General features: G+C 40.3%; 1 protein-coding gene across 2 annotated transcripts; it reads left to right on the top strand.

The window, feature by feature from the left end:
• The first annotated feature begins 204 nt into the window (after positions 1-204).
• Positions 205-32,731, top strand: ccdc85al (coiled-coil domain containing 85A, like). Of its 2 annotated transcripts, XM_058082104.1 has the most exons (4): positions 206-942; positions 1,797-2,871; positions 24,944-25,001; positions 30,897-32,731. In XM_058082104.1, exons 1-4 carry the CDS (start codon positions 697-699, stop codon positions 30,913-30,915), a joined length of 1,398 nt encoding a protein of 465 aa, XP_057938087.1. In that variant the 5' UTR covers positions 206-696; the 3' UTR covers positions 30,916-32,731. The 2 variants fall into 2 exon arrangements, with proteins under 2 accessions (XP_057938094.1, XP_057938087.1); XM_058082111.1 differs by lacking the exon at positions 24,944-25,001 and having other exon boundaries at positions 205-942.
• The last annotated feature ends 28,217 nt before the right edge of the window (positions 32,732-60,948 follow it).

Below are 60,948 nucleotides of genomic sequence, written 5' to 3'. Positions count from 1 at the left end.
ATTAAAACGGAAATAAAACTGCAAATACGGTAGTAATACGAATGAGCTTACAGGTGTAGTATACTTGTACCCTATCAAGACAACAGCGAATTGACTCGTTTTCATGCTGGCCAGCTTTTTGACAGGTTAAAAACACTAGATGGCGCTGCGGCTAGGGTTTATATTTGTTGATAATCAGTCAAAATCCCTGGAGGAAGAGATCTGCAAAGACCGGGCGGGAGAGAGCAAAAGAGAGGGAGAGAGAAAGAGAGAGAGAGCTCCACACTCAATGCTTTACTTACGTTCAACACTGGCTCTTGGTCTGCTATCCTCTTTGTGTGAACAAGCCTTACACTGAAGGTTTGTTCGCCGACTGCTTTGCACTATTACATAGGCCGGAACTCCATTTTGGATACCAAAGCAAAAAAAAAAGGAAGATAGTTCGCAAGGCTGCAGCAAGCCCATCGCCGCCGTGATGATGTTGCATTGACAACGGAGCATCCTCCCCTCCTCACTCAGCCGGCATCGTCAGCTGTTGCTCATGGATCGTGCAAGCAGAAACGTCGGGAGCAACACTAAAGGCCAAAAACTATGCTACGGATCTTTAGACGGTAACATCTAAGTACGAAAAGAAGCCGGGGAGCGGATGCGAGCAGAGAGCACCAACACGCCTCTGAGTATTTTTCGCCCTTTGTCGGTACAGGAGGAGCTGTGCCAATGGAGAAAGCTACTCCTCCGCCCCAGCCTCAGGTGCAGCTGTCTATAGCTAAGACCGACAGTCCGGCAGAGGACATCTCCGGATTGTCCGATGAGGACCTGTTCAAGTGGACTAAGGAGGATCTGGTGAGGCGTCTGAGGCGCTCAGAGGCTGACAAAATGAGCGTGATTCTGGACCACGGGAATCTCATCCGTGAGGTCAACCGCAGCCTACAGTTGCACTTGAACGAGATCAGAGGGCTGAAGGTGAGGATGAGATCACGGTGAAGCTATGGAGAACACCTGAGAGCCTCTGCAAACAGGGTGTCAGACTGGAGGTTATCGCTGAAGTTCACGGTGCTATTGTGTAGGCCTGCATGGGCTTATTATGATAAGTATTATATTATATTCAACTGCAACTGTACAATTATTTAAATGTACTGTCAATCGATGTACAGTATAGTCGTAAAAATAAAAAAAAAATATTTGTACTGCAACACAAGTTGTCTCAAGTTGGTATGGTTTTCTTTAAAAATCCTATAAATATTATTTTAATGCGTGAGACACATCCTAGGGTAGCATCACATGGGAATCATTCGCCTTTTGCCACCTCCCTCGCCATCCAAGTCGCCTAATTACAATGGGAATGACTCAAGGACGTAGGAAAAAGGGAGAGCAGGAGTTAAATTGTTGCACAGAGGAAGGCTATAGAAGGTTAAGTTTAAGGCAATAACACTGCGGTTGCAATTTCAGTACCCTATAGTTCTACTTTAGGCTTTGACTGCTGCATAGACTTCTGATGAACTGTAGTATGTAATGAAATTCACACAGTGACTCAGTGCTTTGTCGAGGAAAGCAGAGAGGAACCGGGGTTTTCATTTCAGTACGAATGCACAGAGTGGCTATATGAAAGAGCAATGCAATGGAATTAAATTGGAAAACCACTGCTGTGCTTTGGAATCCAATTAACACCGGCAAACAATGTAGCGATCTATCAAAACACAAGCACATTTGCGATGTCTTGTGGTCCTCATCAGTATTAACAATGTTGCCGGTCCTTGGGCCTAAAGGTCACGTCAATGAATCTCCCTTCTCCTCATGTTTCTATTTCTACTTGTCAGGACATCAATCAGAAGCTGCAGGAAGACAACCGTGAACTGCGGGACTTGTGTTGCTTCCTGGATGACGACCGCCAGAAAGGAAAGCGTGTGTCCAGGGAGTGGCAGCGTCTGGGACGTTACAGCTCGAGCATTATGCGCAAAGAGGTGACGCTCTACCTCCAAAAGCTCAAGGAACTAGAGCTACGACAGGAGGAGGTTATCCGTGAGAACATGGAGCTTAAGGAACTCTGTCTCCTACTGGATGAGGAGAAAGGAATAGTAAGTGGCAGTGGAGGAAGCGGCGGGAATGTCGGTATGGGAGTGGGGTCACGAAACTCCATAGACAGCCAAAACAGTTTACTGCTGGTGCCTGGGCAAGGTCTCCTCATGAGGGATGTTGGGGATGGAAGCAGTACCTCAAGTGCAGGGAGTGCCGACAGTTCAGATCACCATCAACATAAGCACCTAGCAGTTGGAGGGAGCAGCCTTGGTAGTGCTGGGGAAAAAGGAAGTCCCGAGCTGGTGCATAAACCGAGGTGCAGCAGCATTAGTGCCATAGGCGGAATGGCGGACAGGGAGGCGTCAAGCCCCGAGCACCCTGCCGGGCGCCACCGGAGTACCAGTCTGGAGTACCCGTACACTTTACCCCAACTCTGTCGACCCCGCTGTGGCTCCATATCAGTGCCTGACCACAGTCGAGTCATTCGGGGTCTGAGCCCAGAGAAATACGGGAGGAACGTGGGACGAAACAGTCCAGACCAGCACCCCAAGCACTACAGCTCTGACCTCCACTTAGGCCAGAGGCAGCACTACCTGGGTCAGGGGGGCAGCGGTGACCTCTACCAGAGGCACCACAGGGGTAGCGTTAGCAGCACCGGTTGTGAGAGCCCTGAATCACGCCATGTACATCTAGGGACCAGTGAACATACCGAAAAGAGCTGTATGGCCCAAGGGGGAAGTCCTGAAACTCATAGGCACCAATACAGTATGAGCCCAGACCACGTGAAGTTCGGCAGCCCAGTGAGAGACACGCAGAGGAGGTCAACTGGGGAAGAGCTGTCGCCACATCATCGGAGCATCTATAACGGCATGAATGGTAGGTTTATATGCTGCATGTCTTTTGAATTCAAGGAAAATATACAGCATCATTTCTTGTTTTGGCTAGAACAGGGGTCGGCAACCTTTACTATGAAAAGAGCCATTTTACCCCCTTGCCCACTAAAGAAAACTAGCCTGGAGCCGCAAAACATACGTTTAAAACAATGTTGGAGGGAATTTGGGGGTATCAACGTAGTTCAGATAAGAAAAGACAAGGTGGAGTACTCTTGCTAGTATTGGAGTATTGGAAATAAACTTACATAAATGTATGTGTAAACTACTGTAAACTACTTAGTTTAATCTGGCGCCATCAAGTTCCCATGCAGCTGTTTTTTTAATGTCAAATGAACTGAATCGCATCCTGTCTGCTCATCCAATCACCAGTCAGAACTCAGTCAGGATGCATTCATGGTCTCACACAAAGTTGGATTTTTTTCAACTCATTACAAAGACGTGCATTTTCCACACTCGGGTGTTAAAAAATATTGCAAATGGAGCCACAACAAAGAGGCTGAAGAGCCACATGCAGCTCTGGAGCCGCAGGTTGCTGACCCCTGGGCTAGAAAATACAGGATATGTATGAAGCCAGTATTGTATATACTACGTATATAGTTTTCATTCACCATTGAGCAGTTTCAATAAACAATAATGTATTTGAAAACGAATTCATAAAAATATGCAAAGCTCAGATTGAGAAAGAATATGAAAAATAGCCTCCCATATTGGCAGCTTTTAGAATACCCCACAGTGGCCTCATAATCATTTCTGGTGACTGGGGGGAAAAAAGGTGCTGAGTGGCACTGAGCTGGCAGATGCGAAAGGTTGTCTCAAGGTGAAATATGTGCTTGACATTGCAATATGAAGCTGCTGCATGGAAATGATGAACGGGTCACCCAAAACAGAATGGATGCAACGCCCCCCCCCCACCCCACCCCACCCCTTGTCATACGTCATCTACGGCACGGGGCTTCAAAATGTGAGGCGGTGCTCCCCTGGGTGGTTTTCAAACCTGTTAAGCTAACTTCAGTTATGTGGATGGAAAAATGATTGACAGGTTTTTTTCTATAGTGAGCGAAAACGCCACACAATGTGCTCGAGACAATCAGTTTTGGTGGTTCGAGGGAAGGCCCCCAACTGTATTATGATCTCTTATGGAAGGTTTACCATTCCATACTTTGAAAAACTGCTCTATGGTTGTTAATGAATCAGCGGTGTGACTGCGGAATGATTCTGTTCTGTTTTAAGACTAGGTGGCATGAATGATGTATGCAGCAGACATCTCGGAACTGTGGTGATGTATGGTCACGTTGTGGGTGGGGGGTGTGGGTTTGAAACTTCCTAGGCTTTGTCAGGTGCCCACCCTCCGTCATTGGTGTTTCAATAATAGGCCACAGAGGAAGAGATAGTAGTGATGTATGTTGAGATTGTTTTCAAACTGCATTGGGGCCCCGTCTTCTTTCGCCATGTGCTAAAAAAGTTCCTTTAGGGCAGGGGTCTCAAACACGCGGCCTGCGGGCCAAATGTGGCCCGCAGGACACTAGTCTGAGGCCCCCGCCTTGATACGAAAGTTTAATGTTAGTGCGGCCCGCGCAAGTTTGATATGGATGCTGTATGGTATCATGTACCCAGAAAAAATTATTACGTTTGATTAATGTTCATGTTAAAGGTTAAATAACTGTTAATAGTTATCCTCCTTATCCGTGTGGAAGTGGTAAGTTGTTGGCTTTTTTAAGTTGAAAGGAAATAACTTGGAGGCTACCGTTTAGGTCTCTAGATCTCTAGTTTGCGAGTTAGCATGTGTCTCAAGACCCTGCAGTTGCGCAATATGTTGTAAATAAATAAAGTATAAATGTGACTATAGTCGTGTTTTGTCATGTCTACAGGGCTCTAATAATGCTTTGTTCATTTTAATCTGAAAAAAATAATTTGTCTACCCACCAACTATATGTGGTTTTTTAAGTTTTTATTATTTGCTTATTTTATTATTATTATTATATTTATTTATTACTGATTGATTGATTTTCTTTATTCTTGATTTGTTTATTTTTCATCTTATTTTGTATAGAAAAATAAAAATTAAGATATTTAAGAACAGTGGAATGTTTTATCAGCGCTTTTATTGTAGAAAATCGGAACCAAAGCACTGAAAAAGTTTGTATATTTTTCTGTTTTTAATAAATGCGTTGTTTTTTTGGGGGAAAACCTGATGTGGCCCAGTCTCACCCAGACTCTAGCTCCAGTGGCCCCCAAGTAAATTGAGTTTGAGACCCCTGCTCTAGGGGCATCAGTTATTTCAACTTCCCTATTAACATTGAAACCACAAATTGTGTATCAATTTTTGAATTTTTTTTCGAGAGATGATTTGTCTGGTCATTAATATTCCTCCTCCTGTCATTTTACAATCTCTGGATTGAAGCGGATTATTGCAAAGATGCACACAACTTTTCATTTTTGTTTCGGTTCGGGCCATAACAGTAGTGCACGCCCTAATGCATTTTGAAGTATCACTCTTGGTTGAAAAGGGCCGTGCTTAATTGTAAAATATAAGTGCACGGGGGCAACTCGCTGGCTCTCAAATCGGGTGATGTGCCAACTGGCATCGCGCTTGTGAATCCAGCTCAGAGAGAAACATGTGCAGCAAATAGCGTTTATCCATGTCCATATGGACTTCATTAAGCCGCCGAGCATGACTAAGTCATTACAGTGCATGAGTTGTGATAGAGTCATATTGTATTTTGGGTACTTGTGGTTCACTAGGGTGGCTTATCTACCAAGTGCATTTCCCTATTGGGACTACTCTGTCACTACTGACCTGACAAAGACACAGCGGCAGAACAAGATATGCAGCTGAAACTAAAATATTATATATAATATTTTCTCAATGTTCTTAATGTAAATGTTCATTTAAATGTGCACTGTAACACGAAAAGGCAATCAAAATCCACCATATTAAAGTGAAATTTAGTGAGACCCATTTATCGACTGCTGCAGTGTTCGCTTTGTGTGTATTATCCCCTGACCTATCTTTGCTGCCATGTCCTTTTTTTTGGACGAAGAAGGAATTAAATTCCGATGACGTTGTAGTACACTCCACTTTCTGGGATTATCCTGTAAGCTCTTTGCACTATATTATTTCAATTTTTATTAACTTGTGTGTGCGTGCCTGTTTTTGTGTCCCATCCGGAGTCTCTGTAGCTGCGTCGTTATGTCGACGATTGAAAGTCTGGTGTTCCCGTGGCACTAAGCAGTGTATTGACTTAAGCCTTTTAAAGTCCTGCAAAAACAGCACTCTGACCTCTGCTCTCCTGTTGCACCTTTTGTGAAGCTTATCACACATATTCAGTAGTTGTTTTTTTTTTTTTTTTGCAGCCAAGAGAATGGAATTCCCTCAAAGCACTACAACCACGATACTTTTGCTTTGTATGGAAAGTAATCCTATACTCTCATCTCAACACATGAAACAGATTACTAAGAAGGCTTTGGAGGGATTCAGGAATGACTAAAGAAATCCATATAATATTCCGAAAACAAATGTCAAAGCAAATGTTGTGCAATTATGTAAACGACTCAGTACTGCAATCTATTTGTGGTGGCGGGTTTCATCAAAGTACATGTTATACTTTGGAAATCAGAGCAGCTGAAGCAGCACCGTTTTGTATTTGTTAGACTTTTGCATGTCACAAAATGGAAATTAACTAACCGGCTTATTATTATATATATTCAACACTGTTTCCCCTGTTTATTCAATGTGTCTGCAATACTATTTATATTTGGTTGTAGCTTTAAATCACGTTAGTCTGTGATGCTCCTCCATGTGATGGCAGCCTTCACTGTATCCCTTTCAGGACGCATTTCTAAATTATTACTGACTTATGGTAAATGTATGGAAAAATGTATCCCAATGTTAAGCCACACAATTCCACTCAACAGCACGCATCACCCTATAGCAGGGGTCGGGAACCTTTTTGGCTAAGAGAGCCATGAAGGCCAGATATTTTAAAATGTGTATCTGTGAGAGCCATATACATTTTGAATGCAATAAAATGTGTGCATTTTTATGTAAGACCAACAGTTTTAGATATAATGGGCTCTAATTACGTAGACCAGGCACACTACCCCACGCCAATGGGGTGTGGCCAGCACACTTTCGTGAGCAGCGCAGTGTCCAATAATAAATCAAATACTTGCTGCCATTAATGCAACTTCTGCTGCTGCATAGTTTTGAACCGTACTCCGTACACATATTTCATTCTTTTGGCCATCTTCACCAGAAGGCTTGGTTCTGCAGCTTTAGCTAGGTGACTATTTGACTAAAGGAGGAAAGTTACATTTACATGTTTTTTTGACATCTCAATGACCGAGGTAGACTACCGCATTACCCAGTAATAATCGAGTTTTGGTGTTTGACCTGGAAAATATCATCAGGAAAGATGGATATGGTCGGCCGTATTGCAGTAGAAAATAGATGGACGGATTAAAATGCATAAGAAAGTTTTGATTTTTAATATTATTTTTAACAGTGATTTCTGTGATGTTTACTTTAAAATGTTAGCAAAAATACATTTTTATTGTGGTAAGAAATGCTTGAGAGCCAGATAGTGTCATCAAAAGAGCCCTACCTGGCTCCCGAGTCATAGGTTCCCTACCTCTGCCCTATAGCCTCATTAATTCCTCTTTTTGCAAGGGACCTACAAGAGGGTCGCGGGCACGCTGGAGCCTATCCCAGCTGTCTTCGGGCTAGAGGCGGGGTACACTCTGGACTGGTTGCCAGCCAATCACAGGGCAGATATAGACAAACAATAACAATAACAATAAAAAAAACAATAAGCGTGTGGCCTGCACGCTAACCACTCCAACACTGTGCAATTTCGAACTTTGAATCATGTTTGATATTTTTTCAATTCAAACCCACCTCGAAAGAATGCAGTCAGAATTTTTACATTGCACTTGGAAATTCCAAGAATAATGCCGGAATTTTCATTCTGACGTCACTAGGCTATAAATATTAACATACTGTATTTATGCAACTTTACCAAAACAGCGAACATACACATGCACAAATACCTAATCGTAGTTACTACTATCTAGTCTTATGTCATTCTAGTAGTTTTTTTTAAAAGTGTTGGAAGTGCTCAAGCCTGAGATAAGTTCATCAGTCATTCTCTCCATGTCTTCTTCCCATCCTAATTGGTTTCCAGTTTAAAAACCAGCTGTCGGATTGCGAGAGAAAAGTCTGATTACAAAGCATTCTTTCTGGAGGATGCTGGAGGATGTACTGATTGGCAGGCTGAGCCGAGGAAAGAGGATTGAATATGTATTTGAGTGGATTACTGGCTATCCCCCTACCCCCTTTTTTTCCACCCATCTTTCCATCTTCCTCACTTATTCATTTCTTTTCCTGAATCCACTCTGGCCTATTCGTTCCGACTTGTTGGATGGAAAGCTTCCCCCTTGATAAATTGTGGAGTATTTTATAAAAAAAAAAAATCTAATGTTTGTCACAGCTGCTCGCATGAAAGGATTTGGTGAAGCATTTGGCTGCTGTAACTCCAATGGATTAGTATTATTACCAGATAGCCTCATCTGGTGCACTGTTTTGTCAGCGCTGCCTTTCACGAAGCACGGTCAATTTGCAACGATAGTATATGTATGTGTAGATTCGCTTTTCAGGCGCATATTGTTGCATTTTTATTGCCTTAGCCTTCATTTAAAACTCATCTCTAACACAGTTAGTTTCAGGTCATTTCACTGCGTACTCCCTTTTGTGTGCAGTAAAGACATAGCTTGGATTCTCAAGGTGGATGTCTGTCTAAATGTTACTTTTAACAGCTAGCTTGCCGTTTGAATTTGTAATCACACCTGAGATTAATTATCCCCAACAACCTTGCTCGTAAGCTATTAAGGCAGCTATTAGCCAAGGAGTGCATGATTAGGCGTTTTGTTAACTACTTCAGATGCAGATCATTGTCATTTTTAATCAAGTCCACCCGGATCACACAAGCAGCTAGATATTGGCTTTTTGCTGTGAAAAGCAAAAATATTATTATTATTAAGATAAAGGGGCGGCACGGCGGTCTAGTGGTTAGCGCACAGATCTCACAGCCAGGGTTCAATTCCACCCTCTGACATCTCTCTGTGGAGTTTGCATGTTCTCCCCGTGCATGCGTGGGTTTTCTCATTCCAAAAACATGCTAGGTTAATTGGCGACTCCAAATTGTCCACAGGTATGAATGTGAGTGTGAATGGTTGTTTGTCTATATGTGCCCTGTGATTGGCTGGCGACCAGTCCAGGGTGTACCCTACCCCGCCTCTCACCCGAAAACAGCTGGGATAGGCTCCAGCACCCCCGCGACCCTCGTGAGGAAAAAGCGGTAGAAAATGAATGAATGAATATTAAGATAGAATAACTTAGGTAGATAGATTGAAAACTGCATTTTGTCAAATAGACACCAAAATAATTGATACAGGTAGTCCTCAGGTCTCATACAAGTTCAGTTTTTAGACTGTGATATAAGTCGATTTTTGGTGTAAGTCATATCTCATTCTTAAATAACTCCTAAGACACTCAAATTGTTCACATACCAGATGAAACATAGTAATAAAAATATATTGTGACCGAACAAACTCGATGGCGGATGCGGATACTAGCGGCTGAAATGAGTTGGACTCACCCCAAGAGATGAGGAGGAGGAGCTCGGTCATCCGGGAGGAGCTCATAGCAGAGCCACTGCTCCTTCACATTGAGAGGAGTCAGTTGAGGTGATTCGGGTATCTAGTCCGGATGCCTTCCTGACACCTCCCTGGTGAGGTGTTTCAGCCGGGAGAAGGCTCAGAATCAGACCTAGGATACGCTGGAATATGGATTATGTCTCACAGCTGGCCTGGCCTTGGTGTCCTCCTGGTGTCTGGAGACAAGGAAGTCTGGACTTCCCTACTGAGACTAGTACCCCTGCGATTTGTATAAGCAGAAGAAAACGCATGGATGTCTGAGCTTCTCTGTGAATTTCTTAACGATATGAACTTTTGATGCTACGTTACAATTAATTTCTCACAATTCTAATTTAAAAACCTTGTGAAAGAACCGTGTTAGTGAGTGTGTGATGCTGCAGGCGCTTAAACAGTGACTTACCCGGGTGTAGAATATCATACGACTTATAAAAGGTTTGTCTATGAACTATGAGTCATAAGCGACCATATTAGCACTCGTGTACTTTGCTCCCTCAATGTTGGTGGAAGATATTTTTTATGACAGCCTTATTTTGCTACCACCAGTAAAAAGGATGTAGTGCACATCGCTCTTATTTTGTGTGTTGTGTAGGTTGAGAAGGTCTAATGACTTGCTAAAAGAGACGCGCTGTGTACTGAAAATGAATCAGTTGCTATTGAATAAACAACCCTTACTACCTCAGCTGCGACATGGGTCTTTTGGCGAAGACTTGAGTGTCATTAACTCACTAACTCACAGATTCACCGGTACCCAACGAAGACTCATGGTTGCCGGTCATTTACAGCTCGGCGGACTCACTTGAAAGTTTCTGCACATGGACTTAGTGATGAGTGACTCTTGTGATAATAAAAATCATATAACTCATAATAAACTCAGAATAATTCGGGTCAGTAAAAGGAGTCATATTAGGTCTGGCCGATATATCGATATATTTTTAAATATTGACATTTCTTTTTTTTAATAATAAATATTTTTAAATATTTTTTAAATATTTTTAAATATTTTTAAATATTTTTAAATATTTTTAAATATTTTTTTAAAAATAAATATTGACATTTCTTATAAGCACAATATCAAAACTAAGCATATCGTTTATATCGATATAGACTGGATTTGATGCGGAGGTCTTATGTTTCAAGATGGCGCCGCCCGAGTGCAAGCTAGTTACGACTGCTCCGTGTCTCCTGCAGTGTTTTTAGTGTTTAATAGTACTTTATTTATTACTTCCTTATTGTTTTTGTGCAATACCGACCCCTTAAGCAAGCGTGCAGCTGTGGATATTCATCTTATTTCGTTTGTAGCTTGCAGCTTGCGCCATTGTTGACACTCCGCAGCTGTTAGCTTTGAGCATCCCTTTGCTACTCCGAATGATAATGAAAGAGATATGGAGGTGGAGAGGCTACATAGCGGGAGTGAACAGCAAAAAAGACGGTATAAAGGTTGCTGTATAAAGCGGCGTCATGGGGAACGTGAGATGGAAGCGCTAACGGCGCTGAACCTGCTGCAGAGGCTACCGTGACGGCAGCATGATTATTCATATTTAACTTTTTATTATATATTTTATATTATATATTATATATTTTTTTATATATTTTTTTAAAACAGAAAATCTACTATTTTATTTCAGTGGCTAGTTTGTTTACATTTTAATAAAACTTTGCACACATATTTGACTTTTGTGTAAATTCAGTTTATGGAAAAAAAATATTGAGATATATATCATATATATATCATATCTCAATATTCTACCAAAATATATCGGGATATAGTTTTTATAGTTTTTTCTAAGTCATATTTCCTTTCACTACTATAAATGTTACTGTAATTGGTGCCAGTAGTTGAGGAGATTTCAGAAGGTTCCACAGATAAAGAGACATCTAAATGAAACACACCTTCCATACATTCCCGTAATGTGAAGATATGATGGCTGTCTAGAATAACACTGAAAACAAGTTCTGCACAAATAATTAACATATTGACTGACGAGGAATTAAAGGTCGCTTCCCAATATTTTCCTCTAAAGAGCAGCCCCATAGTAGCTGTGAGAATTAGCGCGGAGACAGCTTGGTGTGTACTAGCATGGCTCCAGCACAAACCCCTGAGGTATGTGACAAATGTTCCACAGCAAACCCCAGTCATTCGGCAGACACGCAAACCCAGCGGAATGGACAGGGGTCTTTGTCCTTTTTAGACAGTGCCATCGGGGTACGGCTCAGTGAACTGAGAGGAAATGAGCTTGCAAGGCCAGGTAATTAACTGGAAGTTTAGACATAGCTGTCATGTCGCGGGGGCACGGCCGGACCGGAGGGAAACGTCCGTCTGTCCCAAAGTCACCAGCAGTAACTGTATTTGTGTCGCTGTCGCAGTTAGTTGAAGTTGAATGCCATCTTTAGAGCTGTCACTCCGATGATATCAGATGATCAGGTGATGAGTGCACGGGGGAAGTGTCGGCTGATTGTATTATGCACAGGATCCCGGCCTTCAGAAAGCAAATAAAATGGTTTTATTTCATTTGAACATGCATCAGATCAAAATTGAGTGCATCACATAATCAGTTCAGTTCTAAAAATAATTTTACTAGTCTTATTTCATGAACAGCAAACTTTATATTCAGGTACAATTACATACAGTATGTTCTACATGCCCCCCCCTCGGGCATCCTGTGTGGGGTTTGCATGTTCTCCCCGTGCATGCGTGGGTTTTCTCCGGGTACTCCGGTTTCCTCCCACATTCCAAAAATTAAATTAATTGGCCACTCCAAATTGTCCATAGTTATGAATGTGAGTGTGAATGGTTGTTTGTCTATATGTGCCCTGTGATTGGCTGGCGACCAGTCCAATGTGTAGCATGCCTGTGACCCTTGTGAGTATAAGCAGTATAGAAAATGGATGGATGGATGTTCTACATGCTGGTAAACATTTAATTGAAACAATAATAATATAGCCGTTTCTTGTTAATGTACATTGTTGTCCAATATTCTTCAATATAGGATAAAAAATTTCAGGTTACAATGCATTTTAATTGAAAACTGGACAATTTTTTCAACAAAATTTGTGCTGTAGTGCAATTTTTTTTGGTACACACACAAGCCTTCTAAACTATCCCCTCCTAAGACAGAATATAGCAGTATGCAGACATATTTTTTTTACTATACTTGCAGTGGGTTTATTCTTTTTTTTAATAAAAAATGATTCCATTATTACATACTGTATATTTGTGCTACTCTGTGTGACAGAACACCATTTTTGTGATGTTTAAATGCATGGTTCTATATTGCCAGATGCCTTAAAAATATGTTTTTTTTGTAATCAGTCACATTCTAAAACAGTCTTGTACAGCTTTTTAATTTGAAATTATTAAAAATACTGTTATATGTAATCCTAATACTCCTTCAAATGAAAACACACACACACACACTCAGAGAAATGCACACTCACCACCTTCCCCATGGCATGCCCAGTCGCATGTTTTATTCATTAGCAGTGAAGAGTGTGGGTTGGTCTCATATTAAAATAGGACAACAGTAGTTTATTTAGCAAATGTCTTCTTAAATATTTAATCTATACCGATAGAACCAGCAACCTAGACCTGTGTAGAAGGCGGGGTGGGGGGTTGATGTCGAGCTTGAAACCACAAAAGATTTGCAGGCTGTTGTGATGCATTTACTCCAATAAATCTGACAGTATTTGCTTACTCTGTATCTCCCGTTCAATAATAAATCTTAGCAATACTGGAATCACAGCCATCACAACACATTGAAGGACTCATCCAGGTGCAGTAAATGACCAAACCTGTAAAAAAAAAAGTACACAAGATAAAAATGCACGCGTGAGAATGCTCACAGCTGCGTGTGTATGTGTTTTCTTTTTTCAATGTGTGTGTGTTTGCACGCTTCCCTAAAAAACACAAAAGCAAACAAAGTGTATGTGTAAAACATACACAGTGTTGTCTCGCTTGAGCCTACGGGGCTCCAATTATTCAGCTCTACTTCAGAGCACTTCATGCTCATATCTCTCTCTCGCTCATCTACTTCATCTTCACAGCGAGACAACATCTCAACTTGAGGTTATTTGCACTTCTTACCTGCTGCCATCACTCTTCGTTATTGCAGCACAACGCTATTACTGTATAACTGATAACCTCGGTTGTGCTGTTATTCACACATATGCGCCAATCCTGTAAACTCTATTTAAATGAACAGTAGGCAAGATTTTTGCAAAATAAAAAGTAAAGTGACAGTACTGTCTTAGACACGATTAATCAAATCTGATTTGTTGTTGTTTTTTTTGTTTGTTTTTGAGTCCACCTAAATGGAGATACTTATGAATAAACATCTCATTTGCAACTTTTTTCCATCTCAAAGGCTGAAAACACACAGATAAACATGGTAGGTGTGCAACAGCAGTACGTCTATTTATTCGGTGACACAATGCCAGCGAATCGAAAAACAGTCACCGACAACAGTCGATTTATCACACATCACAAAAGTACACATATTAATGGAGCAGCAAGCTTAAAAAAAAACTCTCCTTCCTACTTTGGTACGAGGTGCATTATTAAAAAAAAAAAAACTAAAAAAAAAACCTTAAACTGTATTATAGAAAGCAGGAAGTGAACAAATGTAACAGTTACTGATTGTAAAAGTACCAGATGGAGGGGTAGGATTTAATAAGCTTTGCTTTTTCCTAGGCGGCACGGTGGTCTAGGGGTTAGCGCACAGACCTCACAGCTAGGATTCAATTCAGCCAGGGTTCAATTCCACCCTCGGGCATCTCTGTGTGGAGTTTGCATGTTCTCCCCGTGCATGCGTGGGTTTTCTCCGGGTACTCCGGTTTCCTCCCACATTCCAAAAACATGCTAGGTTAATTGGCGACTCCAAATTGTCCATAGGTATGAATGTGAGTGTGAATGGTTGTTTGTCTATATGTGCCCTGTGATTGGCTGGCGACCAGTCTAGGGTGTACCCCGCCTTACGCCCCAAGACAGCTGGGATAGGCTCCAGCACCCCCCGCGACCCTCGTGAGGAAAAAGCGGTAGAAAATGAATGAATGAATGCTTCTTCCTACTCCTTTTGGACATGTGGAACTGGGAACTGATTATGGGATGCATTCAATTGTAATCTGATGCATGTTCAAATGAAATAAAACCATTACCATTACCATAAATACTTCCCCACTTTGTATGATTTTAGCAGCCATTACAAGCCAATGCAGAAGATTGTCTCAGCTTCCTTGGATTGTGCAACTGAAGCGGTTGATTTTATTCAAGTGTCAAGTTAGTTAGTCATTTTCAAATCATTATTAACACAAATTATGATAATTTTTGTATCCAAATTGGCTATGTACAGTAAACCTCGGATATATCGGACTCGGATATATCGGAAATTCGCTCACAACGGACAGATAAAAAAGAACCGATTTTTCTGTAATGCATTTCCAATAAAAATTCATTGCATATATCGGATTTTTTATAACGGATTTCGCCTATTTCGGACAAAATCTCCAGTCCCGTTCCAATGCATTTCCATTAAATTTCCCTCGCATATATCGGATGGCCGCATCGTGGCGCTCCGATTCGCCGAATCGTGACAGGCCGCTATACGACGTCATTTGCAGCGTTTGCAGCGTTGCCTGCGCGTCCAGGTACATTGGAAACATAGTCAAGGAAGTGCCTTTTTATAACGGATAAAATCCAATTTACGCATATACCGGATATAAATCCGATATATGCGTAAAACTGACATTTTCCGGTAACGGATTTCGCTTATATCGGACAAAAACCAGTGGGAACAATTGAATCCGATATATCCGAGGGTTAATGTATAACAAAAACAAAGACATTCCATGTAAAAATGTATATAGTGAGAATCTTGAGCACATGACATTTTTATACGATTCGACCATGCAAGGTTAACGAGGTTGAATCAGGCCCCTCCGAATCGAATCATTGAATAGTCTAAGTCACTTCTAGTCCTCTCATTTCAGTTCTCATTTCAACAATTTGGGCAATAATTGAATAGAAAGCATATTTATGTCTGCTGTGCTAGTTGAAAGGATATGACGCTCAATCTAAGCTTATTTCAGCAATGGGAAACGAGCTTCCGTTTTGTGATATTATCACCTTTTAAATACAATACAATACAATACAATACAGTAACACACAATCCTTTCCCTGAATACAGTTCAGTACAATACACAAAGGATTTGAGGATGTGATTGAAGTGTAGACATTCAGCTTTGACAAAATATGGAATTACAGGGCCTTATGAAGTCCATTGTAGATTTTCCAAATTCAATTTTTTTAAATTGTCCTAAAGCATGATGGGCGTTACAGTTTCTTGAAGATTTTGTAGCAATGTGTGCTGAGGCTTACATTACATAAGTTATTCCAGGATACATCCATTTCTGAATTAGTGGGCAAAATCGGGCAATGATGTATTGAATCAATAAATGATTTTTGCATGTAATTAATTGATATTTTATTAACTAACTCAACTCTGTACTGGTACAACGTAATTCTAATTGGGAACAAATTAAACCGATTTCAGCCTTAGTCACACAAACGTGCTCTGCTAACCCACAGATCCACTGTTTTAACTGACAAGTAAGAGATGACTTTTTAAGTTATTTTTCCGACTTGGATTTCAGGTGGATGCTTCATTGAGGGGCGACTTCCTGTTTGTAAGGAAATACCACTGGGAAAATATTTCCCCACACACATTCTTTCCCTTCACAATGACAACATGTCATTCACATTATGCCAATTTTTAAATACGCTTCTTGTGATTATGACGTATCGATTCAATGCTTAGCCATTTAGCATATGGGAACTTTATGCATAGCCTGCTTATTCCATTTGGTGTATGTGTTATGGCCTCTCAAGTTGCAATATTTTGAATTCAGGAAGTTAATCCAAGTAGTCCAGGCATCCACATCCACAAGAGTCTAATTCTGATTCTGATTCTTAACTAAACGGAAGGTCACTTATCTATCCTGGATCTCCACAGGCTTTCCTGTCCGGCCAGCCTACTGTAAATAATTTATGTGTCACTTTTTCAGAGATCTGAGGGAATGGCCACGTGAAATTACAGTAAACCTCGGATATATCGGATTCAATTGTTCCCACTGGTTTTGTCCGATATAAGCGAAATCCGTTATATGCGTATACCGGAAAATGTCCGTTTTACGCATATATCGGATTTATATCCGGTATATGCGTAAATCGGATTTTATCCGTTATAAAAAGGCACTTCCTTGACTATGTTTCCAATGTACCTGGACGCGCAGGCAACGCTGCAAACGCTGCAAATGACGTCGTATAGCGGCCTGTCACGATTCGGCGAATCGGAGCGCCACGATGCGGCCATCCGATATATGCGAGGGAAATTTCATGGAAATGCATTGGAACGGGACTGGAGATTTTGTCCGAAATAGGCGAAATCCGTTATAAAAAATCCGATATATGCAATTAATTTTTATTGGAAATGCATTACAGAAAAATCGGTTCTTTTTTATCTGTCCGTTGTGAGCGAATTCCGATATATCCGAGTCCGATATATCCGAGGTTTACTGTACCTTGCATTGATCCTGTAAGTTGAGAGAAGGAGCAGCGACGGGTGACAGATAAAAAGCTCCATGTGTTTGCTGGCTTGAATTGGACATCAATAAGAACTTGATTAGCCAGTTTGACAAATGATTCTTATACATCAGTCATCAGTCATTCACTGCCCTTTGAGTCAACTCATTCCATTTATTTTTCAATCAAACTATTGCATTGAAATCTCTAAAAATATGATTGAATGTTTTCAGCCAACTGTTTGATTATTGCGGAGACATTGCTGATGAATGATCCTTGACTTCAGAGGTAAACAGCCATTTATTCAGTGAAGGGGGGGCCAACACCTCAAAGCTAATCCTGTGTATCTCTTTATAGAGGAATTTAGAGGCCTCGCTGGGCGAGGGCTTAAGGTCCACATTATTCTGGAGTAATCACATTATCTGTATACTCGGGCTCTGACCCACACTGAAACCTGGTCCCGCGACACACCTCTCACATCCCATTAAATCCAATTTTGCAGTTGACACCCTGCCCATAACTGAATCTAGTAAAACTAGCCAAGCACAATGCTTCTATCATTTCCTAACTCTCCTTGAAGGCCACGTACAGCACATTGGGAACACAAAGGGCAGGTGTCAAGTTTGGTTGAAAGTGATTCCAATGCATAGTTGGACTCTATCACAAGACAGCACGTTGTAATCTTGTCAGCTGTGTGACTGGTGTGACCTTGAACCGGCAAATCCATTTAAGATAATTACGCCTCAGTCAGGTCTGAGGTCTAAGCTCCACAATAAGATTCAGTAATTGCAACACCCTCAAGCCAATCTCACGGGATTGGGAGTGAGATTGACTCGTCGCTGCCAAACTGGACTTGATTGGGAACGAGAAAGTAATGGTTAAAACAGCTGTTGTCAAACCATTCAGTTATGGATTTCAAACATAACTTGAACTTTGACGCAAATTTACCAATATGTATTTAGCAAAATGATGCCATAACATAAAGAACACAAAAAGGTTGTTTTACATGAAAATATATGTTTTTACAAATGTTTTTGCACGTCAAAATTTGACTTCCTGGTTGCTGCGTAGCATGGATTTCAGTGGGAAAGATGCTCTCATAAAGTGCACCAAACATGCTCTCTTCTAATGTGGGGTTGCATCATCACCTCTTTGTGCCTCTCGTGCAAAAAAAAAAAAACGTTAAAAAAGACTTCTGTGGGAGCTAGCGGTTTGATATGAAAAAAACTGTCAGTATAAGTGCAAAATTTTATAACAATATTGTTTATATTATATGAGTCTCATTATATGTGGGATGTGATCCGATATATGTGTAAAACGGACATTTTCCGGTAATGGATTTCGCTTATATCGGACAAAAACCAGTGGGAACAATTGAATCCGATATATCCGAGGGTTGATGTATAACAAAAACAAAGACATTCCATGTAAAAATGTATATAGTGAGAATCTTGAGCACATGACATTTTTATACGATTCAACCATGCAAGGTTAACGAGGTTGAATCAGGCCCCTCCGAATCGAATCATCGAATAGTCACTTCTAGTACTCAGTTCTCATTTCAACAATTTGGGCAATAATTGAATAGAAAGCATATTTATGTCTGCTGTGCTAGTTGAAAGGATATGACGCAAATTTACCAATATGTATTTAGCAAAATGATGACATAACATAAAGAACACAAAAAGGTTGTTTTACATGAAAATATATGTATATATGTTTTTACAAATGTTTTTACACATCAAAATTTGACTTCCTGGTTGCTGCGTAGCATGGATTTCAGTGGGAAAGATGCTCTCATAAAGTGCACCAAACATGCTCTCTTCTAATGTGGGGTTGCATCATCACCTCTTTGTGCCTCTCGTGCAAAAAAAAAAAAAAACGTTTAAAAAAAAGACTTCTTTGGGAGCTAGCGGTTTGATATGAAAAAAAACTGTCAGTAGCAAATGAGAGCAAAATTTTATAACAATATTGTTTATATTATATGAGTCTCATTTGTAAGTATGCATTTTTTTCTAGTTTTACCTACAGGAAGTACCAACTATGAGCCGATCCTGTATTCCTGCTAAGCTGTAGAAAATGTTTGTTGATGCTTAATATGCATCACCTTATGCACCATATACCTTTAAGTGTCTAATGAGTGTTCACACTGTCACCATTTCAATTTGCATCGAGTTAACGCATTTTCATAAATGCAATTGCGCTTATGTTGAATGTCACAGGAAAATTATTTATAGCTTATATAAGTTATACTTGACGTGCTTCCTGGTTGCTGCGTAGCATGGATTTCAGTGGGAAAGATGCTCTCATAAAGTGCACCAAACATGCTCTCTTCTAATGTGGGGTTGCATCATCACCTCTTTGTGCCTCTCGTGCAAAAAAAAAAAAAAGTTAAAAAAATACTTCTTTGGGAGCTAGAGGTTTGATGAAAAAAAACTGTCAATAGCGAATGGGTGCAAAATTTAATAACCATATTGTTTATATTATATGAGTCTCATTTGCAAGTATGCATTTTTTTCCAGTTTGTCCTACAGGAAGTACCAACTATGAGCCGATCCTGTATTCCTGCTAAGCTGTAGAAAATATTTGTTGATGCTTAATATGCATCACCTTATGCACCATATACCTTTAAGTGTCTAATGAGTGTTCACACTGTCACCATTTCAATTTGCATCGAGTTAACGCATTTTTATAAATGCAATTGCGCTTTTATTTATAACTTATATTATTATTTATAGCTTATATAAGTTATACTTGACGTGCTTTATTGTCTATATGTTCAGTTTTATAGTGCTTCAGAGTATGCTAAGAAATATAGTAACTCCACTGGAGTCTTTATTGAGAATCTGTTAGCTCTTTGCTGAGCTTGTAAACTACAGACCAAACAGGATAGACCACGTTCTGCTTTGCAATATATGTACAATGGGAGGAAAAAGTATGTGAACCCTGCAGAAATCGGTCATAAAATGTAGTCTCATCTTCATTTTAATCACAACTAATACTGAACTGGTTTTGCCTCTTTTTCCACAATAAACTCAACCTTGTTTCCTGTATTTGAAAGATCAGACGTGCACAACGATCAGGATGAATTGTCCTCTTTGGGAAACTGATGCAGTTCAGGCAATAGCCCCCGGGATGTCTGGTGTGAATAGCTTTCTTGAGGTCATGCCACAACATCTCAATTGGGTGAAAGTCAGGACTTTGGGCCTCTAGTTGGATATGAAATTCTCCTCAACCTAATTAGGGCCTCCAGAACTACTTATTTAAGTCAATTTCAACTCCCCTAGCGTATTCGTTTATCTTTATGAGAAGGAATAAAACTCACGCACTAGTAAAGGTTAACATCATGTATTGTAAAATTGATCAAACAGAGGACCTGGACACAGGATCCTGGGCTGAATTTATCTTCCAATGTCCGCCTAGAGCTTCCCGACGAGAAGAAGAAAAGTCAGCATTGATTCTTGCATCCCAGAGTTTTTTGTAGATTGGCTTAGATGGGGTGGAGTTGGGGGGATGTTCTCTTTTGGTTCTCCCACAATGATCTCTGCACAGATAACATAAGACACAATTAATGTCTAATGTTTTCCCAGTTGAATGCACTGCGCTTCTTGAAATAAATACATATGTATCTGTTCAGTTATCGAATTAATAAAACAATATCATCCAACACGCCACAGAAGACATAGCATACTTTGCCTTTCTGTTGGTGATTTCCTTCCTTGTTTCGGATCATTGTCCTGTTGCAACATCCGCCCTCTTTTGAGCTTCAACAGAGTCAACCTCAAGTTCTTCTGCAAAATATCCTGCAAATTATATTACAGTAAACCTCGGATATATCGGATTCAATTGTTCCCACTGGTTTTGTCCGATATAAGCGAAATCCGTTATATGCGTATACCGGAAAATGTCCGTTTTACGCATATATCGGATTTATATCCGGTATATGCGTAAATCAGATTTTATCCGTTATAAAAAGGCACTTCCTTGACTATGTTTCCAATGTACCTGGACGCGCAGGCAACGCTGCAAACGCTGCAAATGACGTCGTATAGCGGCCTGTCACGATTCGGCGAATCGGAGCGCCACGATGCGGCCATCCGATATATGCGAGGGAAATTTCATGGAAATGCATTGGAACGGGACTGGAGATTTTGTCCGAAATAGGCGAAATCCGTTATAAAAAAAATCCGATATATGCAATGAATTTTTATTGGAAATGCATTACAGAAAAATCGGTTCTTTTTTATCTGTCCGTTGTGAGCGAATTTCCGATATATCCGAGTCCGATATATCCGAGGTTTACTGTATTATATTATTATTATTTTTTCCATTGATGAAAGCAAGCTGTCCAGGCCCTGAGACGGCAACATACACGCATACAAGGATGCTCCCTCCACCATGCTCCACAGTTGGGTTTAGGATTTGCTGTGCCATTGTTCCTCCACACATGGCGTTGTGTGTTCCTCCCAAACAATTGAACTTTGGTTCCTAAGAAGCCAATTGCTTCTTAGCAAACGTGCAGCAATGTTGTATTTGGCTTCCTTTTTGTTGTTCGCCCATCAATCCCATTCTTCTTTCATGTTTTAGGTATGGTTGATTTGTCAACAGAGATGTTGACATTTGCCACTGATTTCTGGCACGGTCTCATTTTGACATTTGAGTCTTCTTTGAGAATTCTGCGCTGTGCTGTTGCGGTCATCTTTACAGGCCAGAGGATTTAGACACAATTTGTCTAACCGTGGACTGATGAACATCAAGACTTTTTGAGATATTTTGGTAACATTTAATCAATTAAGGCTTTCTGGGAGCTTGTTTGAGCAACCCTTGGTACCCATCAGATAATGGTTCTTGACAAGACATGGCTGTAAACGTGTGGCCAGAGCAGCTTTGTGCCATACCTCCAACCCCCGTCTTATTGACTGAACTCAAGGTTGGCCCACACTCTTGGACAGTCCATAACCGAAAGATTCACTTACTTTTTCTCCATGTTCTGTGAATTATCACATATTATTTTAATTAAAAGAAAAGATCCGACTGCATAAACACCCATTTTCATGTAGAGATCATCTGCACTTTGTTGTGTGCTGGGATGAACCAAATAGCTCTGCGCTGACTTCTCCATTTGGATTTATTATTGTGTAATATTCCTCATAATTCCTTCGAATGATAGCGTATTCTATACAAATAAAGCTGCCTTTTTTTTGTCCAAAGTTATGAAGCAGACCCTCTTCTCGTATTCTGACCCCCAATTGCAAATACCCTCCATCTCTCCTGACCCTTTAAAGGAGTTTTCATATCTCTGTCTCATTTCTCCGCCCTTGTGAAGATAAACAGACAGACGGCAAGGTGCAGGCGGCCTAGTGAAGGTGGTTAGTGGAATCTTTAGCAGGACTACGCGGTCACATGAGTGCTATGAATCTTTCATGGGAGATGTTAGCGCACAATGTTTCGGAGAGGATGTGTGCTGAAAATATGATTATAGACTCGCGGGGATGAAACCATTGTAGGTCAGGGAGAACGAGCAAGTGTAAAATATGTTTTTGTGAAGGGCAAACCACAGTAAAGAAGGATTTTATCAAAGTTAAGATTGATTTTTCCACTTCTTACCCATCCAGGTTCAGACCCATAAATTACATCTGCTGTCTAATTTTATATATATATATATTAAAAAAAAAATATATATATATATAAATACATACATGTATGTATGTATATAATATATATATATAAAAATAACAAATAAATTAATATATAATATTAATAAATAAAAATAATTAAGAATAAAGCTGTCCAAAGTGACTCGTTAACATTGGCTGCAAAATCATCATATTATTTAGCCTAATTAAAGTATATGTAATTTGCAGCATTTAAGTGGGCTGGGAAATCCTAGCAAATACACTCAAAACGTGAATTGAAATTCAAACAACCATTCACACTCACATTCATACCTACGTATGTACAATATGGAGTCAGCAATTAACCTAGCACGTTTTTGGAATGTGGGAGGAAACCGCAAAACCCACTTACGGTTAGAACATGCAAACTCCACACAGAGACGGCCGAGGGTGGAATTGAACTCGTGTCTCCTAGCTGTGAAGTCTGCACGCTAACCACTCGACCGCTGTGCAGCCCTGAATTAAATGATTCTTCGAGTTTTTGCTTCTAGTCTTCAGTGTTTTTGGTTTGCAGCCACATTGTTTTTGTGATCTGCTTTGAAAGGCATTGATTGGCATATGCCGATCATGTGACAGCCCTAATGAGGAATAGATGTTGAGGTATATTTTTACAGTTTATTTAACATTTGGGAACATGTTTTTCAAGATCCTGTACTGGTCGTGTAGCGGTACAGGAATTCTTTTATCACATTTCCTGCATAGAGTGCAGTTGAGTACATGCAGGACTTCCTGTTAGCTTCTATTACTAACAGGATATCTGAGACAGGATTTGTGTTTGTGTGTGTGTGTTGATCGATTTTTGAGCTGCACTTGAGTATTTTCAACTTGTAGTGCTGGCATGGTTTTACTGGGAATCATATGCAGCAACCTTAATCCTTTAAGGTAGGGGTCTCAAACTCAATTTACCTGGGGGGCCACTGGAGCTAGGGTCTGGGCAAGGCTGGGCCACATCAGGTTTTCCCAAAAAAAAAAAAAAAAACGCATTTATTAAAAACAGAAAAATATACAAACTTTGATTCCGATTTTCTACAATAAAAGCTCTGATAAAACATTCCACTGTTCTCAAATATCTTAATTTTTATTTTTCTGTACAAAAAAGATGAAAAATAAATAAATCAAGAATAAAGAAAATCAATCAATCAGTAATAAATAAATAAATATAATAATAACAATAAAACTAAAATAATAAAAACTTAAGAAACCACATATAGTTGGTGGCTAGACAAATTTTTTTTTTCAGATTAAAATGAACAAAGTATTATTAGAGCCCTGTAGACATGACAAAACACCACTATAGTCACATTTATACTCTTTTTATTTACAACATATTGCGCAACTGCGGAGTCTTGAGACACATGCTAACTCGCAAACTAGAGAGCTAGCGACCTAAACGGTAGCCTTCAAGTTATTTCCTTTAAACTTAAATAGCCAAAAACTTACCACTTCCACACGGATAGGGAGGATAACTATTAACAGTTATTTAACCTTTAACATGAACATTAATCAAACGTAATAATTTTTTCTGGGTACATGATACCATACAGCATCCATATCAAACTTGCGCGGGCCGCACTAACATTAAACTTTTGTATCAAACATGCGGCCCGCGGGCCAAATGTGGCCCGCAGGACACTAGTTTTTAGGCCCCTGCTTTAAGGTTTAAGTTTGGGCACAAAATAAATAATATCCTTGGGTGGGTGGGTGGGTGTAGACAGAATTTGGTTCCTTTGAAATGACTTCTCATCTCACAGTCGGAAACATACCATGCAGGAACATGAAAGAGCAACTTTTCATCAGTTTCTTGTCAAAAGAGCCAAGAAAGGTATTCCCCAAAATATCACACAAGTTGCTTCCATCAGGTTTCCGCTTTTAATTATTTTTGACATGTTTTCTAACAAATTCCCAGTCTATCCCTCTACGCGCTGCGGATTGCACACCACTCTGTTTTATACATGAGACATTTTTGCTTTTTATGGCTCTCCAAGCAGACATATGTCATCTCTAAATCATTACATTAATGAGGTGAAACTCCCATGTTGGAGCAATACTCTTAAATCCATTCTCTTTCTTCTTCTGCTATCTGTTTGTCACAGCTTTGATATCAGCCGGCTGCTGCACCAACAACTGTAGAAATGTCAAGCTATGGGACAGGTAAGAATTATCCACCTTGTTCCCTTTCTGTAAAATGTCGTTTGAATTCCATCAGAGAAGAAGAGTGTCCATTGAAGGTCACTGTCTGTTCTTTCCACAAGGGTCCATAATAATCCTGTAAGTAGATGCCATTATGCAGTGTTCTTCCATCAGCCGCTTTCTTCAAAACTATGCAGATTGAATTGCTAAGCTGAGAGGTACTTTGCATTAGTTTGACATTTGCCAAAATGCAACTGGAAGTGGATGAAATATTGTTTTTTTTTTTTGTGCTGCGACCCCAGACACTTGTACCGACTGCTATACTCTCTGATGAATGGCATGTGACTTATAAATCTTCTAAACAGGGGTCACCAATCCGTCGATTCAGTCAAAAATGCTTATTACATCAGTAACAACGCCCACACAGCTAGGAGACCCTAGTTCAATTCCACCCTCGGGCATCTCTGTGTGGAGTTTGCATGTTCTCGCCGTTCATGCGTGGGTTTTGAGTAATGACCTCATTGTGATTTCCAAAGGATTGATACAGTAGTACATTATCAGTTTTCTCATAGCTTATATAATTTTTAAAAATTAAAAAAAAATGTTTTTTAATTTGATTAATTTTTATTAATTTTATTTTAATTTTTTATTTTTTTTTATTTACAATGACATAATGGGTACCAAGTGTCAATATAGTGATATATATAGCACATCATGACTGGTTCAAGACTCTTCATCCTTGTATTTAGCAAACATCAACTGCTTGTATTGTTTCTTGAATTGGCTCATTGTTGTGCATTGTTTGATTTCCTTACTCAATCCATTCCATAGTTTGATTCCACATACTGAAAAGCTATGGCTTTTTAATATAGTCCTAGCATATAAGTGTTTCAAATGTACTTCTTCCCTTTTTTTGTGCAAGATACAAAATGTAATAGTGATGTCATCATTCATCATTGCAGCACCCCGGCAGCGATGGCCAATGAGCTGTTCTACTGGAAAGAAATGCATTATGTGAAGAAGTTAAAAAACTTTTCTTTTAAACTTGTATTGTATATTTCTTTGCTGCCTTTTGAGTGTTAAGTTGCTGTGTGATGATGTTAGCCTTCCATCTAAGATGACAGTGAGTCAGACTATTATATTGAGCAATGACCTCATGTGACTCCCACATTCCAAAAACATGCTAGATTAATTGGCCACTCCAAATTGTCCATAGGTATGAATGTGAGTGTGAATGGTTGTTTGTCGAAATGTGCCCTGTGATTGGCTGGCCACCAGTCCAAGGTGTACCCCGCCTCTCGCCCAAAGACAGCTGGGATAGGCTCCAGCACCTCCTCCGGCATCTCTGTGTGGAGTTTGCATGTTCTCCCCGTGCATGCGTGGGTTTTCTCCGGGTACTCCGGTTTCCTCCCACATTCCAAAAACATGCTAGGTTAATTAGCGACTCCAAATTGTCCATAGGTATGAATGTGAGTGTGAAAGGTTGTTTGTCTATTTGTGCCCTGTGATTGGACTGGTGACTGGTGACCAGTCCAGGGTGTACCCCGCCTATCCAGCATGCCTGTGACCCTCGTGAGTATAAGCGGCATAGAAAATAAATGGACGACATCCCCTCTCAGAGAGTGACCAGGCATACATTTTGAGAATTCGGAGAAAACCCACTCATGTTTGGGGAGAACATGCAAAGTCCACAGTGGAGAGTCCAACCCAGATATTCCTCCTGGCTGTGTGGCCAACATAGTAACAACTAGGCAAAGCTGGAACTAATCAATATGTTTTATCAATCATTTTTATTGCAAATGCTCTCTGAAACACACCAATCACAGAATCCGCATAGCTGCAGAACAAGGTTAGATTTTTTTCACGCTATGCAAAATGGTTTGCAGGGGGGAGGAGTGAGCCAGCCTTGCATGTGCTGGCATGTCGTACATAATCCAGTTATCACCACTCAGTATTGGATCGTGGCACTGCTACTACCATGTGTATTTGTTCTCTAAATTGGTGACGCACTTAGCATTTTTAAATTACATAATATAAAAATACATATATTTTTAGTTTATTACTCCAGGTGTGTTTGCAGTGCACTGTATAGGCCAGGTGTATTCACAGCAGGACAACACTGTTTTAGAGGTGACCCTCTCCCGCCCCTGTGTGCAATATTCTACATCTTCCATCAGACCCCAGCCGGGGGCAGGGTGAGATTACTGTGTTAATATTTAATGAGAGGTGAGACAATAAGGCGTACCCTCCCATAGGCTTAAATGCCCCCCTGGTTCCTCCTGTAGAGGGAAAGCACCCACGCATAACCATATAGTATAATTACAAACATGTTTCACACATTTTGTTATCTGACTCCTTGCAATGGAATGAGCACACAATTCTGTTTTTTTCATGTACCGTTGCTTTTTTAACATCACTATTATATTTTGTATCTTGCACAAAAAAAGGGAAGAACTAAATTTGAAACACTTCTATGCTAGGACTACGTTAAAAAGCCATAGCTTTTCAGTATGTGGAATCAAACTATGGAATGGATTGAGTAAGGAAATCAAACAATGCACAACGATGAGCCAATTCAAGAAACAATACAAGCAGTTGATGCTAAATACAAGGATGAAGAGTCTTGAACCAGTCATGATGTGCTATATATATCACTATATTGACACTTACTATGGTACCTATTATGTCATTGTAAATAAAAAAATAAAAAAAAATACAAATAAAATTAATAAAAATTAATCAAATTAAAAAACATATTTTTTTGAATTTTTAAAAATTATATTAGGAAAGCAGGAAGTGAACAAATATAACAGTTACTGATTGTAAAAGTACCAGATGGAGGGGTAGGATTTAATAAGTTTTGCTTCTTCCTACTCCTTTTGGACATGTGGAACTGGGAACTGATTATGGGATGCACTCAATTGTAATCTGATGCATGTTCAAATGAAATAAAACCATTACCATTACCAAAAAAACAACACTGACTCGGGTGTGGAATAGAAGGAAGTGTTCTTAACGAGAGACTCAGACTCAGAAAGGCAGCAACAATAGCGCACACTGAAGCTACGCTGCAAGCCATCCCTTGGCTCTCCGACATGGTGCATGGGTGGCGCAGGCACGAACAGGAGGATCAGCCACGGAAAGAAAACAAACACAAAAGACCATTTTAGCAAGTCCAGCTCTTTATGTAATTGTTTTTTTGTTTTTTTTTTGGTAGTCTGTTGAGTTGTCTAACGTTTATTATCAGTCACTTCAATTTTAAGTCTAGCATAAAACAATCTCCTCTCTTATCTTTAAGGATAGAATCTGACATGAGGATGACTTGCATTGATAAATAAATAACCTTGGATCCATTCCATTCTGCTGCTTTTGTCCCAGGCTCCTGGTGTTGAGCATTCTGTTCTACTGTAGCATACAAGTGATGTATGTCAAACTGGAGCTCAAATTGCCTGAACTATGATTCAGCCATGAGTCCATTAGAGGAACCGGAATTTTTACTGCAAATAATTGAATATTAATCCATGAATTTCAGCAATGCATTTGAACGCATGCTTACGGAAGTGTCAAATGTTTGCTCAGTTAAAGAATAATACAGCGTGGAGAATAGGTTTACCATATTTTGATTACTGAAAACCAGGACATGAGCTACTCAAGTTTACTCAAAGATGCCTTATAATTTCAATACAGTCGTCCCTCGTTTATGGCGGTTAATTGGTTCTAGACCCAACTGTAATAAATTAATTTCTTCCATATAGGATTCAATGTTAAAAAATGTAATGTTTTTATACAGTAAACCTCGGATATATCGGACTCGGATATATCGGAAATTCGCTCACAACGGACAGATAAAAAAGAACCGATTTTTCTGTAATGCATTTCCAATAAAAATTCATTGCATATATCGGATTTTTTATAACGGATTTCGCCTATTTCGGACAAAAATCTCCAGTCCCGTTCCAATGCATTTCCATGAAATTTCCCTCGCATATATCGGATGGCCGCATCGTGGCGCTCCGATTCGCCGAATCGTGACAGGCCGCTATACGACGTCATTTGCAGCGTTTGCAGCGTTGCCTGCGCGTCCAGGTACATTGGAAACATAGTCAAGGAAGTGCCTTTTTATAACGGATAAAATCCCATTTACACATATACCGGATATAAATCCGATATATGCGTAAAACTGACATTTTCCGGTATACGCATATAACGGATTTCGCTTATATCGGACAAAACCAGTGGGAACAATTGAATCCCATATATCCGAGGTTTACTGTAGTTACATTATAAAACCTGTTTGACGCTGGAGACGGCCGCTAGCTAGCAAACTAATGAGATAGCGAGCTAACCAGTTAGCCTCAAATTCATTTCTTCTGAACTTAACAAATGGTTTCAAACAAGGTGGAGAAGAAAGACAAAGTAATAAGCTAAAAAAAAATTACCACTTCCACACAGAACGAGAGAACCTAATTTTCCACTCCCTTCACCCTAGCGGAGAACACAAATGTGATTGCATTGACTGGAAGTTAATTTTCCTTCAATAAAAACGTTTCCTGATTTTAATTGGGCTGTAAAATGAATTGGTTCACTGAAAGATATTTGTCCATGGCTGCCAGAGCTCATGGGCTCCCTCTGGTGGACTGAGCTGAATGAATGAATGAATCATTGCAGCGCCCCGGTAGCAGTGGCCAATGAGCTGTTCTACTGGGAAGGAAATGCATTATGTGAAGAAGTTAAACTCGTTAAACTTTTCTTTTAAACTCGTATTGTATATTTATTTGCTGCCTTTTGAGTGTTAAGTTGCTGTGTGAGGATTTTAGCCTTCCATCTAAGATGACAGTGAGTCAGACTATTATATTGACTAATGACCTCATGTGACTCCCACATTCCAAAAACATGCTAGGTTAATTGGTGACTCCAAATTGTCCATAGGTATGAATGTGAGTGTGAATGGTTGTTTGTCTATATGTGCCCTGTGATTGGCTGGCCACCAGTCCAGGGTGTACCCTGCCTCTCGCCCGAAGACAGCTGAATAAATGAATAGTTTCTCCGAGATGACGGTAGTTAGTTAGTTGGTTAGTTGGTTGGTTGGTTGGTGGTTGGTTGGTTGGTTGGTTGGTTGGTTGGTTGTTGGTTGGTTGATTGGTTGGTTGGTTGGCTGTTGGTTGGTTGGTTGGTTGGTTGGTTGGTTGGTTGGTTCATTGGTTGGTTGGTTGTTGGTTGGTTGGTTGGTTGGTTGGTTGGTTGATTGGTTGGTTGGTTGGTTGTTGGTTGATTGGTTGGTTGGTTGGTTGTTGGTTGGTTGGTTGGTTGATTGGTTGGTTGGTTGTTGGTTGGTTGGTGGGTTGATTGGTTGGTTGGTTGGTTGGTGGTTGGTTGGTTGGTTGGTTGGTTGATTGGTTGGTTGGTTGGTTGTTGGTTGGTTGGTTGGTTGGTTGGTTGGTTGGTTGGTTGTTGGTTGGTTGGTTGGTTGGTTGATTGGTTGGTTGGTTGGTTGATTGGTTGGTTGTTGGTTGGTTGGTTGATTGGTTAGTTGGTTGTTGGTTGGTTGGTTGGTTGGTTGGTTGGTTGGTTAGTTGATTGGTTGGTTGTTGGTTGGTTAGTTAGTTAGTTAGTTCTGAACACATCAGTATTATTGCCATTTTGATATATTGTCCCTCCATATATAATTAATTTATTTATGATGAACTTACACATGACATGCTAATGACATGAATGAATGATTAATGCTAATGCTAAGGTACATTGATACCTCAACTCAACAACATGAACGTTTAAGAAACGGAGGTCATATTCTTACTCAGTGGACTGAATATACCTAGAGTCAGGTCTAAAACCTGAGGCATCGAAATATTGTTTTTTTGTTTGTTCCCCTGTGTAACGCATGTTTCTGACGCTCTCTATTCTTTTCCCGTCTAGCTTCGATGCCTCCTCTTGACCTCACTGCGGTCAGCTCCTCGGAGGAATAAGCATCACAGCGGAAGAGCCTTTTTGTATCCCTGGTCTCGATTGCCACAAAGAGCCTGCGGTGCCACTCTCCCAGGCTCCAGATGGTCTGCCGTCCATCCATGGCCTCATTCATGTCTGCAGCCCTTGAAAACAACCTGCCTTCACGTTTTCATCCGGACATATTGAACGCTTCGGAGAGGGGGATGTTGGAGAATATGATGAGTTGCATTGTGTGCAAAAAAACTCTGCTGCAGAAATATTGATTGGAGTGGATGTCTCTCCCTGTCAATTGTGACATGGCTACCTCTCGGAGAGAACCCGGCGAGGGGGATTGCATGCTGGTGGATTCTTACTGTGCATTGAGAATTTTCGGAGGAAATTGTGCAAAAAGTTTGGCACTTGTATGCTCTAACCGGACGATTTCCCTGACACGCTAGCACACACTCCACAAAAATACACAGCACAGTGGATATTCTGCTTTATTTTCTTTGGGGTTCAAGTTTTATTCTCTAATTTGCAGTGCGTTACTTTTTGTGCAAAATCCGACAAAATTCTCATGCTAACAGGCAGCATCGGGTCACATTCTTTATGTTTACAACTACAGCTCATCGGTGGAGAGGTGCATCACTTCAGCCTTCTTCACTTTGTTTGCTTGTTCTCATTTCTCATTTTAGTGGTTATCTTCCCTTCATCAACCTTTTTTTTTGAAAGTGTGAAATAGGACTTCTGTAATTTAATGTTCAGTCTGTCGATCCCAAGTCCATCCTTTCCTCTGAAGTCACGTTTCAACTGACCCTCAAAACAAAACGTATAAAATGAAGACAAAATAACTTTTCCTGTGTCTTAAACCGAGATGGTCATTATAGCTGCTGAAAAATGTTGTAGTTTGATAAAAAAATGCAATGTTCAGGTGTCATTTTTCTTTTCTATTTCTTTTCTCCTGTAAAGCGCCTATATTGAAGCTAGAGCCATGTTTTTTTTGTTTGTTTTTTTTTTTACCAGAAAGCAAAGTCCAAGTAAAATGTAGATTATTGGATTAGTTTTCTATATATATCAATATATATATAACTATATTATGATCATTATTTTTGACTTTCCAGGTATTAGAACTAATATATCAAGATGTATAAGATATATATCAAATAATAAACAAACGTCTTTATTTAAAAGGTGAATTTCTACAATTGTGGTTGGTGTGTGTATGTTTGCATGTTAAAATGATTGACCAAAACGTGTTCCAAAACGTGGTAACTGTGATGTCATCATCTGCGCCTGTCTCATCCTGCCAGATGGGCAACAATAGGGTCCAATCGGACAGGATTTCCTGTTAAATCATTGAACTGGAACAGCAAGTTCCCCTTCTTGTGCGGTGATCACCTTCCATTACATCCTGTCCAAACAACTGTACCTCGACATCTGTGTCCTGGGATCGCAGATGCTCAGATGCTAATAAATGCAATCCAATATAAAATGGTAATGCTAAATAATGCATTTATTTACTCCGTTGGGAAGTACTAGGAGTTATTTTAAAATCTGGTTTATTTGAGAAGAAGCCAGTTTATTCGAGTACAGCGGAACCTCGGTTAGCATATGAAAATTTTGCCTCGTTTTTGTGTGTATTTTCTCGTTAGCATACAATATTGTCGCTTTATTTGTACAACATGTAAGTCCAACTGTGTTCTTGTATTTTTTATCACAAAACGTCCTCTTTAGCAGACTGCTACAACATGAAAACGAGAACCGGAAGTCAGCCCCGCCGCCCTTCTATGACATCATCAACGGTTGACTGTGTAGTTCTTAAGATAACTAACTCGGGTACGCCACGAGACTCAATAATTAACACAAAATCTGTTTTTGTACTTTTATTATTATAGCTAAAGGTATTATAGCTATAGGTAAAACAATGAAATAGATAAATGAATATTTAAAGTAGTGGTGAGGACAATACTGTCTGTGCAGTACATGGTGGTGGTTGTAGTTTGATGTAGTCAAATACCGTATTTCCTAGTCACACTTTTTTTTATAGGTTGGCTGTTCCTGTGATCTTATAGTCCAGAAAATACGGTAATTTACAGAAATTGTATATATTTTTGTGTAAATTAAGCATTTTCAATCATAAAGAATTGGCTAAACAAACAAAAATTCAATTATAAGCCGTTAAGAGGACGATTCAATTGTGACTGTAGTATTATAAACTGGTCACTAGGGGTCAGTAATTGCTTGCTGAGACAACAAGCACCAAGCAACAGGCTTTTATTGCAGGTTTAAAAGACCTCACAACACGCACAATGATGCTAACATAATAATAATAATAATAATAATAATAATATAGGCTACTGTTGCAGCCAACTCAACTCTGACCCCCCAAGTTGAAATGACTCTGGATTGGATCACAGAAGGAAGTAGTAGCCAGGATGTTTTTTTTTTTTGTTTTTTTTTTTTAAGATTATACAGTAAACCTCGGATATATCGGACTCGGCTATATCGGAAATTCGCTCACAACGGACAGATAAAAAAGAACCGATTTTTCTGTAATGCATTTCCAATAAAAATTCATTGCATATATCAGATTTTTTATAACGGATTTCGCCTATTTCGGACAAAATCTCCAGTCCCGTTTTCCATTAAATTTCCCTCGCATATATCGGATGGTCGCATCGTGGCGCTCCGATTCGCCGAATCGTGACAGACCGCTATACGACGTCATTTGCAGCGTTGCCTGCGCGTCCAGGTACATTGGAAACATAGTCAAGGAAGTGCCTTTTTATAACGGATAAAATCCGATTTACGCATATACCGGATATAAATCCGATATATGCGTAAAACGGACATTTTCCGGTATACGCATATAACGGATTTCGCTTATATCGGACAAAACCAGTGGGAACAATTGAATCCGATATATCCGAGGTTTACTGTATAAGCCGTTATGAGGACGATTCAGTTGTGATTGTAGTATTATAAAGTGGTCACTAGGGGTCAGTAATTGCTTGCTGAGACAGGCACCAAGCAACAGGCTTTTATTGCAGGTTTAAAAGACCTCACAATGATGCTAACATTAATAATAATAATAATAATAATATCCAATCCAATCCACTTTATTTATATAGCACATTTTATAAACAGAGTTTCCAAAGTGCTGCACAGTCGAGTAAAAATAAAAAGTAATAATCCAAAACTAAAAGAGCATTTAAGAAATGAAATAATAAAATAGATATTAAAATATTAAAAACAAGAAACAAAGCAATAAAAGTATAACAAATAGAACCAATTACAATAAAAACGAAGAACTAAAAGACACAGGACCATACGACTCACTCTGAGTTAAAAGCCAGAGAATAAAAGTGGGTTTTAAGACGAGACTTAAAGCTTTCGATATTGGGGGCCTTTTTTACTTGGGAGGGCAGAGAGTTCCATAGTTTGGGGCCGACCACAGAAAAGGCTCGGCCCCCCCTGGTCTTAAGTCTTGTCTTGGGCACCACAAGTTGGACTAATAGTCCAATTATTGAGTAATAACTCAATAAAAACTCATCTCTGACCCCTCCAAGTTGAAATGACTCTGGATTGGATCACAGAAGGAAGTAGTGGCCAGGATGTTGTTTTTTTTTTTTTTTAAGATTATAGTTTCAGATTACAGACTACAGTACGTAGCAGCAAGAAATAAAGCCATTAATAAAAAATCAAATCAAAGTTATTTTCAGTCCCGTGAAAGCAAACTACAGCTGAATTGGTTTCATGGGTTTTCTCAGTGATTCCAGTTTACTCATTTAGCTTGGAAAATATCTCTTTGTGCTCAGCTGCTGTTTAATTAGACGTTGTGACTCCACGGGATTCCAGGCGAGGGTATCTTGGGAATGGAGTGGCTGATGGAATGGAGGTGATAGCAGTAATCTTAATGCTGTGAAGATACGTAGATGTCAACAAACAGAAAAGAAATGATTATTAAACATGTAAATCGCAGTTGCCCTGGATAAGTCCGCATCCAGCTGCGAGGTGCACTATTTGCGGACCTCGACCTGAATGTGAGGCTCTAGCCAGAAAATAGAATTTTGACGATTTAATGAAGTAAATAACTCGCATTGCTGATTACAATGTACGCTGGAGTGTTATTAAATGTCAATTTCATTTGCACGTTTGCTATGTGATCACTGTCTTATCATATTAACGTTACTGAAAACCAGTGATGGGTAGCGAGTTTAATGGTTGGTGACGCCTCTGTGTATGACATTTGTGTGTATTTTATTGTTTGTCAATTTTTTTTATTATTATTAACTGGAAAACATTTGTGTTTTTTCAGTATATGAAGCTTTTTCTTCTATAGCAGGGGTCGGGAACCTTTTTGGCTACAAGAGCCATGAAGACCAGATATTTTAAAATGTGTATCTGTGAGAGCCATATACATTTTTTTAAACATTGAATGCAATAAAATGTGTGCATTTTTATGTAAGACCAACAGTTTTAGATATAATGGGCTCTAATTACGTAGACCAGGCACACTACCCCACGCCAATGGGGTGTGGCCAGCACACTTTCGTGAGCAGCGCAGTGTCCAATAATAAATCAAATACTTGTTGCCATTAATGCAACTTCTGCTGCTGCATAATTTTGCATCATACTCAGTATATTTCATTCTTTTGGCCATCTTCGTCAGAAGGCTTGGTTCTGCAGCTTTAGCTCGGTGACTATTTGACTAAAGGAGGAAAGTTTACATTTACATCTTAATGACCGAGGTAGACTACCGCATTACCCAGTAATAATCGAGTTTTGGTGTTTGACCTGGAAAATATCATCAGGAAAGATGGATATGGTTGGCCGTATTGCAGTAGAAAATAGATGGACGAATTAAAATGCATAAGAAAGTTGTTGATTTTTAATATTATTTTTAACAGTCATTTCTGTGATGTTTACTTTAAAATTTTAGCAAAAATACATTTTTATTGTGGTAAGAAATGCTTGAGAGCCAGATACAGTCATCAAAAGAGCCCTACCTGGCTCCCGAGCCATAGGTTCCCTACCTCTGTTCTATAGGAAAAGTTCTCATACTTGGCTGTGATCAAGTCTGATCACCTCAAGGTGAGCTTGGGTATTTCTGGTATATTTCTGGTATATTTCTTGGTATATCTTGCGAGTCAAATTCAGCACGGCATAAAAATATCTTTCATGCAGTTGACTTTCTACTAGCCGAAGCTGCTGCTGTAACAACAACAACATTTTTTTTTTTTTTCTGTATGGAAGGATGGCAGTGACAAGCACTTTCCAGCTCACGCACACATGACCCCTTCAGGATTCAGTTTCTCCTGTACGACAGTTATTATTAGTATTATTAGAAATTATTAGTTATTATAAGTATTTTGTTGTGCAATTGGCAATAATAATGATGTCACAATTACATTAAAGGCATTACGTGGACTGTAGAAAGTCACAGTGTATAGCAGAGGTAGTGAACCTATGGCTCGGGAGCCAGGTAGGGCTCTTTTGATGACCGTATCTGGCTCTCGAGCATTTCTTACCACAATAAAAATGTATTTTTGCTAAAATTTTAAAGTAAACATCACAGAAATGACTGTTAAAAATAATATTAAAAATCAACAACTTTCTTATGCATTTTAATCCGTCCATCTATTTTCTACTGCAATACAGCCGACCATATCTATCTTTCCTGATGATATTTTCCAGGTCAAATACCAAAACTCGATTATTACTGGGTAATGCGGTAGTGTACCTCGGTCATTGAGATGTAAATGTAAACTTTCCTCCTTTAGTCAAATAGTCACCTAGCTAAAGCTGCAGAACCAAGCCTTCTGGTGAAGATGGCCAAAAGAATGAAATATACTGAGTATGGTGCAAAATTATGCAGCAGCAGAAGTTGTATTAATGGCAACAAGTATTTGATTTATTATTGGACACTGCGCTGCTCACGAAAGTATGCTGGCCACACCCCATTGGCGTGGGGTAGTGTGCCTGGTCTACATAATTAGAGCCCGTTATATCTAAAACTGTTGGTCTTACATAAAAATGCACACATTTTATTGCATTCAATGTTTAAAAAAATGTATTTGGCTCTCACAGATACACATTTTAAAATATCTGGCCTTCATGGCTCTCTTAGCCAAAAAGGTTCCCGACCCCTGGTGTATAGTATTCAACTCAGATTCCAATGTGAAGGGAGCCTCAGAATAAAAAAATTAGCTTATTCATCAATTTTACTGAAAAAAATATTAAAAATGATTGAACTCATAGATTTAATTGTCCAATGAATACAGGTCAATTAATATTTCACTTGAAGAGGCTCTGCCTCACCTGCATCCCCTGACAGCACATCACTGGCGTTATCTATTTTGCATATGCATGTATCATTCACCATACAGTAACAGCATATAGATGCACCCCCGCATAACTAACATCGTGTTTTTTTTCTTTCAAGTGTACGCAGAGTGAACTCGATGAGAGATTTAAGCAAGTGTGTTAGTGTGCGTTTTAAAAAAAAAAGTGTGCAACCGAGCAGCAGGCTGTGTGTTTGGGTGTGAGCACACTGGATCGCCCCTGATCCACTCTGGTGCATTGCAGCACATCCCGCATCCCGAGGTCGCTGTCGCCCTCCAAAGAGGGCACTTCTCCAAGGTCACAGGAGGTCAATCCTGCCCCCATCTGCATACCCAGTCACTGTGAGGTTAAATCCTTAACACCAACCCAAATCTGTCGGCTGCAACAGCGACAGGACGTGAGCGAGGCAAATAATAAACAAACGGGCGTGTCGCAATTCAACCACTATGGATGTAATGGAAGAATTTTTATGTCTATTTTTTCCATAGAAAATGCAATGACAAATCTGTTCCAGGGTCAAACCATCACCATCATAAAACCTTAACAAACTTTAGCATTAAATTGTAGATTTGATTATTCGCTTATTATGTAATGGTAATGGTTTAATTTCATTTGAACATGCAGAACATCAGATTACAATTGAATGCATCCCATAATCAGTTCCCAGTTCCACATGTCCGAAAGGAGTAGGAAGAAGCAAAGCTTATTAAATCCTACCCCTCAATCTGGTACTTTTACAATCAGTAACTGTTACATTTGTTCACTTCCTGCTTTCCTAATATAATTTTTAAAAATTCAAAAAAATATGTTTTTTAATTTGATTAATTTTTATTAATTTTATTTTTATTTTTTTATTTTTATTTATTTACAATGACATAATGGGCACCATAGTAAGAGTCAATAAAGTGATATATGTATATAGCACAACTGTAACAGTAACTGTTACATTTGTTCACTTCCTGCTTTCCTAATATAGTTTTTTTTTTAATTAAGATTGTGTCCAGTGGTACCAAACCACTTTAAATGGTAGTCACTGTAATTGAATCGCTGCCACGTATCAACTACAATATTTAATGCTAATGGTGGAACTGTGAAGACGGTGAACTTAGACTTGCACAGACATCCACATCCAGACTTAGACATCCACATCCAGACTTAGACATCCACACCCAGAGATGTTTGGTTGGTTGGTTCGATTTCTGATTCGAGCTCAAACTACTTTAACGTTTTTTCCACAGCATTTTAGTCCAGCTTCAGCGTTCCGATGGCTCCTGTGTTCATTCTCAGTTTCGATCAAAGCTTTTCAGTTGGGCCTCAGCTTTTCCGAATTCACACGCTGATATTATCTAGTTTATGTTGACTTTTTAGTTGGGACCATCATCACGCATAATTCGCAAGTCGCACGTACCGAAGTAGGAGGTGATATGAGCATCGAATGACATAATGGGTACCATAATAAGTGTCAATATAGTGATATATATAGCACATCATGACTGGTTCAATACTATGTGGTTTGATTCCACATACTGAAATGCTATGGCTTTTTAACATAGTCCTAGCATATAGTGTTTATTATCGTTGACAATGTATTGCTCAGTTAAATTATATTAAACGTATTGGACTGAGCAGCCAGGACACAGAATGGCTGTACTACTTGTGTTACTATGGTAGAAAATAGAGTGACTATAGGTTAATTATGGAAAATCTGACCATTTTTTTTTATCAAGCCAGAGCCAATACTTTGTCAATGTGATAAATGCATTCAAGTGGGGGAACATGGGTGTGTGGACATTTACTTCCTGCCTTTATTACGCAGTAAAGTTGAGCATTTGAAACCGTGCCAGCATTTTTCACCCTGTATGACTTCCTTTTAGTGTCAGTGCAAATGGCTCTAAAACTCTGTAATTGAGTTAAAATTAAAAAAGTTAGCATAATCTCCTTGTGGAGACGTCTATAATGTAATCACAGTCTTGCTGGACTCACGACAGAAAAGCACGGTTGACTGCTGGATTTATGTTATTGTCTTAATTTAGGGTCTTTGGATACCTTTCTAATTAGTTACACTAATTTTGATAAATGAATCCATAAAGTTTGCATAAGTTTTCTATTTTGGTCACTTTGGTTTGTTGTGGTGCAACATAAAAACTATAAGGGCATTCATTCATTAATTTATTTTCTACCGCTTATCCTCATTAAGGGGGCGCGCTGGAGCCTATCCCAGCTGTCTTCAGGCGAGAATTCAGGCAAGAAGCGGGGAGCACCCGGGAATGGTCGCCAGCCAATCACAGGGCACATATAGACAAACAACCATTCACACTCACATTCATACCTATGGACATCGGCAATTAACCTAGCATGTTTTTGCTATGTCGGAGGAAACCGGAGTACCCGGAGAAAACCCACGCATGCACGGGGAAAACGTGCAAACTCCACACAGAAATGGCAGAGGGTGGAATCGAACTAGGGTCTCCAAGCTGTGAGGCCTGCGCGCTAACCACTCGTTCGCTGTGCAGCCACTATAAGGACATGCAAAGTAAAATAGACTAGAAGAACTAGAAGTTTAAAAAAATTAAAGTAAACCAAATATAACATAATATAAGTTACGGTCATCCCTCGTTTATCAAGATAAATTGGTTCCTGACCCAACTGCGATAGGTGAATTTCTGCAAAGTAGGATTCAATCTTAAAAAAACTGAATATTTTCATAATTAGAGCATGTGAAATTGTTTATGACTGTCCAAATACATGAACTATCACCACTATAGTCACCTTTACACTCCTATTATTCTTTGTTTACACACTGGATCACTACAAAGACGTAAAAGAGGGCCGCCGTTAGCATAACAAGCTACCAAGCTACTAGTTAGCCTCTCTAATGTATTTATTCTAAACTTAAGAGAGCGTTTCAAACGGAGTGGGTGACATTCCGACAAAGTAAGAAGCCAAAAAATTACCACTTCCACACAGCAACGGAGGAAAACTATCATGGTTGGACATGCAGTGTGAAGGTAATCTAATGTGATGTCATGTCTCAGCAATATAACATTACTGATGCCCAGTGACCAAAATACTATGTATTACTTGTCTTTTCATGTTTTTTTTTGCCATAGTAAACCACAACACTGACCTAACAGAACAAAACAGATTATTGATGTTCCCTTTACCGACGGAGGCCCCTTCACAGCATCAGCAAACAAGTTCAAATCCTATGTAGGTCACAGTCGCAAGCGGGAAAATCACATCAATGCTACAAGTTTCTCATCTTAGTAAAACAGGAGTTAATTACATTGGGTAATGACTTCACACAGTAAAGCTAATAGCCTACAGAGATAAACGATCCGTCATTACCATTCTTTGCATATCTTGGTCGGAATGGAGGACTTATTAAACCGAGTATCCCCACTTCCTTGCAAGGACACGATGAGAAAAATCAAATTGACATATTTATTTACATAATTTCATATGATCTTTGTGCTCACATTCTAATGTGATCAGCTGATAGTGTCTGTCCAACACACAATAAACCTTCTTATACATACAGTAATCCTTTGTGTACAGTAGTTAATGGGTTACACTTATTTATACATTGAATATTTTTGTAATGAGAGCATAGAAAACCTGTTTACGGCCTTCTAAATATGTTTTTTTTAACACTTTTACAGCCCTCTAAACATGATAGAATTATAATAATTTGTCAATACCATCACACCGTTTATCAATACCAATACTTATTTTTTTTAAATGGCTATCTACAGTGTATGCTATTTACTGTACATTTGAAATATATTCATCTGCCTCTCATATCTTGTAATGGATACCCGCCAATGTTTCTGTACAAGAGTGTGTTGGTAAACTTCCCTGACGCCGGCCAGACTTCAAGTTGACAGTTTGGGCTTTTAGCTTGATGGCTAGCGCTCTCTGCTCTCATTCCCTAGACCCTGGTTTAAGTACAAGTGGAAACTGGTGACCCAGGCGAGTTACACACGACCAAAGTTTCCCGTTATCAATATTCTGAGAATTTTGTTCAAATTTATGAATGCTCAAATTTAGATCGCAGTCTGCTTTGTAGATTGATAATAATTAAAAAAAAGGATTTAACATTTTTAATAATAAAAAATATTTAAAAAAAATAAAAAAAATAAAAATAAAAATAAAAATAAAAATAAAAAAATAAATACAAGGATTTTTAATAATCAGGTAAAAAAATTAAAAAAAATCAAATACTACCTGATTTAATACATACTACATGGTAGACTACACAAACAACAAAGGGCCAAAAACAGGAAAAAGTCATCCAAGTTGGAGAACCCAAGGGAAGGGCAGGGTTATGTTTTTTTTTGGACAGTTTTTAAAACCAATAATCATATGCGAGATCAATTAAATTGGCAAAAAGCTTTACATTATTCTTTATTCCGATAGCCCAACCTTACACAAATGACCACGCATAAACAAGAATAAAATAATTTGATGCTTGCAGATCGAAAAAGCTGTCTCAACATGAATCTTACCAACCCAAGATTCCAGCTAACATTCTTAAAGATTTTAAGACTTTTATGTTTATACATGTTTATCTGCAGTGTATATCTTTCTGCTTGTGGTATTTCAGTTCTGCGTGCTTTCAACCCTGACTGTTTTTTTTTCTTTACCACATCTTTTTCATTAGATTTTTTTTTAGTTGCGTGTGTGGGTGTTCACAGGCAGGAATGTTGAAGTGAGACGTTAAGTCCCGTATGAGCTGATATGCAATGGCAGCGGTGTTAGCAGGCTGCCAATCGCTGCGGTCGGAAGTGAACTCAGACTAAGGACTGATTCGTTGAGGCAGGCCCGAGGATGAGATGCTGAACACTTCCCTTGGTGCTACTTTGTGATCTATTTTTTTTTTCTTAGTTTTGTTTTCTGTGACAGAATGCTGTATCAATTCAAAAACTTGATGTGAGACATGAACACAAGTCTCTCTCTTTTCTGTGTGTTTTAAAGATATACAAACAGATACAAAGTGACAGTTCAGTAGTGTATGTAATGGGATACACCCATGCCGCCTACAAAGCCTGCTATTAAAACACCTCCAAGCAGGTTTTATTATTTTATATACATGCTGTGACCATGCAGTAAGGTATATTTATGATAACGTGTAATACTTACAGTATTTTGGCCCAAACTTCATTGCTCGAAGCATTGATTTCACACAGCAAAGTTGCAAAAACAGAACGTAATAGTGACGACCTTGTGTGGTGAAGGTAGTCACTATTGTATTATTATATTGTATTATAAAGTATTAATCTAGTACTATTATTATTATTATTAACATTGTTACACCGATCAAACTACATTACAGACGTATTTGTCATATCCTGGGGCCCTTGCTCTGTTCCCCAGTCTCCTCCCTGTCTTTTGTGTCTCCTCAGATCCTCGTTTCCTGGCTGGAGGCGGAGCTGCTGAACGCACCTGAAGCCAATCACCCCGCTGGCACTTAAGCGGACCGCAGACAGCTGGCCAACGCCGGATTATTGTGCTACCTACGCTACGATACACATGCCGCTGCTCTTCCTAGTTACACCTGTTGTTTTTGCGTTCAGCAGCGCTCGCCTTCAGCCAGCCTATCTTGTGTCTTTTTTTTCCATGGTGCTCTTTCCCGACACCATCGCCTTTTGTTTCTTCCTTTTTGGGCCGAATAAAAGCCTTGAGACGCACTTACCTGACTCCTGTCGCCGTGTCCGGAACCAAGACTAACCCGCGACGTAACAGAATAATCCGGCCATAAGAATGGACCCCGGCGACACGGACCCGGTCAAAAAGTCCCTCCGTCTCCAAGCCATGCGCCTCTCCAAACAAGAGGAACTATTCGGCGCTCTCGGTGCCAGCGTGCAGAACTTGGCCGAGCAGCAAGATGCACGCATGGCCGCCCTCGAAGCTCAGCTCAACACGGTGCTCTCGGCTCTGCAGGTCCTCCCGGCTCTCGCCACACCTCCGGTGGCGGACGTCCCTCCGGACCCTTCCCCTCTGCCCATGGGGCCCAGCCCGGCCGCCGTTTGCCCCCAGCTCTCGAAACCGGAGCGATTCTCCGGGGACTCAGGTGACGTGCGCACCTTCCTGACACAGTGCGAGCTGCACTTCGAGCTTCAAGCAGCCGCCTTCCCCACGGAACGCGCTCGAGTTGCCTTTGCCACCTCCCACCTCACGGGCAAGGCGGGCGCCTGGGCCACAGCGGAATGGAGCCGGCGCTCGGCCATCTGCTCCTCATTCTCCTCGTTTGCCAAGGCCTTGGAGCAGGTGTTCCAGCGAAATCTCCCCGGCCGCGAGGCAGCGCGGACCCTCCTGAGGCTTCGCCAAGACAGGCTCAGCGTCTCGGACTACGCGATCGAGTTCCGCGCGCTCGCAGCCATGAGCGACTGGAACCCCTCAGCTCTCCTGGATGTGTTCTCCGACGGGCTCGCGGAACGAATCCGAGACCACATGATCCCTCTGGAGACGCCGAGCGACCTGGACGAGTTGATCGCCTTGGCCGTCCGCATCGAAAAGCGCTTGAACTTCCGCGAGCAGGACCGGCTCCTCCGTCGCGCCGCGCCGACCTTCGTTCGGAGATTCCCCGATGAGCGGCACCTCAACGACAGGCCGTCCGCCTCCATGGGGACAACACCTACGCTGGCTCCGGAGGAACCGATGCAGCTCGGCGGACATCGCCTCACGCCGGCCGAGAGGAGGCGTCGCCTTCGGCTTCGTCTCTGCATCTACTGCGGACAACCCGACCACAACATCTCTCGCTGTCCACTCCGCCCAGACAGCCAACGCTCACAAGCTACGGGCGCGCCCTCTCCTGGTTCGTCGGTGATCTCTCTGGCCGCGCCTCCTGTCTCGACCACGTCTGCTGTCAGCCGATTGCAGCTGCCAGGTACACTTTCCTGGTCTGATATCAGCGTAGATATCAAGACTTTTATCGACTCTGGCTCGGACGACTGCTTCCTCGACGAAGCATTTGTGGTTAGCTCGTCTATCCCTGTGGTGCCGCTATCTACGCCTAAGATTGTACGCTCATTGGACGGGCGCCACCTTGCTAAGGTCACTCACCAGACCCGCTCTCTTGTGCTCCGCCTATCTGGCAACCACGTTGAAAATTTATCTTTTTTCGTCATCCCCTCGCGCTCCGCTCCGGTGGTTTTAGGGCTTAATTGGCTAAACAGACACAACCCTCACATTGACTGGACGAAGCCAGCCATAGCTAACTGGAGCATTTTCTGCCACACACATTGCCTTAGGGGGGCGTGTCCCCGTCTGCCGACCACTCGCGCCGCTACTCCCGAACCCATCGATCTCTCCTCGGTCCCCTCCGCCTACCACGATCTCCGTGACGTGTTCAGCAAGAGCAGGGCCATGTCACTCCCCCCTCACCGTCCATACGACTGCAGTATAGATCTTCACCCCGGTGCCACACTCCCCACCTCACGCCTGTATAATGTGTCTAAGCCGGAGAGAGAGGCACTTGAAGAGTATATTTCTTCCTCTCTCGCGTCGGGTCTCATTCGCCCCTCCTCCTCTCCTCTAGCTGCCGGCTTCTTCTTCGTAGAGAAGAAGGATAAGTCACTCCGCCCATGTGTGGATTTCCGCGCCCTCAATAATATCACGGTCAAGAACAAATACCCACTTCCCTTGCTGGACTCTGCGTTTAACTCCCTTTACTCAGCGAAGTTTTTCACCAAGCTCGACCTCCGCAACGCTTACCACCTTGTCCGCATCCGTGAGGGGGACGAGTGGAAAACTGCGTTTAACACCCCCATAGGCCACTTCGAATACCTAGTAATGCCGTTTGGACTCACCAATGCTCCGGCCGTCTTTCAGGGCCTCATTAACGATGTTCTTCGAGATATGCTGGGTCGGTTTGTCTTTGTCTATCTGGATGACATCTTGATTTTTTCTGCCACGCTCGAGGAGCATATCCAGCAAGTGAGGCTGGTCTTACGTAGGCTCCTCGACAACAAGCTTTTCGTTAAGGCCGAGAAATGCACTTTTCATGCTTCGTCTGTGTCTTTTCTGGGATTTGTGGTGGAGAAGGGGCAACTCCGAGCCGACCCAGCCAAGATCCAGGCTGTGGTCGATTGGCCCTCTCCTACATCAAGAAAGGACCTTCAAAGGTTTCTGGGCTTTGCGAATTTCTACCGTCGCTTCATTCAGAATTTCAGTCGGGTCGCAGAACCTTTGAACAGGCTCACATCCTCTAAGATTCCTTTTGTGTGGTCCCCTGACGCTAATTCCGCCTTTGAATGTCTCAAGTCGTGCTTCACCTCTGCTCCTGTTCTTGTCCACCCTGACCCTCTCTCTCAATTCTTTGTCGAGGTGGACGCGTCCGACACTGGCGTGGGGGCGGTCCTCTCCCAGCGCTCCACCGCCGACCAGAAGCTGCACCCCTGTGCCTTCTTCTCTCGCCGTCTGACCCCGGCGGAACGCAACTACGATATTGGCAACAGGGAATTACTGGCCGTCGTCTTGGCCCTACAGGAGTGGAGGCACTGGCTGGAGGGTTCGGCGGTCCCCTTTGTCGTTCTCACGGATCACAAGAACTTGGCTTACCTCCGCTCTGCCCACAGACTTAACCCACGGCAGGCACGCTGGGCCCTATTTCTCACCAGATTTGACTTCACTCTGACCTTCCGCCCCGGTTCCCGGAATGGCAAGCCCGATGCCCTGTCACGGATGTACTCTCCGCCCTTGCACACACCTCCTCAGGAGACCATCCTCCCTCTGTCCCGCATCCTTGGGGGCCTTCAGTGGGACGTGGAGAAACGGGTGATGGACGCCCTGAAGGACTCTTCCCCTCCGGGGGGCTGCCCAGCTGGACGCCTGTTTGTTGCCCCTGACCTTCGCCCAGAGGTTCTTCGCTGGGCGCATGAGTCCAAGCTCGCGTGCCATCCCGGAGTTTCGCGCACCACCTTTCTCCTGTCGCAGAGGTTCTGGTGGCCTTCCCTGCGCTCGGACGTCACAGAGTTTGTGGCCGCTTGCTCAACATGTGCCCGCAATAAGTCCTCCCATCAGGCCCCGGCAGGCCTCCTATGCCCCCTTCCCATCCCATCCCGGCCGTGGTCCCACGTGGCTTTAGACTTTGTCACCGGCCTTCCCCCATCCAATGGGAACACGGTCATCCTCACCATTGTGGACCGTTTCTCCAAGATGGCCCACTTCGTCGCCCTCCCCAAGCTCCCCTCAGCCCTGGAGACCGCCCAGCTACTGGTCACCCACGTTTTCCGGCTTCACGGCATCCCTGTCGACGTCGTCTCCGACAGGGGACCACAATTTTCCTCTGCTGTATGGAAGGCTTTCTGCAAGGCTTTGGGGGCGACCGCCAGCCTGTCCTCGGGCTACCATCCTCAGACAAATGGCCAGTCCGAGAGAGCGAACCAGGACCTGGAGGCGGCCATCCGCTGCGTATGCCACCAGCAGCCTGCCTCCTGGGCCATCAACTTACCCTGGATTGAGTATGCCCGCAACTCCCTGGTCAGCTCCGCCACAGGTCTCTCTCCGTTCCATGGGGCATATGGTTACCAGCCCCCAGCCTTCCCTTCTCTAGAGGCGGAGTCAGCTGTCCCCTCGGTGTCCGCCCACCTGCGCCGCGCCCGCCTGGCTTGGCGCAACACCCGGATGGCCCTGGCACGCACAGCGGAACGCAACCAGCGCCTGGCCAACCGCCACCGTGTGGCAGCTCCGGAGTACAAGCCGGGACAGAGGGTTTGGTTGTCCACTCGTGACCTGCCCCTCCACACCAGTTCCAAGAAGCTCCAGCCTAGGTTCATTGGCCCTTATCCCGTGGAACGGGTCATCAGCCCCACCTCGGTGTTGCTTAGCCTCCCGGACTCCCTGGGGATCCACCCCACGTTTCACGTCTCCCTCCTCAAACCCGTCAGAGTCAGCGACCTCAGCCCTCCAGATGTGCCTCCTCCTCCTCCCAGGCTTATCGACGGCCACCCCGCATTCACGGTCAAGGCCATTTTGGACGTGAGAAGAAGGGGCAGGGGTTTCCAGTACCTGGTCGACTGGGAGGGGTACCGCCCCGAGGACCGTTCATGGGTCTCGCGGGCGCTCATTCTTGACCCGGACTTGCTTGCTAACTTTTACCGTCGTTTCCCCGAGAAGCCAGGTAGGCCGCCAGGTGGCGCCCGTCCTTAAGGGGGGGGTACTGTCATATCCTGGGGCCCTTGCTCTGTTCCCCAGTCTCCTCCCTGTCTTTTGTGTCTCCTCAGATCCTCGTTTCCTGGCTGGAGGCGGAGCTGCTGAACGCACCTGAAGCCAATCACCCCGCTGGCACTTAAGCGGACCGCAGACAGCTGGCCAACGCCGGATTATTGTGCTACCTACGCTACGATACACATGCCGCTGCTCTTCCTAGTTACACCTGTTGTTTTTGCGTTCAGCAGCGCTCGCCTTCAGCCAGCCTATCTTGTGTCTTTTTTTTCCATGGTGCTCTTTCCCGACACCATCGCCTTTTGTTTCTTCCTTTTTGGGCCGAATAAAAGCCTTGAGACGCACTTACCTGACTCCTGTCGCCGTGTCCGGAACCAAGACTAACCCGCGACGTAACAGTATTGACACTTTATTAGTAGCTACTAGCCGGCTAGCTAGCTACTAGCCGATCGGTAGTTAGATCAGTGTAACAATGTTAATAACAATAATAATAACAATGTAGTATTATTATATTATTATACTATATTATATGATATAGTATTATTATTATTAATAACATTGTTACACCGATCAAACTACATTACTGGCGTACTGACATTTAGCCATACCACACCAGCTACTAGCCGGCTAGCTACTAGCTACTAACTCCAGTAATGTAGTTAGATCGGTGTAATAATGTTCATAATAATAATAATAATAACAATGTAGTATTCTTATATTATTATACTATATTATATGATATAGTTTTATAGTATTATTGTTATTATTAACAGTGTTACACCGATTGAACTACATTACTGGCTTACTGACATTTAGCCATACCACACCAGCTACTAGCCTGCTAGCTACTAGCCGGTCTCCAGGAATGTAGTTAGATCCGTGTAACAATGTTAATAATAATAATAATTATTATTATTATTATTGTTATTATTAACATTGTTACACCAATTGAACTACATTACTAGCGTACTGACATTTAGCTATATCACACCAGCTACTAGCCGGCTAGCTACTAGCTGGTCTCCAGTAATGTAGTTAGATCCATGTAACAATGTTAATAATAATAATAATAATAACAATAACATTGTTGTATTATTATATTATTATACTATATTATATGATATAGTATTATAGTATTATTGTTATTATTAACATTGTTACACCAATTTAACTACATTACTGGCGTACTGACATTTAGCTATACCACACCAGCTACTAGCCTGCTAGCTACTAGCCGGTCTCCAGTAATGTAGTTAGATCGGTGTAACAATGTTAATAATAATAATAATAACAATGCAGTATTATTATATGATTATACTATATTATATGACATAATATTATTGGAGTATTATTATTATTAACATTGTTACACCGATCAAACTACATTACTGGCGTACTGCCATTTAGCCATACCACACCAGCTACTCGCCGGCTAGCTACTAGCCGGTCTCCAGTAATGTAGTTAGATCGGTGTAATAATGTTAATAATAATAATAATAATAATAATAATAATAATAACAATGTAGTATTATTATATTATTATGCTATATTATATGATATAGTAGTATTGTAGTATTATTATTATTAACATTGTTACACCGATCGAACTACATTACTGGCGTACTGACATTTAGCCATACCACACCAGCTACTAGCCTGCTAGCTACTAGCCGGTCTCCAGTAATGTAGTTCGATTGGTGTAACAATGTTAATAATAATAATAATAACAATGTAGTATTATTATATTATTATACTATATTATATGATATAGTATTATTGTAATATTATTATTATTAACTATTGTTACACAGATCAAACTACATTACTGGCGTACTGACATTAAGCCATACCACACCAGCTACTAGCCGGGTAGCTATTAGCCGGTCTCCAGTAATGTAGTTCGATCGGTGTAACAATGTTAATAATAATAATAATAACAATGTAGTATTATTATATTATTATACTATATTATATGATATAGTATTATTGTAGTAATATTATTATTAACATTGTTACACCGATTGAACTACATTACTAGCGTACTGACATTTAGCTATACCACACCAGCTACTAGCCGGCTAGCTACTAGCTGGTCTCCAGTAATGTAGTTAGATCCGTGTAACAATGTTAATAATAATAATAATAATAATAACAATGTAGTATTATTATATTATTATACTATATTATATGATATAGTATTATAGTATTATTGTTATTATTAACATTGTTACACCAATTGAACTACATTACTGGCGTACTGATATCTAGCTACTAGCCGGCTAGCTCCGAGCCGGCTAGCTACTAGCCAGTCTCCAGTAATATAGTTAGATCCGTGTAACAATGTTAATAATATTAATAATAATAACTGTCGCTGTAGCTTGGTTAATATACATGTCACATTATATGTAAATAGATTTCGAAGATTTTTGGAGACGTTTTCCGATGAAAGCACGTCCCATACGTGCAGTAATGAGCTGGCTCTGTCAATGCATTTTGTTCATGTCTCCAATAAGGATTGCGGAAGATGAGCAAGAATAAAAATAAAATAAAATTGTCCTCATCAGGACATAGCATGCAAAAGCATGCAGAGAGCCTCAGCTGGATGTGGAGCTACAAGAAAATACATCTCTTCACTGACTGCACTGCTGGAAGGTATGCACCGTGCTCGTAATGGCTGCACGCACAGCACCTGGTGCCACAAAGACAGCGAGTGCATATTTGGATTCTGTGATTAAGGATCAAACCCTTTGGAGGAGTGCTTCTGATTACTTGCTTAATTGCCTGCATAATCCAGGGAGGATGATAAACACATCATCGTAGAAAAATGAGAATTTCTAATATTCACCATTATGACTTTCAATCCATCTCTGTCGAAAAGCGAATTCATCTCAGACAACTGACACACACATACACGGAAAAATAAAAATAAATATTCAACAAAAATTGCCTGCTGATTTGTATGAAATGAGTCACCTAAAAGGCAGTGCATTGCAATGTGACTCCATAGAATTTTCAGGTAAAGTGCCATTTCACCTCTGCTTCAATCACCCTGCTGGTGCACACCAAAGCGAGCGCCCCGGAAAATGAGGCGGTGAAATGAAGGGGCCACCTTGGATGGTTCCAAGATATTAGTTTAGCTACAGGCTTGAAATAAAGAATGAGATGATTCCTTGCGGATATTTTTAATGGCTTCATCCCCATTCTTTTCTTTACTGCTCTGACATTCGACATCCCCCGTTTCCACTGGTTTTATTATTATTATGTGACAAAGAAGGTAAATCATACATCCATCCATCTTCTATGCCTCTTATACTCATTTGGCTCACCAGCCAATCACAGGAATTCCGAACCCAGGTCTTCCTGATCTCCAAACTATGTGGCCTACATGCTAACCACTCGACTACGTGTGTTCAAGGTGAAAAAAAAATTACTATAATTATGCTTATACCTGAGAGTAAGGTCCTTCCATCCATTTTCTATTCACCTTATCTTCACTAAGGTTGCGGGATTATGCTGGAGCCTATCCCAGCTGACTTCGAGCGAGAGGCGGGGTACTGGTCGCCAGTCAATCGCAACGACAAACAACCAATTAACCTAACATGCATATTTTGGGAATGTGTGAGGAAACCCGGAGTACCCAGAGAAAACATGCAAACACCACACAGAGATACCCAAGCGGGGAATCGAACTCTTCCTGATCTGACTGTGTGGCTTACATGCTAACCACTTCCTGAAATCCTGACAATAAGCTCGTTCTTACGGTGTCCATATTTTGATTACAAAAAAAAAACAGGACAGTCAATATGATACACAGATTATTACGTGATGGTTTATAAATTCAATACCTTTAATACAGGGGTCTCAAACTTGCGTCTCGCGGGCCAAATGCGGCCCGTGAAACGCTACTTTGAGGCCCCCACCTTGATACCAAAGTTTTTAAAGCTGTGTGCACACCGGACACAATTAACATGATTTTGCCCCGCCCATACTGTTACCCTACCCTGTTACCCCGCCCCCTGTTTTGCTTTGGATTAGCAATGAAGCTAAAGGCTTATATGACGCTGGGTACAAATTAATGCAGGAAATGATTTGGAATAAAACGGGAAAATACATGTCAAGATAAAGCATCTCATTAAAACATGTTGTTAAAGTTACGACGCTGCTCCCAGATGGAACTGAGATGCTACGATGCTAACTTGCTAATTGGGTCAAATTATTAAGTTTCATTAATGTTCATGTTGAAGGTTAAATAACTGTTAATACTGTACATTTGAATATGAAAAAAAAAATTCTCTACCAACTGTATGTGGTTTCTTATTTGCTGTTTTATTATTATTTTACTTATTTATTACTGATTGATTGATTTATTGTCTTTATTCTTAATTTGTTTATTTATTTTTTTAATCTTATTTTGTGTATAGAAAAATAAAAATGAAGATATTTGAGAACAGTGGAATGTTTTATCAGATATTTTGGTGTGGAAAACCGGAACCAAAGTACTGAAAAAGTGTAGGGTATAGCAGAAGCAAAAGCATTGAAGATCGTTTTTTTATTGATTTTTTTTTCAGTTTTTAATAAATGCATTTTGGTTTTTTTTTTTTAAAACCGGTGGCACCCAGGTAAACTGAGTTTGAGACCCCTGCTTTAATACCTTATTACTAAATAATCAATGGCTTTCATTTTAAAGACATTAGCGTCAGAATATGGGGATTACAAAATTATGTCCTCCAACTTGAAAATTGTTTGTGAGGGAATTAAAAAGCTGAGAAAAAGTCCCACTTAATCCATAGCTGAATCTGCTCTAAAATGTAATGAATACCTACCATTTTTAACACCTTTGCATGGAAATACTTTTAATTCTAAGCTCAGCTCGACAATCATTTTTATTTCTAAATCCTGTCATGGTTTCCTAAATCCAATCAGTAATAAGCTGTCAAATGTTTTCAGATTTTCTGTAATTAGCTGTCATTCCAACATTGTTAACACTCTGCGACACTGTTAATACGTTTCATCTTTAAGAAGCTTTGTACGTGGTACACAACACAACACAACATGTAAGCCAGGGGTGCTCATTAAGTCGATCGCGAGCTACCGGTCGATCGCGGAGGTGGTACTGGTCGATCGCTGGTCGATCGCGGCGTGACATTAAAAAAATATCATCCCAGCATCAATGCCGTCACTTGATTGATATACAGGGCAGCCATTCAGATGACAACTGAATGTTGCCCTTCGGGCGACCAATCAAATCAAACGACGTCTCTAAGTGCAGCAGAACTTACGATGTCAGCCTATCAGCCATCCCCGTTACTTGATTGACATACAGGACAACCAATCAGATGACAACTGAATTTTGACCTTTAGGTCACCGCTCATGCGTAAACAACGATGCAAAGTGCTAAGCTAGTCGGCGAATTGCGAGATTTTAAGCCCTCGCTAAAGTTTATGGTCACTAAAATGAGTGAAGGAGCTGGACCAAGTAAAAAGGCAAAAACTGGACCAAGTAAAAAGGCAAAAAACATATCACTTCCATACGGATATGGAATATTATACGGATATTATGATACGGATATTATCCATGACTGATAAACATTTGGAAGTGTGCTTGAGGCTGGCTATCAGCAGCTACTGTCCGGACTATGCATCCCTGGCTGGTTCAATTCAGTGCAAGTCATCAAAGTAAACTCAGGTAATTACAAAAAATGTTAATAGTTAATTATGTGTGTTTTGCAATATTGGCTCATTTGGTTATGTAAGGTACATCAACATACATTGTACGTACAAATAATCCTCAATACATTTGAAAATAAATAGATGTTTTGCATTTTTGTAGTGGGTAGATCATTTTGACTCGGTCATTTTAAAAGTAGCTCGCATGCTGAAAAAGTGTGAGCACCCCTGATGTAAGCAATCCTAATATTCATTTTCTTTTTGGAGTCCATGTGTGACACTGGAGGAGCCAACAAGCACGAGGAGGACACGTTGTGATGTGTAAAACAGCCAGGATGCTGACATGTGAAGCGCTTAGGGACGACAACCTGACAGCCGGAAACAGACTGGAACAAGCGTACTCCTGCCCAGCTGGCCTCAGCCTCATTAGAATCAGCAGTAGTTGGGCTTCCGAGTGCTTTTGTGTGTGCGTGTGTTTGCTTGCACTAGCTGGGAGGCCCTGTGGGCACAAGCAGATGCTCCATCCTTACACTCAAATTCCCCCAGCGGAGTGTGTTCTCTGCATGTGTATGGATTTTTTTTTTTTTTTTTTGCTTACACTGTCTCCTTTTCTTTTATTAATTGTCCTTCATACGTCTTATATATAATAAGGCGCTCGGAGCCGAGAGGAGCCGTGATCATGGCGGAGCATGGTTGAGTTGTCGCTTCAATCAATGTGAAATTTACATTTCAAAACACGCTGCCAGCACCTGACAGTTTACTTACTGCCTAAGCATCTCCAGCTTAGCCTACTACATCAATGAGGTGAGGAAGAACCTTTGCAGGATCTCACCAAACTGGTTGGATGTTTGCGTTGAAACTACAAAAAAAGAGCGGCACATTCGTTGAGTTTCTTGCATAACTGTTTACTTATTATTACTTACTTAAAGTGTCAGACGTGATGTGTGATAGAAGAGTTTCAGCCAAAATGAAAGGAAATGTATACAAAATTATGGTGAGACCAGCCATGTTGTTTGGTCTACAACAGGGGTCTCAAACACACATGTGGCCCGCAGGACACTAGTTTGAGGCCCCCGCCTTGATATGAAAGTTTAATGTTAGTGCGGCCCGCGCAAGTTTGATATGGATGCTGTATGGTATCATGTACCCAGAAAAAATTATTACGTTTGATTAATGTTCATGTCAAAGGTTAAATAACTGTTAATAGTTATCCTCCCTATCCGTGTGGAAGTGGTAAGTTTTTGGCTTTTTTTTAAGTTTAAAGGAAATAACTTGAAGGCTACCGTTTAGGTCGCTAGCTCTCTAGTTTGCGAGTTAGCATGTGTCTCAAGACCCTGCAGTTGCGCAATATGTTGTAAATAAAAAGAGTATAAATGTGACTATAGTCGTGTTTTGTCATGTCTACAGGGCTCTAATAATGCTTTGTTCATTTTAATCTGAAAAATATAATTTGTCTACCCACCAACTATATGTGGTTTCTTAAGTTTTTATTATTTGCTTTTTTATTATTATTATTATTATTATATTTATTTATTACTGATTGATTGATTTTCTTTATTCTTGATTTGTTTATTTATTTTTCATCTTATTTTGTGCAGAAAAATAAAAATTACAGCGCTTTTATTGTAGAAAATCGGAACCAAAGCATTGAAAAAGTTTGTATATTTTTCTGTTTTTAATAAATGCGTTTTTTTATTTTTATTTTTATTTTTTTGGAAAACCTGATGTGGCCCAGTCTCACCCAGACCCTAGCTCCAGTGGCCCCCAAGTAAATTGAGTTTGAGACCCCTGGTCTAGAGACAGTGCCACTGAGGAAAAGACAGGAAGCAGAACCACAGGTAGCAGCATGAGGATGCTGAGGTTCTCATTGGGAGTGACCAGGATGGATAGGATCAGGAAGGAGTACATCAGAGGGACATTACATATTAGGGGCCTTGGAGATAAAGTCAGAGAGGCCAGAGGAAAGATAGTAAATATTTTGGTAGAAGGAGGCTGCCAGGTAGGAGGCGCAGATGTAGGAGATTTTATTTTCAAAAGTCAAGCAGAATAACCTAGTCACAGTTCCTATAGTTACAATAGTCTTTCCTTATTGCTTTAAAACAATACTTCTAAAAGTCCCTATAATTGTTCTACTTGTCAATCATCTTGTGATATCCGTCCTGTTTATTGTTTATTCAAACAACAGGCGGGTCACGCTTTTTCTTTCTGCAGCTTGAATACATGAACACTTCATTACACCGCATGAGAATTCCACTGCCGCATGCCGTAGCATGCCACGTTATTCCAAGTTCCTCGTGTTTCCCTTGCATGCTCACAGCAAATGCTTACTCACTGACCCTTTGATAATATCTTTGACGATCCCTGCTCTCATATGCTCATTATTTTTCAAAAGCTCCACATTCATTCAGTGCCGTGTTGCAGTATATCACTGTCACTTTTATTGTGATGTAAGAGCTTGGCTGTTTTCCTCCTCTGCTTATCGGAGTGGCGTTTCTGATAAGGAAAACACATGCTTTTGTGCTTCCATTTCATATTAAAATGAAAAAAAAAAACACAAAGGCTTTATTGAATTAGTTGTTAGAGCAGGGGTGGGCAAACTACGGCCCGGGGGCCACATCTGGCCTGCCAAGTGTTTGAATACGGCCCGCCCGTTCTTTCCAAAGTATTTCATTTACAACATACAAGCTGGCATCATGGCTTAAGCCGACATTTTCATGGTTTGGCTGTTTTATCAATTTCGTTATTTGATGCGGTCTGTTGTTTACAAAGTAAAAAAAGGGACACAAGCACATAATAATAATAATAATAATAATAATAATAATAATAATAATAATAATAATAATAATAATAATAATAATAATAATAATAATAATAATAATAATAATAATAATAAATAATAAATTTATTCTTCTTATTATAAATTTATAATGCACTTTACATCAAATAAATGATCTCAAAGTGCACATATAGCAGATTGCATAACACTTTTACAGATACAATAATTCCGTTATTTGATGCGGTCTGTTGTTTACTAAGTGCTCCTGAAAAAAGGGACACAGGCACATCATAATAATAATAACAAATAATAATAATATAAAATAATAATACATTTATTCTTCTTATGATAAATATATAACACACTTTACATCAAATAAATGATCTCAAAGTGCACATATAGCAGATTGCATGACACTTTTACAGATACAATAATTTTGTTATTTGATGCGGTCTGTTGTTTACAAAGTGCTCCTGAAAAAAGGGACACAAGCAAATAATAATAATAATAATAATACAATTAATAATAATAAATAATAATAATATAAATAATAATACATTTATTATGATACATTTATAACGCACTTTACATCAAATAAATGATCTCAAAGTGCCCATTAAGCAGATTGCATGACACTTTTACAGATACAATAATTCCAGCTGGACTGTTACGTGTAAAATATCGAGTCTGCCCCCCCGTCAATTTTGTTAAATCAATGCGGCCCGCCAGTCAAAAAGTTTGCCCACTCCTATGTTAGAGTCATAGATAAATATTTCAACACAGTTTTACATGAAATCACACTAGATCCATAATGACATAGATAAAGAAAATAAATCAATGTATACATGAAATAATATCATTTAGTAGAGCAGTTTAGTGCGCTGAAATGTCTGTAAAAACGGATGTGCGCTCTTACTTATTGTACGCCCGAACAAGCCTATTTGTGATGTGTCAGATAAAGTTCCAGGACTGTTGTTGGATCATATTCTTTCAGCACGTCTTCAAAGAGATTGTTTGTTCCGTTCAGTGAGCGAGACGATGCGAAAGTTGTGGTTTTACCATGACAACACGCCTGCTCGCAGAGCCCTGCACATCTGACAGGTCTTGGTAGAGAAGAACATTCATACTCACCTGATTTCTCTTGAAAATGTATAATTTGTCCAACATCTATCATATTCTCATAGCTTAAATAAGAGTAAAGAATACAATCAGTATAGTGGCTTTGTCGCATTGTTCCTCACATCTGATTTGTCACACACCGAAACTACCTTTTACCTTATCAATTACCTCGACTCGAGGATGGGTGAAGAAGAAAATGATTTCCCTGCACCCTTAGCAGAAATAGATGTTAAGAAGAACGTTCCATCACATTGCAAGTGGAGTCGATAAGAAAAAGAGCTCAACTTTGGTGGCATCAGGCCACATCACGTTGTCTGAATCGTTCAGGTGTTTATTTGAAGAGCTTGCAACCAAAAAGGCGCTAAATCCATTTTGACTGATTTCGAGAAAATCAATGATTTTCAACTACGCACATATCAATCTATTTGGTCATTAAGTCTATATTGCAAATGAAAGAGCTATCAATATAGGTCATAAAAATGCATGCTATAAAAATCCTGCACACACCATGTATTTTATATATATTTTTAAATATTTTTTTTTTTCGGATTTAGCGCCTTTTGGCTGAAATGATGGATTTAGCGCCTTTTGGCTGAAATAAATTTGAACTCACCTTTAACTTCTTCAATGGCATTGTTGTAAAAGAATGTAAGGTGCTTTAATGTGCTATGCTAAAAAAATAATTACAACACAGAAGCCATTCTCAACATACAACATACAAAATAATTATTATTAATGAAATTAATAAAAATGTTATTAAAAGCAGTGTTCATATTTGACTGCACCATGAAGGTGACAGTGACAAAAATCATCTCATTACAAACTCTTTACATTGTATGTTTTTTTAGTACAAGTAAAATAATGTTTCTCATGAAAGTTGGAGGTGTCAAGGTAGAGACATGCCTTTTATGGCGTAAAAAAAAAACTTCCATGTTACAGAATACTGTAAAAACACAATTTGTGTTCTCCTGAATTGCATAACATACTGTAACTATCATACGTGTACTTAATGTACACAAACAAAACAGGATGCGCACTGATACTGGCTTTCTGTATGTGCAGTGCCAATTGTATTCTTCTCTCTGATTGGTCAGATTATCAATAGATGGGAAACTTGGGCCAATCAGAATAAAGAATAAAGAAAGGGATTTAGCTCCTTTTGGTTGAAATCTGAAATGGAAATAGCGCCTTTTGGTTGAAAGCATACATTTCATATCACTTTTTTTTCATATTTTTTAAAATGATTTCAAGACCAAAATATGTGATTTGGATACACATGACAGAGGTCTATTAAACTCGTGAAAATTGGATTTAGCGCCTTTTGGTTGCAAGCTCTTCATTTGCAAATTTCAGACGGGCATGGAACTGCATGATTTCAATCTACTGCATTATGGCAAAGTGTGTTACCGACAGTTTTCATGGTCACAGCTCCCTTGACATCATTAACAAGCTCCTCCTCACCTTCCTCACAATCACTCTATGACACTATGAGGTGAGATATTGCTTGGAGTTCCGGATCTTATATTTTTATACTGTGGAACATTGCTTAGCATCATTATTTTGTATATATCTTGTATATATATCTTGTATATATCTTGTTAAATTGTCTTTTTTACTCTACTTTTTATATACTTTTTTTTTAACTTGACTACTGCACTGAAAGGAGAAGCTCTCCAATCTCATCTTGTATAATAGAATAGAATAGAATAGACTCCCTTTATTGTCATTGCACAAAAACACAGTAGTGAAATTGCCAACGAAATGTCGTTGCCTGGCTCCCATATAATAACAGACACAAAAGAAGATAAGTAATAATAAATAATAATAATAATAATAATGTGGAGAATAAATAGATAGAATAGACACCAAATATGAACAACATAATGTAAAATAAAGGCCATTCCATTTCCATTTCCATTCCATTCCATTTTGTTCCAGAAACTCAAACTTAAATGGGCGTAAATTTCATTTTTGTATTTTTACAATTATAGTTTGCATAAAACAATTTGACACGCATATAAATCAATATAAATGATGACTGAAAAGAATAAATGAACATTTAAAGCTTACTTTTACCTCCACTAAAAATGTGATTCTTAACGTGACTGCTCCCAAAGATAATTATTTCTTAATTTCCATAGTGTTTCTCACCTGAATAATCCACAATGGCGCCAAGGAAAGTTGTAAGCGCCGGCGTGTTCATAAAGAAGGTGAGAAACACGATTGAATTCAAGAAATAAAGGTGGTGTTGAAGAGGAAGGTGTTGATAACGCTGCCGCGTCGTATCTTTGCCAGTAAATGTTCAGGTATCCTTTTCATTTATCAGTTACTATATATGTGTTTACAATTTTTTCGTGTTTTTTGTGATAATAAATACATTAAGAACACAGTTGAACAGTTTATTAATTTATTATATATTTTTTATATTTGTTAACCGAAAAAAAATGCTACTGAGGTTCCACAGGGACAGGACTAATTTTTAAAATACAAGGGAACGAATACATAACATATCACTAACAAATCTGTTCCATATGTCCCTTTCAATGTTTTTGGGCCACAAGGGTGAACCTTTTGCAAATGGAGCCCTAGCCGCAAAGTTTTGCATATTCAACAAAACTGGGCTGGATTTTTGTCTGTGTGGCCTTGTTTGCCTCTCTAGCTATCCAAGAGGAACTGGCTCAAAGATGTAAAGTAATGGCTGAAGCTGCTGACATCACTTTGTCATATTTTTATGACAAAAAAAGTGAGCTTTGTCATGATGTTGAAAGTGCTGATACATATGCACTTTCCATTTGTTTTCCCCTTCAATTCAATAACCTAATTGAATTAGGTTGTACCCTATTTGCTCCTGGAGGTCCTCGCAATTGGGTATGACAAACACTGTGTGTGGTTTATGTGTTTGTGTTGTGTCAGGCCCCGCCGCCGCCTGGCACTATCGGGTATCAGCTCCAGTAAGGAGAGAAATAAATTCAGTGCTATATCGGCTTGTCTAAAATGACCATGCTGTGGGGTTCAGCTGTACAAGACATGGCCAGAGGCACTCCAGCTTGCTTAAAGACAGAGGCTAATAATAATAATAATGCAACTTCTTACAAAACAAGTGACGCAACAAGTGAACTACAAGTGATGGAATCTCATGACATCTCATTTCCTGCTACCGATTCCATACTGTGCCGATCATGAGTCAGTGTCAAAATAGTAGTTTGCCAACCTTTTGGTCAATACTCAATAACAGTCTTACTCAGGGTGTCATATTACCAACAACACTAAACTCATCACACAGCAACTTAACACCCAAATTTATGGCCGTGATCTATAATCTTGTGACATGTACTTGCGAATCGTTTACATACTGTGCCGCTCACGAGTCAATGAGGAAATAGTATTTTATCAACCAATTGGAAATGGTTGGAGGAGGTCAATACTCGGTGTCATCTTACACTAAATTCATCACACAGCATCTTAACACCCGAAAGGTAGCTAAGAAATATAGTAGTAATAGTCGTAGCAGCGGACTAACATGACACCTTACCTCATCACTCACAGACGTGGAAGCGTGGATGCCTAGCAACTTAACACCCAAATTTATGGCTATGATGTATAATCTTGTGACATGTACTTTACTTCAGTACTACTACGGACCGTTTACATACTGTGCCGCTCACGAGTTAGTGAGGAAATAGTATTTTATCAACCAATTGGAAATGGTTGGAGGTCAATACTCCCGGTGTCATCTTACCAACAGCACTAAATTCATCACACAGCATCTTAACACCCGAAAGGTAGCTAAGAAATATAGTAGTAATAGTCGTACCAACACGAGCTTAAAATTTAAAACAGCAACTATTTTTTTTAGCTTCTTCCCAAAATGTCAAATAATAACTCAAATAATTATTTTCCTTTTTTGTGGATTCTAGCGCAAGAAAATGAGTTAGTATGAGCTAGCTAACAACGGACATCATGGGAAAT

This window comes from Doryrhamphus excisus, chromosome 1, assembly GCF_030265055.1.
Source record: "Doryrhamphus excisus isolate RoL2022-K1 chromosome 1, RoL_Dexc_1.0, whole genome shotgun sequence".
NCBI classification, from domain to species: domain Eukaryota; kingdom Metazoa; phylum Chordata; class Actinopteri; order Syngnathiformes; family Syngnathidae; genus Doryrhamphus; species Doryrhamphus excisus.
This window is presented reverse-complemented; position numbering and strand designations above follow the sequence as displayed.

Bases quoted from the DNA above. Each gene is read 5' to 3' on its own strand.
- ccdc85al (XM_058082104.1), top strand. From the start codon at position 697: ATGGAGAAAGCTACTCCTCCGCCCCAGCCTCAGGTGCAGCTGTCTATA. The intron at 943-1,796 runs GTGAGGATGAGA...TCTACTTGTCAG, and splicing joins ACGAGATCAGAGGGCTGAAG to GACATCAATCAGAAGCTGCA. The intron at 2,872-24,943 runs GTAGGTTTATAT...TGTTTGTCACAG, and splicing joins CATCTATAACGGCATGAATG to CTTTGATATCAGCCGGCTGC.